At 56.8% G+C, this 50,958-nt stretch overlaps 1 protein-coding gene and 1 long non-coding RNA gene across 3 annotated transcripts; both read left to right on the top strand.

The window, feature by feature from the left end:
* Positions 1-5,905: 5,905 nt before the first annotated feature.
* On the top strand, positions 5,906-25,934 carry Pwwp2b (PWWP domain containing 2B). Of its 2 annotated transcripts, none has more exons than XM_020182965.2 (3): positions 5,906-6,064; positions 12,208-13,592; positions 24,629-25,934. In XM_020182965.2, the coding sequence occupies exons 1-3, from the start codon at positions 5,940-5,942 to the stop codon at positions 24,640-24,642; spliced, it is 1,524 nt and encodes a 507-aa protein (XP_020038554.2). In that variant the 5' UTR covers positions 5,906-5,939; the 3' UTR covers positions 24,643-25,934. The 2 variants fall into 2 exon arrangements, with proteins under 2 accessions (XP_020038554.2, XP_020038553.2); XM_020182964.2 differs by having other exon boundaries at positions 12,208-13,897; positions 24,629-25,932.
* Positions 25,935-31,417: 5,483 nt separating this feature from the next.
* On the top strand, positions 31,418-34,771 carry LOC141424596 (uncharacterized). The gene is made up of 3 exons (XR_012449469.1): positions 31,418-31,913; positions 32,142-32,201; positions 32,845-34,771. It is a non-coding gene; the product is annotated as an uncharacterized lncRNA (long non-coding RNA).
* The last annotated feature ends 16,187 nt before the right edge of the window (positions 34,772-50,958 follow it).

Here is a 50,958-nt window from a genome sequence, read left to right as displayed (position 1 = left end):
TGGAGATTTGGGGTTCTGAGTTAGGTACCCTTCCCACCAGGGTATTTAGGATGTCGGGGTGGGTGCCCATCCCCCTCTGCATTTGGGGTGTCTGGGTGAGACACCCTTGCCCTTGTGTATTTAGGGCATCTGAGAGGGTGTCCTTTCCCCTGGAGGATTCAGGGTATCTGAGTGGGCGCCCCTCCTACTGGGTGTCTGGACTTGCAGTGTCTGGGTGGGTACTCCCTTCTGGCTCCTGCTCTGTGGCCCTGTCCTCTCCTCCTGCTGTATCTGTGTGTAAGCACGTCCTCCATATTCTCTGGGACTTCTCTCTTCTGCTCAGACACCCTGGGAAAGGGATGGCCTAGGGCAAAGGCTGGGGCCCCAGGGCCTCAGGCTGTGTGACAGAGGGTGCCTCTGCCTGAGGTGGCAGGGTGCCTTGGTGGGTCAGCCTAGTAACATGCAGCAGTGACCAATCCTTGGAAATGTTAGAGTGGCTGGCAGAAACAGCCAAAGGTGGACTTGCTGGCTGCAGCTGCCAGGCCCTGCAGGGGGGGCCTCAAGGCAGCATGTGCCATGGGCACAGAGGCAAGGGTGGAGGGACCAAGGGACTCAGAGAAGCAGCTGCCCCTCTGCTGCCCCTGGGGACCATCATGCTAGGCCATGGCAAGGGGCAGCCTGAGGACGCTGTCTCCAGATAACATCAGTGAGTGTCCACACTCCTGCCTTGACTAGGGAAGTTGGCTTACACGCAGGACCTTGGTTCCTCAGAGTCCTGTACCCAAAATGAGTGCCGAATGGGAGGCCAAGCCCAAAGCTTCATGGGCAGCTATAGCTTGGCTCCAAACGGGCACTAGGACAAGAGTCCTGGGGGGCCCTGGGCATGTGGTTGGAGATGAAGTCCAGGTGATCCCAGGGTGGCTTTCAGGTAGGGTGCAGACCCCAAGTAGAACTGTGCTCTTGCCAAGGATACTGTGCTCTCAGGAGGAGCATGGCCACACAGGACCAGGCTCTCGGCTGTGTCAGCAGGGGCCAGGTCTACGTGGTGGCCTACAGTCTGCGGGAGGTGTCTCCTCTGATGGCTAGGCAGAGGCCAGGTGCTTAGTTGTTCCCCTGTTGCACAGACCTAATGCTGCCAGTGCAGAATTGAGCAGGGTTTTTCTGGGGTCAAGACTGGATGGTGCAAACCTGCTTCTTCCCGGGGGCTAAGAAGAGCTGTTGTGGGCCTCTGGTGAGCCTGCGGCCCGTGAAGAGCAGAGCCAAGTAGGAGGGCCTGCCCCCAGCACAAGACCATCAGCCTCTTTCTTCCAGGTGGGATCAAGCAGGTGGCCCTGGGCTACAGCCCTGAAGACCTTCCCTCACCCCGCCGACCTGCAGCCCTTGTGGTCATGAGCTCTCTGAGGCCCAACTCCCTGCAAATGGTGACTCCCCCTCAGCTAGCAGCCTGTTGTGGAAGAATGAGGGTGGGAGTGGGGCTTATTAATGACAATGATGACGGAGACCCAGCAGTCACCTCCATGTCCAGTCAGCACCTGGCAAGGTCCAACAAGGCCTCCCTGCAGCCCTTGGGATCACAGGTGGGGCAAGCGAGGTGCTGAGTCACACCCCTCCAGGAGGATTAGGAAGTCCCCACTGGGTTGTTAAGAAGTGTACCTTATCCCCATTTTTAGATGAGGACGCAGGCACAGAGAGGGTAGGCATCCCTCAAGGTCACTAGAGGACTCTGCAGTCTGGCCCAGAGTCCAAGGCTTTAGCCAGCTCTCTGCACCATAACCAGGGTAGTTCTGGCAGGTTCCATTCCAGCCAGGCCTATGTGATGTTTCCTTCGGGGAAAGCCCTATCATGAAGCAGGGAGAGCTGCAGAACAAACCCTGCCAGTTGGTCAGACAGAACAAAACCAGTCATGCAGACCCAGACTTCCCTTCCAAGGTTCTGTGACCTGGGGGAGGTCCAAGTTCTCAAGCTGCAAAGACTCCCCTGAGCCCAGCCTCACAGGATGCACAGGACTGTTTGCCAGGCTGGCCTCACAAAAGTTGGAACTCCAGTGCTCTTGCACCTCAATCCACTCTGACCCATGTGGCTGCTTTAATGAACCAGGGCCTCACTCTCAATGGCCTCGCCCTGTGCCCTCCCAAACAACTGCCACAGCATTGAGACCAGCCACAGGGCAGCTGGGCCCCAGTGCCACGGCCTTGCCCCTCTTTGGCCTCTAAGAAATCTGTGGTTTCTGACCCTTGGCTGTGGCTGGCAAGGCCTCCATCTTGACCAGGCTTCTTCCATCCCATCGCAGAAGTTCCTGCTTTGACTGGCCCAGGCAGCCAGGCTGGGTGAACTCAGAAAGAGGAGGCAGAGGCAGGCCCAAGTCACTGTGTCACTAGCTGCCTGGTCGGCAACCCTGGGACAGGCCTGTGGCCCTGGCAGCATCTTCACAGTCACGGGGCGCCCTCTGTGGAAGGCCATCTCCTGGGAGAGACCAAAGCTAACTCCACAGGGTGGTCAGCAAAACTCAAGAAGGGCAGTGCCGGGCCAGTCCGGGGCAAGGGGTCTCAGGAAGGGCCATTTGAGCTGGACCTGCAGGAGAGTGAGCCACCCTGCAAGACGTCAAGGGGTAAGGGGGATGGGGGAATAGGATGGGGCTGGTGGCCAGCTGTGGAGCTCAGATGAAATCAGAGTTTTAGACCCTAGGTCCAAACTCTAGGGGTTCTACCTGTCAGATCTGGCCTCTCATCCCAACAGTGGTGAAGGGCAGAGAACAAAGGTTATTACACAGCACCAGCATACTGTGGGAAGAAAGCACTTCAGTCCATCTTTGGGGTACAGACATGAGCTTTTGGGTTAAATAGGAAAAGAATTAGGGCAGAGGGCAAGAGGTATGCACAGGTGTGGCCTGGTTGATCATTATCTCAGTTCTGGTTTCGGGAGGGGTTCCAGAGAAGTTACCACTGTCACCACTGAAAGGAACCAATCCAGTCAGGATAAGCAGGTCGGGTGGTCGGTGCTGTGGAGGCTCTGCTGTTCCCTTCCTTGGGCAGTTTCCTCCATCCTTCCTTGTGAACATGTTATCAGTCAGTCTTTCCTGGATTCTAAGGTGGCTGCAAGGTGAATGGCTCAGAGCAAAGATAAACAGAAAAATGGAGGCAGGGATGCCAAGCTTGTCTCCTGTTTTTAGTTAACTGTGGCCCAAGTAAGGAGTCAGCGTTTTTCAGGAAAGATAGTTTCAAAGTACCTGTTACACAGAGACCAGGACCCGGGAAGAGGCAGCCTGTGGCTGGCCTTCCTCTCCTGCTGTCCAGAGAGAACAGGGAAGTCAGTCCCTCCCCCACCTACACAGCTTAAACCTAAAGCTGCCACTCTCCCCCAAACTGCCGACCCTGGTCACCTAAACTCAACCCCAGTGAGGACTCTGGACACTCTTCTGTGCCCTCACTTGGCCCTGCCTCTGACCTGTGGGGCCAGCCCTGCTGCACAAAGAGCAGGCACTTCCTAGGCCTCTGAGAGGGGGGCCCCTGCGGCTGGTTTTAGGGACTCGAGTCTCTTGAGGGCAAAGCCTAGAGACTTAGGGAGGGACCTGTCTAGCCTAGGACAACAGCCCAGGGCAGCTCCCAGCAGGAGCTGTGCACAGGGCCTTCCCAGGACCATGGCAGGAGGAAGGGGGCTTTAGGGCTGCTCCCAGCAGGGAGCACACGGGGCTGGCTTGCCCAGCACGGTGTCAGAAATGAAGGGTGGACAGTGAGGTACCCAGAACTCCCCAGCCCTGGAGGCAGCTTGAGGCCATGTGCATTTTAATCAGGGACTCTGGAAACTCCCACACCCAGCTAGAAACTAGGTGGGGGGAGGGTGGGGATAGGGAGCAGGTGGGCGGGGCTGGGATGCAGTGACAGGCTCTGAAAGGCCACTATATATTTAAATTGCAAATTGATCTCCCTGTCCACTGCCTGTCTTTCTAAATATTCTACGTGGTGGAGAGCAGGTTTTTAAAAATGGCTTCCAAGCCCAGTGAAAAATACACAGCACCAATCAGACCCACACAGCAGAAACAAGCTCAGGCAGCCCCAGATCTGTCAGCTGTCAGACCCGCCCGCCCCCAGGTCCTGGGTGTCCTATCTGACTTCCACACCTGCACCTACCCAGAACCCAACAAGTCCCCAGGAAAAGTCAGTGGCTACACTCAAACTGCCCTCCCTGTTTACACCTGGGAGTGAAAGCCCCTTCCTCACCACAAAAGGGCAATCAGCCCTTGTCCTGTAATAGAGTTCTTCTGGCTGGGGCCCCTCTGGGAGGACCCCTGCTCACTCCACTCACAGCCCGCTGTGCGCTGACATCCCCCACCCAGTGCTGTCCCGACAAGCCTTGGAGCTAATCAGCCCCGCGGGCGCTGTGGTCTGTCCCCAGCAGGCACTAGGCAGGGGCGGGAGGGGATGTGTTCAGCTGGCACCTGTTCTAAGCGAGTGGGCCGCCTCCAGCTAGTCCCTTACCCCACTTGCGACCGGGCCTGGAGGGGTTCCCGTTATTGGCATTTCCTCTCCAAGGTCGGCCCCATCCAGCTCTGGAGAGCGGGTGGGCGGTGGTCAGGCCTCTCTCGGAACCCCAGGCCATGCAGAAGACAGGCGCTGGGAAGCTCCCCAGGCCCTCGGGCTCTCTAACCAGCTCCCTGCGCCACGGCCGCCGGAGGGCGAGGTCGAGAGGCGCCACGACGGCCAGGACTGTCCCCTGAGGCGCCAGGGGCGGTGGCCCCAAAGCAGGCCTCACTCCGGGCTCAGAGGAGCGAGGGCCCAGCAGGCATGTGGTCAGGAAAACCCCGCTGCCCCCTTCCTGGCGCCTCTGGTGCGGGATCAAGGCTCTGGCAAGCAGGATTTTGGGGCCTAGACCCCTGGGGCTATGGTTAGGGGTAAGGGTCCCTAGCGGGGGAGAAGGGTGGGATTCCAAGCCAGGTGTCGAAGCGCGAGTGCCTGCAGAAGCCGGAGGAGGTCCGGGTGGCGGTCATAGTGTGCTGGGCACCACCACCTCCCACCCATCCCCAGCCTGCCGGGGAGCCCTGCGCTCGCTCGCGGAAGGCGGCTCTCTCCTCTGCACACTGGCGGAGGCGCCGTCCAGCCTCTGAGCTCCGGTGACCCGAGGGGCTGTCCGAGACCTCTGGATGGAGTTATCCTCCCAACCCTATAGCGGGCCGCCCCCCGCTCAGCTCTCTATAGTCGCCTAAGCTGGCGGCGAACACACCGGGGGTGGGGGCGGGGGGAGCTTCCTCCCCAACCCCCTCTAGGGCGACACTAGGCCGCTGCCTGGCGCCTGCCAGTGCCCCTCGCGCCCCGGCGTCTCCTCCGCCTGGCTTCCTGCGCAAGCCGCCGGGAACTTCCTCCCCGCAGTGCCCGGTGGCCACCGGAGCGGTGCGCGGGGGCGCTGCGCCTGTGCTCGGGCGCAGACCCCAAAGCAGAGGGACCCGGGGTGCAGGGGAAGCGAGGGGCCCCAAGCCTCGCCGAGGGGAGGGAGTGGCCCCGGGACAGAATCGGGAAGGAGGAGGAGCCCCGGGGAGGACCTGGAACAGCGACTGGGGGAGGGGCCCCGGGCAAGGGCCAGGGAGTGTCCCCGCCACCCCCTCGGCTCCTGGCGCTCGGGCCTCCTGGGCCCGGGGCCGCCCCTGGCCAGCGTGGCGGCGAGATTAATGACACCCCCGTCCCCGTCCGGTGGGGGGTTCCACAAAGCGCGCTCGGAACAGTTCTTCGAGCAGGCCCGGGAGGCGGGGACACGCGGCGGGCCGACGGCCCCACGGCCTCCTGCGCCCGGGAGCGGAGCCCGCGGCCGCGCGCCCCGGCCCGGCCCGGCTCGGCGGTGGCGTCTGGCCGAGCGAGCTTTGTGACGTCAGGCGGCGTCACGCGGGGCTGACCCGGCGGCGGCGGCGGCGGCGGCGGCGGGCGGCGGGCGGCGGGCGGCGGGCGGGGGCGGCCTCGGGACGCGGCGGGAGCATGGAGCCGCGGGCCGGCTGCCGGCTGCCCGTGCGGGTGGAGCAGGTCGTCAACGGCGCGCTGGTGGTCACCGTGAGCTGCGGCGAGCGCAGCTTCGCCGGGATCCTGCTGGACTGCACGAAAAAGTGAGCGTGGCGGGGGTGCGGGCCCGGGACACCACGGAGTCCTCCCTCGGGGACACTCCCCCGCTGGCCTGGGGATCGGGCACCGACTCGGGGCGGAGCGGCGGGGCCCGGCGCCCGCTTTCAGTTTCCGCCAGGCTGGGGTTTCGGGGCGCAGGGGCCGTCCGCCGCTTGCGGGGGGTGAAAGTGGCTCTCTCCCAAAGTCGCCGCGACTTTCGGGGCGGGAGAACGCGCGGCCGGGCGCAGGGGGCTGCGGGCGCCGCGCCGGAGCGCGCGGGAAGCCGAGCCCCGAACTCCGCACATCGGCCGTAATTTGCGCACTTTTTCTTTGTTCAGACGCACTGTTGGATCGGGCTGTTTGCAGAACTGCGGTCCGTTCATGGGGCGGTCGGTTGCGCAGTGGCCTTGCCCTGTCACTTACAAGTAGGGGAGCCGTGTGTCTGTCGTCCCCGAGGCTTGTAGGAGTGGCTGGCGGAGAGCAGCTGCACACCCACCCGCTACGGGGCGTAGAAACGCGGCTGCGGGTTCAGGAGCCGAGCGGAGGAGTGGAAGATACAAGTTACGGCCCGGTGCCCCTGATGGAGGGGCGTGTCTGGCTGGGCAAACCCGCCCTGAGACCACCTGTGCACCCCCTGCAGGGACTCCTGCCGCACCGAGCAGCCTCCTGGATACGATGTCACGTGGTAGTGAGCTGTCACTGCCAGATAAATGATTAGGCATTAATCAGCTGAGGCGTTCCTCCGTCTGCTGGGCTTTATTTTGGAACTGGAAGCATCGAATGTTCTGCTTTCAAAAAAGGCCCAACTTTTTCTCTTCCTGAAGCCTAGATTCCCGCCCCCCCCCACCGCCCCCCGCCCCGGCAGTGTGAAGAGTGCAGGGCCCGTCCTCCTTTGACAGTTATCCTGCTTACATTATGTCTTCATTAGGTATGCCAGGAGCCATTTATGCACAAGTCATGTGACTTAACATATGGCCTCCGGTGTGGCTGTTGCCCTGATCTGCTCCATGTTGGCCACCACGGGGAGTGCCTATTGCATGGAGTGACACTCAGGGGCTGCAGAACAGCCACATGGGAGCTGCCAGCCAGCCAGAGACAGGGATGGCTGTGATCCCCACTCCACTGATGGCCACTGAGTCCTCCCTAGGCCGGCCAGGTTTGGCGCTGGTTCTTCAGGGCTGCACCTTGCTCTACCTGAGCAGCCTGCTCCCTCCCGTCTTTCCTCCCTGGAGAGTGCTGTTTGTAGCAGAGTCCCCTCCCTCCCCCACACACAGTCCCATTTCCTTGGCTTCCTGACAGGGTGAGAGAGGCTGAGGAAGCCCCGGCTTGTGGCTGGAGATGTCTGCAAGGGAAGTGGGCTCTCCTCCCTGAGGCCCGTGGCTGGCCTGGTTTGCACCACCTCACCCCCTTTGTGGAAAGAAGCAGATTGCTAGGATCCCGGGCATGGGAACTGGCAGCTGTAGGGTGTGTGGGCGTCAGTACTGCCGAGGTCACATTCAGCTGTATGTAACCAGAGCCAGGAGCTGGGCGGTGGGCACAGCTCTACGCTACTGCAGGTCTTTCTGACTTTGAATGCCGGGTGCCCTTGTAGGGAACCTGAAAACGAACCTGGCCTCTCCTGCCCCTCCCACCCTCCAACGCTTGGCCTGAAACTGCCCCTGCTTCTGCCTACCCTGGTCTTCCTGGACTGTCACCCTGGTTTCTGTTTCTAGTTCTTTACCCGAAATATTGTGAGTCTGGGAGCTAATGTTTACAGCCTGCTTGTCAGGCAAGATCCCAGTGCAGCTCGTGGCCTGGCCTGGGTGTTACAGGCTGCAGGTCCACATGCCAGCTTGCCCTCCCTGGTTGCCCGTTTCTCCTTAGGGCTCAGTGCCTTCCCTTGTTCCAAAATGAGGCCCAGTCCCCAGACATGGGTACTGACTGACAGGGAAGAGCTGCTGGGAGCTCCCATGACCTGTGGCCTCTGACCTCAGGGGAGCACTTGGATGCTGGTGTCTAGCAGGCTGTGTTCAAGGCAGGTCAGCATTGCTGGGGTGCCATCAGTGTTTGTAGGGTCAGGCAGTTCCCTGAGTCAAATGCAGTCCTGATGACCTGGATGTACATGTGGTGCTTGATCACCGTGGGTCCTCCTTGCTGGATTGGAACTGGCACTCGGGTAGGCCCCACACACACAGGCTCCTGGACAAGAGAGCTGAGGCAGGATCCAGCCACTGGTATTTACTGTGGGGCACTTTGACGGATGGCGTTCTTTTGCTTGGTTCTCTTCCCTGTTTGCAGAGGAGAGGGGAGCTCCAGGAGGGCTGGGCCCAGGTCTCACAGCGCAGCTGCCTGGTGCAGTCCTGTGCACCTCCTCCCTGCTGCTGTGTGGTCTGAAGCAAGCCCTGTTGCTCTGGGTGCCTATCTGTCCATGCATTCGGGTACGTGACTGAGCAATTACTTCCTGCCAGGGAGGAGGCTGAGCCTCCAACAATCCCCACTTAAGGGCAAATTCAGATTCCTTCCAAAGCTTTGCTGACCCAAGCCATGCACGAAGGAGTGGGCAGGGTAGACATTGTTTTGTCTGCTTGAGCAAATCAGATAAGGTGGTCCTGGCTAAAGGGTGACCTGAGAACTGCAGAGACTCAGGGTGGTGAAGGGCCGGCCTCACCGGCAGGCCTCCCAACCCCAGCTTTGACCTCTAAGCTCATGTTTCTCAAATTTGCCCAGTTGTGAGTTGTCCACAGCACATCAGCACAGCAACCTGGGACCATCTGCTGGGAAGATCAGGGTGCCAGCCTCTGACCAGGACCCCAGCCACTGCCTGTCCCCTGGCAGAAGAGCACTGGGTGCTCCATGCATCTTAGGCTGGTATATAGGGGCCCTGGCTGATGTGCTGGTTTTGGGAGCTTCTTTGGGGAAATGTCAGATGAGTGAGTGGACAGGGGTGTTGGGTGGGTAGAATGGACCTGGCCTGTGCTGCTAGAGGAGCCCAAAGGCTTAGGATGGACGATGGATGCTAATGTTAGTAAACCGTTGAGCCCAGCATGCTGGGGGCCCCCAACTGTTCTCTGGAGATCCTGGGGTATTGCCCATAAGTGTGCAGCAGGTCCCATTGTGTACCCCTGGTAAAAGGGGCTGTTCTGGTGTTGAGGCAGTGGCTTATGCTGCCAACCTGCCTGAGCAGAGGTGGACCCAGGAGGCCTTTTAGCCCAGCAGGTTTGGGCAGCCACCCTGTTTCCTGCAGGTACTTTCTAAACCAACCCCGGGGGAGGGGTGGGGGATGAACAGCCCAAGGTGGGGCCTTAGGTGTTTGGATTGAAGCAGTCCTGGGGCTTCTCATTCCTGGCAACTCGGCTGCATGGAGAAGTTTCCACGGGCGCCTGCCCAGCTTTGCACATCCCCGTGTTTGTGATCCAGGATCATGTTGACTCAACCCCTCAGGCAGCAGCAGTATGGCCGCCTCCATCAGAGGCTGGGGAAGGAAGGTCCAGGGCAGCCATGGGACGGGGAAGCTGCCTTTGGGGCTCCTGAAGCCCTGCAGGTCCTGGGTCTGCCTGCTGATGGAGAAGCCAGATAGTGGCGGCTACAGGCAGGGGCAGGACAGAGCTCTGGCTAGTGACCAGGGCTGTGTTCTTCCTGCCCGTGGGCCAGCCCTGGCCCTAGCTGCCCTGGGTGGTTGGCTGAGAGAGACCCCTAGGGATGTGGCATGGCCACTGGTGTCCTGCTGAGTACCTTGAGCCAGGCCATTTGTCCTCAGGCCTCAGTGTCCTTGAGCCTTGGTGTCCCTGGGAGCGCTCTCTGTCCCCTTAGGAGAGGTGTTACTTTTGCTTTTGGAACTGGCACCACATTAGAGCTTCCCAGACTTCTCATTCCTGCCTCAACTTCAAAGTTGAGGTTCTTTGCCCCACCCCAAAGCTCTGTTGAGTTTTGCTTCTGGGTCCCTTCAGTTTTCTGCATAGGTGTTGTCCAGCCTAGCCTGACCTTTCACCTTGGTGAGTCACCCCCAGCGTCCAGGAGGACCCCTCCTCACATGCCTGGCCTCCACCCAAGGTTAGCCTCCAAATGTTGCACCCACACCACTCCATAGGCCCTCTCAGTTCTGTATGGGCGCTGGCAGGTTTGTTCTGGCTCCAGGACCATCTAGTCTTCTCAGTGTCACCTGTGGGCCTACCAGGCCATGGGGCCTCTGTCCATGGGGCTGGCTGATGCTAAGGGTGCCAGGCCTGAGGGTACTGATGCAGGCTTCAGTACTCTGGAAGGTTCACACACCTTGTGCCCCACACCCAGCACAAGGTTCAGAAGGTCGTCCTGGGGAGAGCAGCCCATACTAAGACTGTCCCCTATATCTGGAGGCAGTAGATCCCAGCGTCTGGACTGCTCAACTGGGACAGGTTCCCTGGTCCCACTCAGCCTCACTATCCCTCTGTAAAATAGGACTCTCAGTGCTGGGCATCCCATGGGGCTACTGAAGGGTTGAGAGAATTGATCTCCCATAGTGGCCACCTGCTTCAAGCTTTGCCAAGGCCCCAGGGCTGCCCCAGCCAGGAGTGAGCCTGTCTGCTGTTTACCCACCAGGCGGGTCTTAGGTGTGGCCCAGGCAGCTCCAGGAAGGAAGAATGGCTGCCTACTGCCAGGGTCAACAGTTGTTTCTGCAGGTTGTTTTCTCTGGTCCCTGGGCTCTAGTGGTGTGACTCAGGGCCATAAGGTGCATGGACAGTGGGCAGCCTAGGCTGCTTCACAGTTTGGTGTGCCTGGGAAGGGACCAGCCTATGCCTGGTGAGAGAGGGCTCTAGCCCAGGTTAGGGCTTGGGTCTCCAGCCAAGCGAGGGCTATGGATCCATCCTAAATTTGCAAAGTCCACCTGAGGCACTTGTGCCATGAATGGGCAGACCCCTGGAGCACTGCAGAGTCAGGGCCCATTCCCCTTGCCCAGCTTGCTGTGTGGAGAGAGTGTGGAGAGGGTGTGAAGAAGCTGCAGAATCCTGGGGATGGGCATGTCCAGGGTCTACGGAGAGGGAAGACAGAGCCCCAGTCCCAAGAGATGGGTTGGGACTTGGGAAGATGACCAGCAGAGGGCTTTCCAGGGTCTAGTTGACAGGAAGGGTTCTGTGCCAGCACAAATGGGTCAGCTCAGGGTCCAGGCTGAGGTACTGGGGCAGATGGGAGGTGGTGCCCAAGGTGCTGGAGGGATGACAGAAGAGGATGCAGATGGGGAGGAAGGGCTGTTGGAAGCCTCTACTTTAAGGCTTGAGTAGCTGTGAACGCTGGCAAAAGGTGGGCTGTGGGACTGACTCTTGGCCCCAGGCCCCCAGGTCCTGCCTCCCAGGCCAGCCACCTGCTATTTCCTCTGCTGTCCAGATAGCTTCACCCCAGCCCTCAGCCCTGTCCTTACCCTGAGCAAGGCCTCTGCCCAGTGGCAGCACAGACAGGCAGCCAGTCTTTGGGGTGACTATCTGGCCCCACAGCCCCATGATGGGTACTGAGAGAAAGGGTCAGGGTTAGAAGACTGGCAGTGAAGTTCTTCTAGGCCATGGGGAGCAGGGAGGCTGGCTGACCTTCCAGAGAACCACTGAAGTAGATGGAGTCAACTGGAGAACTCTGGGCTTTGGGAGATCTCTGAGCCATGGGGCCTCTGATTTGGCACCTCTGTCCTTTCTGGGCTGCAGCTCTCCCAGATGACCCCCACCCTGCATGCACAGACACATGACAGGCACCAGGGACCCAGATGCTCCAAGGGACATGCTTGGAGGTCCAGAGGCTTGCCTGGGAGTCTTCCCTGAGTCTCCGACTTTCCCTGGACAGGGGGGAGGGAAGAATTGAGGTCCATGAGCAGAGGCGTGGGTTGTGTGGCCACTGGCCACACAGCAGCTAGACCCTCTCCCCCCTAGACCAGGTTGTTCTTGGGCCTCCTGGCAGCATTCTAGCCTTGAGCCCTACTTCCCCTGTGGCCAGGGTGTGAGATCCAGATAGTCTGTAGCTAAGATGCAGCCTCCAGGCCATAGGTCATCGATCTGATTGTGTGAATCCACCCATGCTCTTAACATAGAACGTGCGCCCTGGACTTGGGGTGTGTGCAGCCTCCTAAGCCTGCTGGAGATGGGCTGGGCAGCCAGGGCTGGGTACAGCTGTGTTCCTCACCGTCCTCATTGTTTCTGTTTCCCCTTGCCAGGTCCGGCCTCTTTGGGTTGTCTCCATCAACTCCACTGCCCCTGGCTGATGACTCCCCTGCCATCAGCTGCCATGAGGACGGGGATGGAAAAGCAAGGCTGCCACAGTCTGGCTTCCTGAATCCTCCCTGCAGGGACCAGCCCCTCAAAGAGGACCAGCTCCTCAAGGCGGCTGCCCCCGAGCCCCCCCAACCCCTTGTACCCCTGCTCCCTGCTGGGACCCTGCCCCCCTACCCACCATACTTTGAAGGTGCCCCATTTCCCCACCCGCTCTGGCTGAGGAATACCTACCAGCAGTGGGTACCACAACCACCGCCCAGGACCATCAAGCGGACCCGGAGGCGTCTGTCCCGCAACCGCGACCCTGGCCGGCTCATTCTGAGCACCATCCGCCTACGGCCACGCCAAGTACTGTGTGAGAAATGCAAGAGCACCGTGAGTCCCCAGGAGGTCAGCCCTGGCCCCCCAGCCGCCCCCCGGGCCCGCAGGAGACTGGGCAGTGGCCCGGACAGGGAGCATCGAAAACCCGAGGAGTCAGAGGACATTGACCCCACAGCTGTGGCCACCTCCAGAAGAAGCAAGAGGGAGAGGCGAGAGGAGGACAGGGCTCCTGGTGAGCAGGTCCCTCGGAGCCCGGTCATCAAGATCTCCTACAGCACACCCCAGGGCAAAGGCGAGGTGGTCAAAATTCCATCTCGTGTGCATGGCTCCCTGGAGCCCTTCTGCCCCCAGCAGGCTCTGCACAATGGCAGCCAGGACCCTGAAGCACCACGGGACACTGAGCCCAGGGGCAGTGGGGACTGGCCTCCCAGCGGGCCCTTGAGCTCCATTCCCAAGCTAAAGCTGACCCGTCCCATGCCTCCCAGTTCGGACCTGCCGCCTCCCAAGATCCGCCTGAAGCCCCATCGCCTGGGGGACGGCGAGCATGAGCCCTTGTACCGAGCCGAGCTGGTGGATGAGCTGAACGGCTGCCGGCGGGGTCCCCGAGCCAGCTCGCCTGCCCTCTCTGTAGATGGCTCTGCCCACAGGCTGGAGGATTTATCTTCTGGAAGTTCTGGTGAGGACGATGACTTCAAGAGGTGTCCCCAAGGTAAACAAGGGCGCGATGGCTTGGCTTTTCTTGTCAACTGCCCTGAGAGGAGAGCTGTTTGCACCAGTGAGCCCATTTGCAGTAGTGACAGCCTGGACGAATCGAAGTCGTCTAGCTCGGAAGTGACATCTCCAGACACAGGTGACCTCTCGTCCGGCGAAGGTGCCTCTGCGCCTTCCTCTTCCCGGGATGCTCGCAAGACTGTCCCGCCCTTAACGGTCAGGCTGCACACGCAGAGTGTCTCTAAGTGCGTCACCGAAGACGGAAAGACCGTGGCCGTAGGGGACGTCGTATGGGGTAAGATTCATGGTTTTCCTTGGTGGCCAGCACGTGTCCTTGACATCAGTCTTGGCCAGAAGGAGGACGGAGAGCCCTCTTGGCAAGAAGCGAAGGTCTCGTGGTTTGGGTCTCCAACTACATCATTCTTGTCTATTTCAAAACTCTCCCCTTTCTCTGAATTTTTCAAACTGAGATTTAACCGTAAGAAGAAGGGGATGTATCGGAAAGCTATAACCGAGGCTGCAAATGCCACACGACACGTGGCCCCAGAAATAAGAGAGCTCTTGACCCAGTTTGAAACGTAACTTTGGTTCTGTGACCAGGTGAGTATGTGTCCTCTGGGTGGCTTCCTTCCCTGAGACAAGCCACCCTCAGCTTGCGTCCATGCTCTAGCTCCAGGGTCCGAGCGAGGGCAGCTGAGAACTGGGTGTGCCCCTGCCTCCTGCATGCTGGGCTCCGGCTGCTAGAAAGGGACCATCCTGAAAACGGTTGTCTTCTCTGGTCTTGTCTCCGGAGTGCCTCAGTTTAAAAGAGTGCTTTAAAAGAGACCAGTTGTCAACCGCTGGTTCAAGGCTAGCTTGAGCACTGCAGCCATTTCCCAAAGGCAGCCCAATCGAAGAGTTCCTTGTATGCCCTTTGATCCCAGGTTGGGGAGAGTCCAGGCTGGTGGGCTTTGTTTTCTGTTGCTTGCTCTGAAAGACCCTCCTTCACTCTTCCCAAACACTGGAGTTGGAACTACTGGTCCCTGCTCATGGGTGTGCAGTCCCAGATGTGACTGGCAGAAAGGAGGGAGGACCAGATGAGCTTCCTGCCTCCATGGGGACCCCACACCTTGGCTCCCCAGACCGGCTGAAGACCTGGTCCTCCTCAGCCCCACCCCTGTTCCTCCTGTGCTCTGGAGCCTATTTCTGAGGACTGTGTCTCACATTCCCCCAGGAGAGCTCTTGTCAACAGCCAGTCTTCACTATGTGGGGTGAGGGGTTCACCTCACATAGTTGTAGGTGTCACCCGCCCTGGGGTTGGCGGCGTCAGTTTGTGGAGTCGGGGGAATAACCCCACATGGGTTAGAGGCATCACCCTGTGGGGTTTGGACACTTCACCCCACAGGGATGGGGGCATCTCCACTGCAAGTCTGCGTCACCAAGTGGGGCATGAGAAAACATGATAAGGACTGGGGCCTGCCCTGTGCTTTCCTCTGGGCACACTCACATCAGCTCTTGCGTGGTGGTGATTGTCAGGGAGGCCTGGCCTCATAATGCTGGGCTCCCCTCCTCCTCTGGCTGGTCCCAGGCAGCGTGGGGGTCCCCTGGAGAGGCATCCTGGGGCCCTCTGTGCTTCTCTTCCTGGATTTTCAGCCTCATGTGCATCCCCATGGGCACCAAGCCAAGGCTCAGGGGACAAGAGCAACACATCTGCTCCCAGCTGGGCCACTGCCTTGGTCTTGGTAACCTTCAGGGACTTGACTGCCAGGACACCTGCTCACCCCACCTGCCTGACGTCACACTGTCCTGGGTGACAGCCTCTCGGGCCTCAGCAGAGCTGGTTGATGTTTGGTTGGGGAAGGGGTTTGGGCCCTCTCTGGGGCACAGACTACTGTAGCATGAGAGTCTCAGGAGAGAAAGTGGTGATGAGGGACTGGCATCTGGGCACTCCCAAGGCTGCCCTGTCACCCAGCAGCCTTCTTCCCTCCCTGCTGGTCACTAGATGCCTCTGCCTTGCTCCCAGGGGTTCAGGCACAAACCTCTTCTGCTCTCCAGAACTGGGCCCATTTCCCCTCAGTTCAAGGGCTTTTATGCACCAAATGAGCAAGTTGGGTGTGGGTGTGGGGGCAGTGGACTGCCTTTGATGGTCTTAAGTCAGGGCACCCTGTGGGGAGGGCAGCAGGCTCTGGAGGAGAGAGGCTAAGAGGAAAATCAGATTACTCATTTGTCTGGGTATTCCTGCTGTGACCTGACTTGGGGGAACCCAGCTGCAGCCAGGTCCTCCTGGCCTAGAGGACTTTCCACTTGCTCTGCCTCCACAGACCCCTGGCCCTCTTTCCTGCCCAGTCCTGCTTGAATCTTGTCAGTGTTCTGGTCTTGCTAGAAGTTGGTGCAGATATGGGCTCCTCTCCATTCCTGGACATAAAGTGACCTCTGACAAGGTGTGGAGACCAGCTCAGACCTCAAAGCACTACCTTCAGTTCTGGTCATGGTGGCTGTGGACACTCAGTTTATAGGTACAGGCACTACCTCCTGCATGGTGGGACTGGTGGCTCTGGGAGGCCCAGAGTGGTGCCTGCACCTTTGAGAAGGCAGGCTTGTAGGTTCCAGGCTGGCCCTGTTTATCCGGAAGCAGAGGAAAAATCTCACCCAACTGGTTTGTCTGGCCGTACAAACAGGCCCTTATCCTGGGGCTGTGCCTAGACCAGCCTGCACCCAGCAGTCCTGGTTTTCTGGGGCTTGTGGAGTGTTGGACCCTTTCAGCACTGAGGTACACAGTGGTACTTGCCTGACTGGTGTTTTGGGTTTCTTCTCTAAAGCCTAAGGACCAAGAGCAAGGCCCCAGCAAGCCAGGCAGTTCCCAGGCTCTGAGCAGGCACCTGGGGCCTCCACTCAGGCTGGGCTGTGCAGGTTTGCTTGAGGGTGTTGACAGTGCTGCTTGGGATAGCCCTCCAGCCTGCTCTTTGGAAGGGAATCTGGGGACCTCATTCACCCCACTGGAAGCTGCATTTCTCTAAGCAGAGGCTGGTTAAGATTCTGGTTAGCACTTATGGACACCTCGTGGAAGGAGGCTACCTGGAGCCTGGGCTCAAGTGGAGAGGCCTGCTCAAGAAAGTTGTCTTCCCGGACTGGCTCACTGGCCCATGCTGGGCCTGCAAATGCCTGAGAACAGCCATGGTGGGGATAGCAATCCTCAAGGTTGGAGGAGCCACTGCTGTACTTGTCTGAAGCAATCACAGCAGGCACACGGAGATCTGCTTGCTTTCAGGGACACAGTCCCATTGTCGGGGTGGAGGGGAGGGGGGAGACCCTTTGCCCACCTTGACTGGTGACTGGAGGTTCAGCTGAGGGGGAACCCAGGGGGGACCCCCCTACAGTCCCAGCCCCTGGCTGAGCAGCAGGGACTGCCCCCAGAATGCAGGGTCACAACTGACTGCAGTGTCCCTCTGAGTCCTGACCCACACGCACAGGGCTGCCCCTCCCCACCAGGTGCTTACAGAGTCCCCAGTTCCCTCACTTGTCACGGGACGACAGTAGCACCTGCCTTGCAAGTGAGTGAACTGTACCTGCGTTTAGTGCTCAACTGCATCACGGGCCTGGGAATGACCCACTGGGCAGCTGCCTTTGCAGATGACCTCCTTGCCCTTTCCAACTCATCATGAAGGGCCGTTCACCCAGCAACTTTGGTGTGGCTCAGAAACTCTGCGTGATGGGTGATGGGGCTGATGCTGGGGACGGGAGGCTTTGGTGTTGGCTCCTGAATTGTGGGTGTGGTCATCCGTGGCCAACAGGACAATCCAACATCAGGGCAGCTTCAGCTGGCTGTTGAGGGAGGAGCTGAGGCCTGTTTGGAGGCGTCTCCAGGGGATTTCTGTGTCTGGGAGCAGGGCGCACACCCCTGGTTAGACAGGGCAAGCACCTTGTTCCTGCCCACAGTGCTGTATGGGAGCTGCAGGGCTGACTAGACAGCTTTGTCCTACAGACAGGAACGAGGGGAAGTCCTCCAGAGTGCAGGGCCTGCTCACCAACCCCCATCAGCTGTGCTCAGATGAGTTGGTTTGAGCTCCTGTAGCTTGAGGCCGAGGTGCTTCCTATCTAGCCCGTGGCCCCCTACCCATCCAAGAGGCCCAGTGCTCTGCTGGATGTGGACTAGAAGTTGGTCACAAGGATGGAGTTCCTCGCCCAGGTGGGCTGGGGAGAAGTCTATGAATCACAGTCTCCAAATGAATGCATAACCACACACAGGCATGCACCAAGAAGGAGGGGAAGGGGGACTTCAGGCAGAGTATTCGATGGGAACTCTGACCTGGACTGGAATCTGGGAAGGCTTTCTGGAATAGGTGACATGGTGAAAATCCCTAATGGTACAGCCAGTCAGGAGTAGTGGGGTGTGGGAGAGGGGAGGCAGAAGTGCTGGGGTCACCTTCAGGGTCGGCCCTGGCCCTGTTCCAGGTGGCACTTGGCCTTGCCCCAGGAGCCAGGGTGCTGGAGAATGACTCTCAGAACAGTGAGCAGGTTCCAGTTGGGCTGCAACCTCCAGCTGCAAGGACGGTGTGATAGAACTGAGGCTGGGGAGGCTGGGTGATATGCACTTGCAGTGTCAGCTTCTGGAATTGGGGGTGCCACCAGCTGTGCCCCACAAGAACGAACCTCTGGGCCGCTCCAGCTGGCTGTTGAGAGGGATGGGAGGCCTGGCTAGAGGCACCTGGGGCTGGGGATAAGGGACAGCAGATCCAGCCTTGGTAGGAATGACCTGGAAAAGGACAGTGCTATGGGGGAGGGAGGGGAACCCCAGGGATGGCTACTGAGGGAGGAGCCTCTGGAGCTGAGCTGTAGGGAAGTGTGGGGAAGGTGACAGGAAGAGGGTGACATAGTGGGGACAGGAGGAGGGCCTGGAGGTACAGAGCAGGCAGGTGGCCAGGGCACCACCTCTGCTGCCCAGCCTCCCGAGTCTCCAAGGGCCCCTTGCCGTGTGCTGGGCGCGGGGGCTGGGAGCTTTCCCGGGCGGGTGCCTGCCTCCCTGCAGCTGTGAGGCTGGAGGCTCCACTTCACTGCGCCGCCAGCGTCCTTGGAGCCAGCCTTATGCTTTGTGCATGTTTCCTGTGGCCACGACAACAAACCGCCACAAACTGGGTGCTCCAAATATTCAGCCCCACATCTCTGGAGTCAAAAGTCTGGAATCAAGGTGTGGACCTGGCCGGGCTCCTGAAGGCTGGGGGACCTTCAGGCATTCCTGGCTAGTGGCCATGTCCCTCCAGTCTCTGCCTCCACGGCCTTGATCTCGTGGCCTTGTCGTCCTCTTCAGGGTGGAATCTTCCTCTGTCTTTCTAAAGGTCCCCACGAGGGCTTTTAAGGTCCACCTGCATTATTAGTACACTGCGTTCATCTAAAAAAATCCTTAATAACTGCAGAAAGCTCCCATGGGGTGACACTCCTGAGTTCTGGAAAGTAGGACCTGGATCTGTGGGGCATAGCTCACCTCTCATTCATTATTCATCGTCCCCCACGTACAGCTTGAACACAGAGGTCTGTGCCCAGCCCCTTGTGTGACAGTGGCACACAGGCAAGATGAACCTGTGCGTCAACACTAGCCTGATGCTGCAGCAGCACCTGCCTTTGCTAGAGACCGGGGTGAGGGTGGAGGTGATGTGTGTGAATGTGCAGCGGTGGGAGGAGCTGTTGTTCCAGAAGGCAGTGGGGTAACAAGTCCTGGGAGCACCACAGCCCCTCCCGGCTCCCCGGTGACAATGTGGAGTTCTCCTGGGAAAGTCGATATCGATCAGAACTCGGTCAATATTGCCAGTGCTGGCGTGCTGCCCCTGCAGGGTCTGGAGGAGAGTGTGACTGGTCCTAAATTCACTGCACACTCACTGCCCCCCACCCCCGTGGACGCCTCCCCGTCCCGCCCCCAGCCTTGGAACTGTTTGCCTTAGAACAGCATCCCTGACCTGAATGCTCCAAACCAGCTCTACATAAAAAGCGCTTCTGCTCCTGGGGCAGGTTGCCAGCTGACACCACGCTGCTTCAGGGACTCAGGTTCCCAGGAAGGCTGTAATTATTTTGTTCCAGAAGAAAACCAAGGCCTGTAATTCCAGGCCTGGCTGTGGAGGCACGGATCGCTGCCCCCACATCTCCCCGCCACCCAGGCCTGGCTCTGCCTGGGGTGGAGTCTGCAGGCAGGACAGTGCTGGGAGGTGCCTGGTGTTTCCAGTTGCTCTTCAGGGGATTGGGCTCTGGGGTGCTGTGGGAGGGCACCCAGTGCTGCCCTCCCTCTGGTGAGATGACCAGTGTCTCAGAAGAGCCCTTTGCCAGGTATCTTAGTTGCCACCACCAGCTCTAAATACTCCTGCCTGACCTCGCCCGCCTTGGGCTCCATCTTGCAGGCCCCCTCCTCAGGCTGCTCATCCCGTCGGGAGGGGTCATGGTTTGAGGACGTCATGTCGTCCTAGTTGCTCTCTTTGCTATCAGGTTTTCCTGCATTTCTACCCTATGACTGTTCGCCACTGACTGCTCCTTGCTCACTGGGTTGGAGTGCCGACAGTGTGGCCTTCAGCCTCTGCCTTCTGTGCAGAACCTTGCCTCACCAACTCCTGGTGACTTTTCATCAAGGCCTGGCTGCCTCTCACTTGTGGGTGAGTTTCTGATGAAACAGCTGGGCGAATGTCAGGATAACCAGAAGCCCTGTCCTGAGCGAGTGTCCGTATCACCTCAGCAGGTGTCCCTGTGTTGCTCAGACTGCCTACCTGCACTCACACAGCCCCTTGGGCCCGATCGAGGCCTGTGGTAACTGCACCATCTGGTTGAGGCCCTGCTTCCTGCCACCAGGCCTCGGATCAGCCAAAAGTCTGACTCAGCGATGTTAACACGGTTATTTTACATATGCAAAATATGTATTGTTTTAGTAATGCGTATTTTACACACAATATTGCTTTACTGTAATAAAGTATGATGGTTTCAGGATAACAGTAACCATTAATGCCACACACGGCAGTGACCACCAAGGCTGCCAGAATAGGATTTCCCTGCACATCCTTTTGTCCCAGGGCTGGCCCTTTGAGGGGTATATATATGTCTACATTCCTGTGTTTCAAAGTCATTGAGGCAAATTCCTCTGTGGCCATGCCTGACCTCACAACACAGGTTTGGTTGTTTCATTTTGCTTTCCAGTTTCAGAGATTCCTAGGGCTTAACATTTAGTTGTGTTTTGTAATTGCGTGAGCATTTCCGTGGCCTCCCTGTCTGGCTTCCCTCGAGGTCCTTATGACCCTCGCACCTCCCAGGGTCTGCGTCTGTCTGTCTTCAGCATACACAGGTTTGTGGCCCTGGCCCCAGAGGCCTGAGCAGCACCTCACGCCGCCACTGAACCTCACTGACCCCTACACAGTGACCACCTCCTTCCTCCTCCCTATGTACGGAGCCCTTGTGGGACGCTGGGTTGGGCTGGTCTCTTCTTAGTGAGCCACCACTGGAGGATGTGCGTTGCCAGCCTTCTGGGCTGTGAAGAAGACGTGATCTGAATAGCGAAGTGCCAGGATGGCAGGGTAGAGAGGGAGGTGGGTCTGAGGCTCTGCTGAGTCCAGGTTTCTGGGAAGACCTGGTGTCCTGGGATCTCAGCGACCTAGAGCAGCCCAGCTAAGCTCTGCAGCACTGGCCATAGTCAGTGAGGGGCTGGCTTGTGGGCACGTTCCCTGCTCAGTCATTGAGCCCGTGTTTCTTTTGCTGGAAGAGGGAAAGCTTCTTTGAAGGCCACTGTTGGTGACAGAGAGGGTGGTGGGGGCTAGGAGCTGTTTCCTCTCAAGGCCTTTTGTGAGGATCCCTGCTGTGGATGGAGAGATACCTGGAAGTTTTAATTGTCCCCAGATCTGTGTTCTTTGCAGTAAAACATTGCCTTGATTTGAGCCCCTTTCAAACCCTAATGTGCTCAGAAGGGGCAGGAAGTTTCCAGTCCTGCCATTCCCTCTGTAAGCACACCTGTCCCCGCCATCTCTGCAGAACCTGGCCAGACCTTGCAAGCAGCCCATTCCCATTCACAGAGCTTTGGAAGGACACCTCCTGTAGGCAGGCTGGATTCTAGGGCTGGGCCCCCTGCTCAGGGTGAAATCTCAGATGTGCTGCAGCCAGGATGTTTGTTAACCTGTAGCACAAGAGTGGACCAGAATGGTGTCCATAGGGGCACCACCTGGACTCCAAGAGGGTCAGGAAGTACTTTCACCAACCAACTACACATTGGAACGCAAGTGGCTTCAGGGGACAGAACACGGGTGAGTTTAGTACTTCTTGATTCTCACCTTTGAGGGCTGGGAGAACCAAGATCCTCTGGTTCTTTCTCCCATTGTTTGGTTGTGCAATCACAACCGTCATGACAAGACTTATCTGTATGGAGCCTGAGCTGGGCTGTGGCAGTAGGTGGGGACAGAGGCTAAGTAGAGGGAGCGTCCTGGCTGGGGGGGCCTCTGTGTCCTGGACCCTCCTGCCCCCATTGTTGTGAAGCCCGTGGGTGGGTTTGGTGCAGGACCCTGCTGGTGAAAACACAGATCCTGTATGCAGAATGCTGTGACCTCTGGACCGGGGTCACAGATGCTGGACTGTGTTCCAGCATGGGGACATTTTCTCAGGAATCCTGAGTTGGGAACTTAGCCCAACTGTCCGAGTCATCTTTGGGTTGGTAGGGATAGTATGTATACTCAGCCTTTGCCCTCCCTTTGCCAGGGTCTGTCGCCCCAGCCTGGAAGCAGCCTGTCCTCCCTGTAAGGAGTGGATCAGGGTTGGGAGTGGGCAGTGCCATTCGATCATCTGACCCCTCCAGTGGAGGCCTGGGCGTCAATGCTCAGTCTGCTGTCCAATTTGGTGCTATGTTTCAAGCCCCCAACCAGCCACGCCTTGGTCCTCATGGGTCCCTCCTCAGGCCCAGACCACAGCTCAAGAGAAGGGACTTCTGTAGTAGAGTGGTTCATCTGTCCTCAGAGTGTAGGGATCCCCAGACCCAGTGACCACAGCTTGCCCTTGGTGCCCCAGGCCTCCCTCTGCCCTCATTGCTTCTGCATCCTTGCTATCTCTGAGGACCAGGATGCCAAGCTGGTTCCTTGTCCTTCATGTACTGGGTATGCCCACAGCAGGCTGCTTCCGTTGCTAGGTGGACCTCTGTGTCCTCCTCCTTGCCTCTCCTTGGCACAGAGGGGTGTGGCAGGGCCTTGGCAGCCATCACAGGCAGCACTAATGGGGCCCATGGCCACACCTGTTGGGGTTATCTGTAGAGGAGAGAGAGTCTGCAGTGTCTAGAATAGCCCATCTCCAGGGCCAGCATTTGGGTAGTACTTGGTGGGCTCAGACAAACAGCCTGGGCAGCAGTGGGTGAAGTTTCAAGACAAAGTCCAGGGCGTTTATGGTTTTGCCTCTTTTTGCAAACAGCAAAAGGTGTCCTGGGAAACTGTCCCACCAGTATTGGCCCAGCGTTTCCTGGAGCAGTGTTTGCCCAGCAGAGCCCCTGTGGGGTGGACACAGGCACACCCCTCCGGCCTGTGACTCACACATGGGTGACTCACTTTTCCCAAAGGTTGCTGGCAGGTGACTCTGACCTGTCTCACCTCTGGTAGCACAGATTTTGGAGGGTATACTGTCCAAGACAGGGTGGCCCATCTGCTGTCCAGGTAGGTGCTGTGGTTGAGCCTCAACCAACCCCTGTGGAAGGGTCTTAGTGAGGTCTTACCTGTGCTGTGTCTGGAGTGTGGGTACCTCTGTAGACACAAGAAGATATGTTGTGAACCCCACCTGCTGGGCCTTTTCTGGTTTGGGTCTTGACCTGTGTAGACCTGGGGTAGCCTGGGTGCCTCCTGCTCACCTCCTGGTGCTTTGGACATGGATACTGATTTGCTGACCTCGAACTGTCCCTGTGGCCAGGGCCCTGGCCCAGAGCCTTCTCTAGCCCCTGGGAGCCTGACAGGCATCGTCCACTCCTCCTTGGTGTCTGATACCCCATGCAGCCTCAAGTTGGGAGATCTGAGGAGACCAGATGTCCACACCTGGACCAGGCTTTTCCACAACATAAGTCCTTTGGGTATGGCTCCCCACTAGAGGGAGGGCACCAGGGTCCCAGCAGCTGTGTGTGGAAAGGCCAGGTTGGGGTCCGATCACCACTGAATCAGCATGGGGAGCCTGGCTACAGCTCTTCCTGAAAGACAAAGGCTGTCTGTGAAGACCTCCCAGGTTGGAAAAGGATCTCGATTCTTACTTTACTTTACAGGAGGATGTCCCCAGCCACACATCCCTTTCATTTAATTTTTATTGGCATCAATGTTATAATATCCCACCTTGAAGTCCACTAGTAACATGAAATATGCCATGTGGTGAGAGACTGTCGTGGTTCCAGATATGCTGCAGAGCCTTGATTTATTTTGGTTTAGACATTACTCATGGACTTTTTCCTATGGATGCTGAGAATTTTGTGTTCTTGGAACTCCCTGCTCCCACCAACACGTAGAACCTAACTTGGCTGATGAGGATTTGGTGTTCATGTTAACTGCAGCCTGTCCCTGTGGCCGGCAGTGAACTTGGTTTTTGTTGTTGTTCAACTCTCTGTTCTCTGCAGTTGATCTTCACCTCACTTTCTGTCTGATTAGCTTTATAGCACGGTCACTTGTCCATCTCAGCTCTGAAAAGTCTCTGAATGCCTTCAGACCACCCATTGGGTGTTTGTTTTAGTTTAATACTACTGTGTTGATAAATTTCTCCAGAACAGCAGCTTAACACAGTGCCAGTTTTTCCCATGATTCTCTGTGCTCGCTGGACTGGGGTGGAGCATCCACTGTGCACGGTACCTGGGGCTGGCTGCCCCCTTGTTCGTGGATTCATGTATGCACATATGTTCATTCTCATAGCCTCTCTCTCCCCCCTCTCTCCCTCTCTCTCTCCTCCCACCCCCAGAGTCTATGGGACCCCCTGTGCTGGGGGGATGCATCCTGGAGGATGGGGGCTCTGGGCTCCTCCCATGCTCAGGGGCAAGTCCCTACAGGGGGCATCAGTGCATGTGAGGGCCCCAGTCACACACAGTGAGTGCATAGCTGAAGGGTCTAGAATAGCAGGCCTCTCCCCAGCATCCTGCAGCTAGACTGTGCTCCAGGCTCTCTAGCCACCCAAGATGCTCCTCTTTTCCCAGGCCATGGCACCAAGGCAGGTGGGACTCATGGATATGGAGAGGATTGGTGGAAGCTAGGAGCCTTTGGGATCCCCAGTGAGCCATAGAGCCCAATGGAGAAGGCTCAGATGACCTGTGGAACATACGCTGGCTTGGTGCTTGGACCCCTAAGGGGCCTGTCTTGACCCTGAGGTAACTTCTGCCTTTCTGCTTTCCCCAAGGTCACCGACGATGAGGGTGCAGCTGTTGTCCTGGAACTTCTGACTTCTGTCCAAGGGGCCCATGTGCCTTCTGGCTGGCTGCGTGCGGAAACAGGCTAGGCCCAGTGGCCAGCCTGGCTCTAGGTCCTAGAGGAGCAGGTGTGTGCAGGGAGGGGCCAGCCCAGACTCGGCTCCTCTTGGCTGAATGTATCTATCCGGGCTGCAGTGTCCCTGGCTGTGAAGTGGCCTGGAACTCGGTGGCATGCTTGCTGCTTCGTATGCTGAGTGCCAGCAGCCTTCAGGCTTGGGCCATCCCTGTGCAGAAAGAGGCAGGGCCCATCATCACTCTGGCTTCTGGTTGGGGTGCCGTGCCCAACCACAGAGTGTCGTCCTGGTCATGGCCTCAGCTGCTCCACTCAAGCCAACCCACAGGCTTGAGAAAACCAAATTGCACGTGTGGGCTCCCTCCCAAGCCCTTGGGTGCGGGCTGTCTGTGTTCTTGAGAGCAGGGACTGTCCGCATCTCCCCCATGTATCTCCCAGAGCACGGGTCCCCTGGGTGTCCAGCCCCGGCCTGCAGGGCCACTTGTCCAGAGATGCTGCTACAAGTCGCCAGTACTGTGAGGAGGGCAGACATGGAAAACAGGCGTCAAGTTGAGGAGAGACCGCTCTGCCCCTGTGAGAGTCACTCCTTTTCCCTCTGTCACTTTAAAGACCAAAAAGAAAAAAAGAAAGAAAAGGAAAGTTTGTCTTCTGGTCTTTCTTTGTTTAAATGTGAGGAATGAAAAGAAGTCTGTGTTGAGGTTTCTCCCTGAGGTTGCACCTGGGGGAGTCTGCAGTCACCTGACCGCTTGGGTCCAGGTGGCCCCACACCAGTTGCATTGCCTGCTCTCACTTGGGGGGACACTGACCACCTGTTGTGAGTGCAGTTCCCATCGCTTAAGTTTTCTGGTCAGAGTTTGAGTTCCCTGGGCAGAGGCAATGCCCCTGCAAATGGGCTTGTTCTGCTCTACGCTCCTCCGGTGAAGCCTCTTGTCCCCTGGTTCCCAGAGATGTCCCTTCAGACAGGGTGGTGGCTCTGCCTATTCCTGGTTCTACTGGAACATTCAGAGTTCTAATGGCACAGCCACCCTCAGGAAGGACTGTCAGCATGCAGGGTGCGGGGGTGGGGGAAACAGACGCCTCCAAGTGTCCTCTCTGGGGACAGACAAGAGGACTGGGCTCGTGGCCATCACTACCTGGCAGGGTGACTGCCCTCAAGGTGTCCTGTGGTTCTGGGGCTGCTCTTGTAGGGTGGGGTTTAACAGAGCTCTTTTGGGCTGGTGCAGGGGCTCAAGTGGCAGAGTGCCAGCATAGCAAGCATGAGGCCCTGAGCCCTAAGTTCAAACCCCAGTAACACCAAAAAAAAAAAAAAAAAAAATTCCTACATAATAGCAGATCTCTCTTCCCCAACAGCATCTCACAGAACCAAGCCCTCAGGGGAGCTGGCCTCAACCATTTGATCCTGAGACCCTGTAAAGCCTGAGGGTCCTAAGAACCCCAGAAAATCCACAGGTGGGAGGAGGCCTTGCATGAGTCTAGAGAGGGGACTCTGGCCCCCGTGGGTCCCAGTTGTGAGGACAGAGGAGTCAGAGGTGACTGCTGAGCTTGGCCTCTAGCTTTGCCCTCCAGACTTAGAGCCTGTGAGGAAGGGTCAGTTTCCATATCAGAAGAAGCCTGGGCCCAGAGAACTGGAGTCACACAGTGACCGCAGTCACACAGTGGCCACGCTGGGCCAGGTCCTGAATCTCTGTACTTCCTCCCAGGGGATCCCCAGGAAGACCCGAGCTGGGAAAGAATTCCTGCTCCTGGTCAGCTCTGAGCTGAGGGGACCCTGCTGTCTGCAGCCCAGGACAGAGGTCAGCATCTTCCGGGAGGCTGCTCTGCTGGGCCCAGGCCAAGAGCTGAGTCTGCCTCAGAAGCAAACATAGACGAGCATACTGCATATCCAAGTGCTTGTTTCTGGGATGAATTGTGCATCCTTACCAAGTCAGGCTGGGGCGGGCACCTGGCACCTGTCCCAGGCCCTGGAGTGGGGGATGGGGAGTTCTTCCTCCCACTGAGGATGACAGGAATAGGCACTGTGTGTGAATACTGCACCCTGGGGTCCCCAGCAACACCCCCAAAAGGGCTGCCTCTGCCCTTTGCCAATTGATGCAGCACCCAAATTCTTAACCTAAGTCCTGACCGTGACCAGCAGAGCCTGAGCTGAGTGGAGGGTGGGCTCCCCGTGAACTCCTAGCTGCGGGCGTCCCCTTTCCAGCCAGCAGAGAAGGTGCTGCTCTGGGAGTCCACTGCTGGCCCTCTGCTGGGGGTGTAAGAGGCCCAGGACCACCTGCCTAAGTCCCCAGGTCAACAGAGCTCTGAGCAATCCTGCCATCAGAGCAAGACAGTGAACTGCTTGCCCATCACCTCCGGGCCTTTGGTCTGTGAAACACTGTCTTCATTCCCCCTGTGGCACTTCCCGGTGGAGTCAGGTCTCTCACAGGATGCCTCTGGGAGCCAGGTCTGTTCCTTCTGCTGTCCAGTCCCTTGTGACCTCGATGCCACCTGATCTTGCTCGAGAATGCGCTCCTACACTGGCTCGGGTCCCCTGGCCTGCCTGTAACTGGTCAGCAGCTTCTTCAGCTGCCCATTGGCTGAGGTCCAGGGCAGGGCCTCCCAGGCTGTCCTCTGCTCAGCCCTCAGGAGGGATGTCAGGACAGAGTCCTAGATGGGAGCTTGGAGCCCTGGGCTGGCTGGGGGTGCTCTCCAAGCACCTCACACCCCCAAGCTAGGACAGCGTTAGCCCAGGCACAGAGAGGTATATACTGCTTCAGCAGATTAGAGCTAGCAAAGAGTGAAGCAGGGATTTTTGTTTGTTTTTGTAGTACTGGGATTTGTACTCAGTGCCTTGTACTCGCTAGACAGGCGTGAGTCATACTGCCAGCAAAAGTGAAGCAGCTTTTTAAAAAGTGTCTCTTTTTGGCTCTGGACATGGTGGCTCACACCTATAATCCCAGTTATTCCAGAGGCAGAGATAGGAGGATTGTGGTCTGAGGCTGAACCTGGACAAAAGAGAGATTCTATCTGAAAAACAAAGCAAAAAAGTCTGGGGGAGAGGCTCAAGTGTTAGAGCGCCTGCCTAGCAAGCACAAGGCCCTGAGTTCAAAGCCCAGTACAACAACAACAACCAAATGCCTGTATCTTTTAAAACAACAGATTAGTCATGTTTTCTTGTCTGTTTGATTTCATGGTAGCTCACACCATGCACAGGAATGGGGAAGCAGGAACTCACATCTGGGCTGACTCCAGCCTGGGGACTGAGGCTGGGGGTCAGTACCCTGGGGGCGCCTGGCTCTGCTCTGCCCCTCTCTGGGTGATGTCTCTCCTTGCTCTGGTGACCTTCTCTCTGGAGAGGCCCTAGCACCTCAGCGAGCTACAGAAATGGGTGTCTCATGCCCCATATGTGGGCCTAGGTGCTCAGGGCCCTGCAGCCCTGTGTGCCAGGCCCTGCTCTGGCTTCTTGTGGGCAGATACATTGTGGCCTCTGCCCCCACCGGGCAGGCCCTGTGCTACAGCTCCCATCTGAGACAAAGGGTCCAGCCACGGTGACCTGCTCTTCTCATTGCTCCCTGTTCACGGGGGAGGCATCTGGAGAGGGGTGACTGAGGGTCCCGGACTGGGGTCTCAGGCACTCTTCAGGCCTGGAGTACGAAATGAGGTGTGGGCGGTGTGAGTTAGGACACACCAGGCTAGAGGGTGCTCGTTCTGGGGCCCTCCCCCAGGACTGGTCCTCCTGGTCCCAGCAAGAACTCATCTGCTCAGAACACAGTTGCTCAGGCCTCCCCTAACTGTCCACCCAAGGGTCTCTCTGAAGAGGGTTCTGACCCCTTTGCCTTCAAAGCTGGCTGGGTACGTGGGGCAAGTACAAATGGGGTGGGGGAGTAGGGGCTGCCCAGAAGGCCCCCAGGTAAGTAGTGAGACCTAACTGCTTAGCAAGCAGCTCTTGCTGTGGTCACCAGTGTCACCAGTATCCCCTCTCTCCACCAGGGATGGTTATCAGTCATGTGTCCAAGGACAGCTGTCACTGCTCTGATGTGGAGCATGCTGGATGAGGGAGGATGAGGAGACAGCCATGCTTATGCAGGGACTCGGTTTCTGTCTGTCACTCTTCCCCAACTTGAGCCCCTTCCCTTCCTCCAAGGGCCCCATCCCCCAGTCCTCACTCTCCCTGCACCTTCCCACCTCCAGGCCACGCCTACGCCCGTCTTCACCCAGCTGCTGGGATCAGGCCCTTGAGGGCCTGGAAGTGTAGGGTAGTATGAGGCTGGCAGGGGCCAGCCCCTACACTGGGAGTGGGGTTCTCTGCCTCCATCGGGGTCTTGCACAGGAGGGCTATGAGGAAGGGTGGCTGTGGAGGAGGGGTAGGAACAGAGTCCTCCCTGTGGGCTGGGCACCGAGCTGCAAATGGACGCACTCAGGCGCAGCGCCTTCATCTTACCGGTGGAGACTAAGGTGGGTGTAGGGCCCCCAGCTCGTTCCTGGTCTCTGTGCTGGATTTAAGGCCCCACCAAAGCCCTGAAAATTTCCAGTTGCTGTCCCACTGAGGCCTCCCCTTTTCCTTCCTTCATAAAGTATATCCCTGTTGGTGGCAGAAAATTAGTGACATAGAAGGAAGAAAGGAGTGGACAGCCTATAGACTCCCATTGTTGTGGGCCTTTCACTAGCTCTTCTGGTGAGTTTTGGGGGCATTAACAGATGCTTGCTCTGCAGACCTGGCCTCATGCCACCCAGGAAGCTCTGTGCCCACGCCCCACCCCCATGGCTCCAGTGGCTTCCCCTGTCCTGGGGGCTCCCTTCCCCCTTCCCACCCTGGCCGTGAGTGCTAGCAGCTGGCTGGTGTGGAGCACCTCGCCCCTCTGGACGAGCAGCTGGGCCTGGCTAGCACTGGGGCTGGGGCAGCCCCTAGAGGAGCAATTCCCCCATATTCCCTGTGGTAAGAACTGAACAGGGAAAGCGACAAGATGCAGGTGGGGCTGGGCAACTCTGATGGCCAGATTGGGGCCTGTCTCTGGCTGAGAGTGGCCATTATCTGCTTAGGAGGGTTAAGCTGTTGTGTGTCCCAGAAGCCCTAGGAAGCTTCTAGAGCCAACCAATGTCTAGCTGAAAGGAGGGGCCATGACTGCTCACTGGAACTGACTTCATTCTCCTCCTCACCTACCTTCTCTGGGTTGGTGGCACGGTCAGCTTACACCTCCTGCTTTCCTTTGGGGCCTGGGATTACAGCTGGCGGCTGTCACCAGGGCCTATCTCCCTTCCTGACCCCCCCCCCCCCCGCCCATGTGGAGGCACCAGCCAGCTCTGCCCCAGATGATTTATTTTTAGCTCCCGCCAAGACTGGCACTACCACGGCTTGTCACCAGGATCTGCAGAGGCAGTGAGGCCCTCAGGCCCCTCCCAGTCCCTAGCCACAGGAGACAGGGAGTACTTCCCAGTGATTTCCTGAGGCAGCAGGGTAGTGGGGGCTCCCTTCCTTCCTGGGTGTGGCTGAGGGAGCCCAGGGGTGGAGCCTGGGGGTGGGGCAGGACAAGGTCGGTGTCCACAGCAGGAGGAACCCACAGGGCTAGGGAGCTGGGGTGGTAGTCTGAGGGAACAGGAGGACCAGAAGAAGGCTGGGGTCCAACCTGCTTGGCACAGGGACAAAGCTAGGGTGGAGGCTAGAGGTGGAGGCCATAGATGTCTGAGTGTGGGTGTCCGCACAGTGAGGCGGAGGCCCATGGAGGGGCCAGGATCATGGGTGATGACTGAAGGAAGACACAGTGAATTGGGCCAACCCGTAGGGGAATAGGCTGGGTTCTGGGAGCACTGTGGGGAGGATTTCCTGTGTCACAGAGCACTCAGTGAGGGGTGGGGGCTGGGGCCAGGACTGGGTTGCCCAGAGCTGCCACAGTCCTGGAAAGGCCTGAGCAGGTTCCCTACACCTCTCAGTAGCCTGGCAGAGGGCTCCACCCTACAAAAGGGGCTTCAGGAGGCACACAGTGAGGCCTGCTTTCTGACAGACCTGGGAAAGTCACTGAGGCTCTGCCCAAACCTTATTTTACTAGCAAGGCCGCAGAAAGATCTCCTGGAATGTCACCAGAGGGATGTCCTCCCAGAGGCTTGGGTAAGGGCAGTGAAGATCACCTAGCCTTGGGTCCCCACTCTGGGCACTGCTTAAAGCATGAATGTTTTTCCTAGTGGCCGTCTGCCGCAGAGAACCATCTTGATTTATTTGAGGCATTTGCTGTGTAGCTTTAGGGTGAGGATTCATGGCAGAGACAAGTAACAGGAGGCAGAGGCTCTCAGAGCCTCTGCTCCCCTCTTCCTGGAGAAAGGAAACAAGCCTTAAAAGATTTTGTTGAGATACAGCTCACCTTACAATTCACCCACCCGAAGTGCATCTGCAGGGCTTTTGGTAAAGTCACAGGTCTGTGCCACATCACCGCAGTCCATTCGGGGACCTTTTCATGCCCTCGGAAAGAAGCCTCGAATCTTTTAACTGCCGCCCCCGCCCAGTCTCTGGTGGCTACTACTCTGCTTTCCGTCCTCAGGGACTGGTCTGTCCCAGACTCATGCCCACGTGCTCACGCTGGGCGAGGTTTTCAAGGTTCACCGTGTTTCAGCATGTCAGTGCCTCATGTTTTTCAACCTTTTTATGCTTGAATAACGTTCCATTGTATGAACATGCCACATTTACGATTTTTTAATGTTTGATTTTATTCATTCATTCATTTATTGTTGCAGAGCTGGGGAGGGAACCCAGGGCCTTACACACACCCGGCCTACCCCAGCCTCCACAGCTCGTTAACCCATTCATCGGTTGAGTGGTGTTTGGGATCTCTCTCCTTTGGGCATTGTGAATAAAGTCTCTGTGAACATCCATGTGGCCATCCATGTGGGCACGTGTTTGCTTCTTCCCTGGGGTGTACCTGGGCTGGTGCGGGGTCCTGCGGTTGGTGGTGAGTTGGGTCATTTTTTCAGGCAGGTGACTTGCAGTCTCAGGCCAGCTGCCAGCTCTAGCCTGATGGTAAGTGTTGAGAAACGGGCAGAGCTCCAGCCTCACCTGGGCCTCCTCCCTCCTGGCCAGGATCAGAGGCTCCCAGCCCACCCTCCACCCCCAGAGCATTTATAGAGGGCGGTCCGTAGGGGTAGGGACTCCAGATGCCCCTGCTGTGGGCATGCTGCTGAGAACTGCCTTTGAACCATCAGTCTCCCTGTGGCTCCACTGCTTCTGCGGCTGTCATGTGGTGAGTAGGCCTCCCTGGAGCTGGCATGAGACCCATTCCTGCAGCCTGGCCCTGGCCCAGTGTGGCCTGCATTCGGGGTAGGGCACAGGCAGGGTGGTCCTGCAGGCCAGAGCTGGTTCACCAAGAGGCATTGCCTTCCTTACCCCCAGTTCTCCCGGTGAGCACGAGGTAGCCAGGGTTGGAGCCAGATGAGCACAGTGTGCCCTCCCTTGCCTCTAATTTTCTTAGGTGTGACTTGGTTCCTACAGAAAGGGGAGCACAGAGCTGCTGTCTGCCTGGACACTGACTGTAAGTGTTCTGTCCTGTCGCGATGTGTGGGGCAGAGCCCTTACTAGCAAGCAATGTTCCCTACAAACACCACGGTTCTCTTGGAATCCTGGCTCACCCATTGTGCAGTGAGATGTTTAATGCGTTCACGTCTAACCTCAAACACATCAGCACTAACTAAGCTGGTCATCTAGCCTGACTAACCGAAGTTGGCTCTGAGATTTTAAAATGGAAAAGAAAATAATCAGGCTATATTTCAAGAAACAATGTCTCTCCCTCTCTTGGGCTTTGTGGTCCAGTTACTGTTTACCAGGAGTGGGAGTCGTGCCCATCAGGGCAGTGTCTAGAATGGTAGGCAGATGTTGAATATTGATACAGGATCTCAAAATCCAGTGCTGAGGTTTTTGGTTTAATTGCTGTGAGTGTCGTGACTGTTCGTCCAGAATGGAAAACACTTAAGTTAGAAAAGAATTTCAGATCCTCAAAGCTGGGAATGGAATATGCCATTCATTGTCAAAGAGTGGGGCTGCTCGCAGATGCTGGTCACGTGTGCGTGTCTGCGTGTGGGTAACTGTGTGCGTGCCTGTGTATGTGCGCATGTGCCCGTGTGTGAGCCAAGTGTGTCAAAGCTGGACTCATTTAGCATGATAGCTCCTCCTCACAGGTCTCTCGCTCAGGTATTCGCCAGCCCATGGCCGTAACCCGCCATGGATTTTCCATCTGCAGTGTCCTCGGGACGTCCAGCTCCGTTCTCCAAAGCAGAGGCAAACAGCACTCCTGCTCAGGTGGGCACAGCTGCAGGCCAGCTGGTAAGGGCTTGCTGGCCTAAGCCAGGGCCTCTGTCCTCAGGCTCCTGTAGTGCTGCAAGGGGGACTTTGGCAGCCTAGGGATTTTTTTCATAATTAATAGATATAAAAAATAATAGATTTGTTTTTCATAGCAGTCTTTGATTTGTAGAAAATTGAGCAGATAGTACGAGAGTTCTCGCGCGTCTCTCACCCACACCGTTTCCCTGCCGTTCACCTCTTGCAGTAGGTGACCTGATTGGTATGATTGGTGAGCCGGCATTGACATGCTGTTACCAAGTAACAGCTGAGCTTCATATGAGGGTATGTGCTTGCTGCTGTGCCTCCTGTGGGTTTTGCCAAATGCCTGACACCACGACCCCTCCCCACCACATCGTACAGAAGACTTCTCTGTCCCATGTCCTCCCTATTCATTATTGTTTTAAATGAGTAAAAACACCAGTTAGAGTGAAAACAATTAGTCAAAATACTGAGAACACAGACGTATGGGTGGCAATGTGTGTCCTCCCCAGAGCGCTGGGTACAGAAGCCCAGCACCCAGCAGCCTCTGTGGTCTTGAGGCTGTGGAAGGAGCCGATGGCTTTGGAATACAGGTGACAACTTTAAAGAGATGTGAACACATCTGTTTTCTTTTGGAGACAGAATCGCAGAAACTGCTAACATTCCTTATGGAAGAAATACTCATTCTGGCCAGAGTTTACTAAAAATAAAGATTAATTTTTTCTTGTCCAAGTTCACAGTCCCCAGAATTAAGGATTGGCTGTATTAATGTTGCAAATCAGAGGAACACATGCCATCAGAGACTGAAAAAGTGTTTTCAAAACCAGGCACACTGGCTTTGAAGTCTCCACCATCATAAGCAGCCAGGTGGGCTTTGACACGTGGTCAGTTATCTGCACTGACAGAAACCAAGGTTAACTAGGAGAAGGTATTAGCCTCTAGTGTCCATCCACACGGCAGCTATGATGGCTGTTCTTCAATGTCCTCCCATGACTGGGAGCTGGGAGAGGACAGGGGAAGAGACAGCTGGCAGGTTCCCCGGGTGTCCAGCAAGAGACACTGCTGGTTTCAGGCTGGAGGCCTAAAAAGTTAGGGGCACCAACACCAGCACCTTCATCATCACTGTCACGACCTCTGTCACGTTATCACCAACACCACCAGCAGCACCATTTTCATCACCAGTACCATCATCGCCATGACGATCACCTTTATCCCATCATCACCATCATCGTGACAGTCATTGCCCTGCACCAGCGTCATCACACCCTTCCAGGTCCCTGGTGCACCCCTGTGTGTGAGACTCCCTGGCTGGTGCAGTGAGCGCCTGAAACAAGAGCTGCAGACAAGCCAGGCAGAAAGGTGAGGGCTGGGCCTGGGCCTGGTCCTTTGAGCAAGCCTATGTGCTGTATGAGTGGACATAGGTCCTAGGAGGGAGAATGCTGCCTTTGAAGGGAGTGGGCCTCCACAGACAGGAGCCTGGTGGTGTAGCCCTGAGAGTCCTGGCAATGCAGCAGCATTGGCCTGGGGTCAGCTTCAGTCTGGGCAGCTGCCTAGGCTCTCCACTCACTGCCCTCCCCGGACAGGGTCCCTCCAGCTCTCTCTTTTCCACCCTTTCCCGTTCATCCCATCTTTGTCCTAGCTGTTTGAGCACCTTCTCTGAGGACCACAGGCTCCCTCTTGCCCTCCCTGCTGATCCCAGCTCACAAGAATTAGGCAGCTCTGGCCAGAGTGGGTGGCACCTTCCCCATAGTCTCCCTGCTCACCTGGGCCCTTTAACTGGGCATTTTTTCTTCAGCCCACATTCCCCAGCTGCCTGAGCCCCAGGATGGACTCTGGGGCTCCTCCTGCATGTGCTTGAGGCCTCCCCAGGCTCCGCAATGCCACAGTAGTGATGGAGTTTCCTAGGAACCCTACAGCTGCCAAACCTGTGCCCTTCAGGGCCATGGTGGGCATCTGTGTGTATCTGAGAGCAGAAGCTGTGTGGGGCCTGTGTGTAGGTATTTATCTGTGACAGTACCCTGTGGGTACGTGCATACACGAACCTCTGTTTGGGTCTCTGGGGAGCTATGTCTGTGTGTCCTGGGTTTGTGTTTCTGCAGGGATCTGCTTGATGCCTGTGTATATGTTGGTGCTTTGTTTGTGTGTCTGTGGATCTTATTGTATGTGTTAGTATGTCTGTGTGTGTTTGCAGGTATATGTATATTTGTGCACCTGTGTGTGTGCACACATGTGTGTGTGCCCTCTGTATGGCATGTGTGTTCTGAGTGTCTCTGCAGGCCGGAGGTGACAGGCAGCCTCACCTCCTCAGCACCAAGCTTGCTGTGTCAGTCACAATGACCCCACCCTTCTCCCTGCTCAGCCTACTCTGTGAGCCACTGATATTCCCTCTTCAGTTGGGGACAGGACATGTCTACTGTTCATATCCCTCTGGGGCCCTTGGCCTCTGGCCCCTGGAACTAGAGAAGGGGTCCTCTAGGGTTTGAAGTGCTCCTGACTCTTGACTCCTGCAGACCCTGGACAGGGGGAAGCTTAGAGTCATGGTGGACTTCTGGTTGGTCTGTAAGCCTCCTGGCTCAGGGGAGATGTGCATGTCCCTCCTGCTGCTCCTTGGGCCACTTATAAATTACAGGGGTGAACAGCATGACAGGAAGCCTGGACCCCGCAAGGAGGACACACAAGAGGACTGGAGCTGAGTTCTATTTCTGGGGGACCATGAGTCTGCTCAGACCAGGGTGTTCCTTATGGCCTTGCAGGGGGCTGGCTGGGTGACCCCTCTAGTGGTCTTCAGTTGTCTTTTACCTAGGAAGGCCATAGGCTAAGGCCAGCCACCTGGGAGGGGGACAATCCCCGGGACTGTACTGGCAAGGTCAGGACCTGGGTTCACTCTGAGGCCTGGGGCAGTGGCCTTGTGAGGCTCCAAGGACAGAGAAAGCCTCAGGGAAAGCCTACTTGGGCACAACTCTCCCCGAGGCCTTTCCAACCAGGGGGCTAGTATAGAGGCTCAGAGACCCCAGCCTGCTCACCCCTGGGTCTCGATGGAGCAGCAGGTGCCTCTGGGATAACCATGCCACTCTAAAGGCAGGGCAGTCTCTCAGGGACTGGACACCTGGGAAGCCTGAGGCCGGGAGCTGCACCCATCCATCATTCAGCCATTGGTCCCACAAGCCATGTGTGCCAGCCTAGGTTCAAGAACCAACATGGTCCAGGACAATGGCCATCTCCTTGGTCCCCTCAGTTTTGTGTCTTATCACTGACACCTGATGCTGCCAGGGTAAGAGGCTGTGGTGGGCACAGGGAGGACTTCCTGGGGAGGTGGTGCTGGAGGAAGAGGGATTTTCCAGGAGAGAAGAGGCTTCCTGGGCAGAGAGGGCAGGCTGCACAGATCCCCCAGGGAGGGAATGGGCTCTTCCTGCTCCTCAGACAGTGTGAGGATTGGGGGAGAGCTTGCTGGCCTCGGAGGTGAGCACACAGGCCTCCAGGTAGGAAAGGACCAGGGCTCCAGGGGAAGGCCCCAGGCAGATCTGCTATTGGCATAGCCTGAAAGGTTCTTCTCCTCTGAAGAGCAGGCTGGGCCAGGCTTTGAAAGCCAGTGTACAGAGCCACTCAACAGGAGCTGAACCGAGCAGATATGTCACACACACCAGCTATCCAGAGACCAGGAGCCCGCGTCCCTGTTGGTGCCCCTGCCTCTGGCTGGCCTGGTGAAGACAGGTACTCAGTCTCCAGGTACACAGATGGGGCAGGGGAGACACTAAGGGAGTGGGAGGGGCCCAGTCTTTGCCATGTCTAGGAACCAGCCTTTAGAAACACTGAAGTCCCCAGCACAAGGCTTGTGCTGCTCCCAGGACCCACAGTGCTGAAATTGCAGAGATAGCATCTCCAGGGAAGTTCATAGCCCTTTGTCCAGCCGCAGATGTAGCCCTGTGCCCAGGAAAGGTGGCCAAACCCACCCTGTCCCCAGCAAGCAGGCGGCTGGGCCCTGGCTAGGCAGTAGTAAGCAGCAGGGAGGACAGCAGGCAGTGACAGAGTCAGTCAGATGGTCCCTTGTCCCTCTCATGGCCCTGCCACTCTCCCATCCCCCATCTGCTCCATGTCCTTGGGGACAGACTTGATATGGAGTCTCTGAGACAGAGGCAAATTTGCAAGCCTGATTCAATATATAGATTTTTCTCTTTGCTGATTGGAATCTGTCTGCCTTGGAGGCAAATGGAAGAAGAATTAAAAACTGCAGAATTTACATAGTTAACATTTAAACAGGAACATTTTCCCCCTTTAAGTGAGAATTAAACTAAAAAAGAGATCAAAGTGAAGCTGAGCAAGTAAATGGTCCTCAGCCATGTCACTTTGTAGTGCCTCCATTCTGGCTGGGGCCTGGGGCTTTGTGTGGCCATGTGGCAGCCAGCCGCCACCCCACTTAAGCCCACTGCATTCGTCTGAGTGCCTCAGAGCAGAACTGAAAGGACCCCTGTCCTTTGGCTGAGGGATGAGTCCTCTGCCAAAAAGGGACTGGCAGCTTCCTTCCAGGGAGGGACAGTTTTTTGTTTTTTTTTAATGTAGCTGTGTGGCGTCTACTTGAGCACCACTTGTCACAGCTCCTGAGTCTCTCTGTGGTTCTGTAAGCCTGGTCTTCTCCCAGGGTGGGTGCCTGAGATGCCCTTGTGGGATGGAGTGGGGGACTACGGCAGTGTTTGGTCTGTGTCCCAGCATGGGTGCTGTGGGTGAACTGGAGGCAGGGCCCCTGACCATCCACAATGCCCAGGAACTACTGGAGCCTGAGAAGGGCTTGATAGTTGCTCTCAGCATTTCCTCCTGCTACGATAAAAACCTTAGGCTGGATAGCCTAGGAACAGTAGAAGCCTATTGTTCCCCTTTGGGAGCCTATGAAGTCACAGAAGGAGAGTCCAGATGGGACAGTCTCGCTGTGTCCTCATTTGGGAAGTGTGGTGAGGGCAATCAGCACCTCTCAAGATCTTCTGTAAGGGCACAGCCCTTGTGTCCTAGTCGCTACCAGAGGCCCTCCTCTGAATGCCATCATCTCGGGGGTTAAGTTCCCACCCAAATTTGGGGTTACCTGCAGTCAGCCCACAGCAGTAGCTGTGAAGTTGACCATATGGGTCCACGCACTCAGTATGCAGGCAGACACCTGTCAAGAAGTCGCTGTGAGACATTTTAAAAGGGCAGACCTGGTGTCACAAAGCTAAGAGACCCTGGTGATCCCAGCCCTGAGAGGAGGCAGGGGCTGCTCCAGCAGGTCTGTGATGCTGGGTCAATGCATATCTTGAGACTAAATTAGAGAAAGTTCGGGACTCAGAAAAATATTGCATCTTCCCTAACTTTTAATAAACTCCCTTTACACCCACGTGTCCTGCCATGGATTCTTCCTGGTAGGATACAAAGAATTTGGAAGTCTTCTGATCACAGACGCAGCAGTGCTGTTAACAGTCTGACTTCCAGCCAGGCTCCCTCAGAGCACTGGGCTGTGTGCTCAGTCAGCAGACAGCCTGCAGCAACTGGGCATGGCCAGGCCAAGAGGCGTCATGACAGTTGCAGCAAAAGGCAGGTCTTGGAAAACCCTCACGGGTAGCCAGTGTGATGAGGCCTCGAGGGGCTCTGTGGAGCTCACCCCGAGAAGTACAGAGGTCACCATGGGCGCTGGTGCCCCCACTCACCTCAAACTCAGACCACTGTCCAGGCCCCCCCCAACCCAGTGCTGAGAAGATAGGCAGGATTGCCACTCTAATCCACCCTCAAAGGACTGTCCAGGGCCAGGGCAGCCTTCTGGGGGGACAGGAAACCAAGACCAGGGAACGTCCAGCTTGTCCCTGGGATCCTTGCCTCTCTGTTTCCCCAGTGTGTCTGCCACCTCTCAGTCACAGCTACAGCAGGTGAGCGGCAGCCAGACAGGCCCAAGTCCAGGGGCTGATTAGGCACACACACCCAAGTGGCTCTCCCTGATCTCCACTGATAACCAGAGTCACCCTGACTGCTCCGCCCTGCTCTTCATTCCCCAGCAGGACCTTTCAGCGCACCTGCAAGCAGGTAAGGAGTAAGCATGGACCTGTCAGGACCCGGCATGTACCACCTTGACCTCACATCAGCCTACGTACTCCTCAAATTCCCTTTGGGGACGATCGTGTCCTTGTGAGTGACAAGCCTCCTTGTTCAGGGCTGCGGCTCCGTCTGCATCTGCTCAGCTCTCCTGGTCCAGCATTGGCCTCACCCGGGTTACACTGAGGTGCCCACAGCCCTGTGGGGACTGGCCTCCTCCTGGAAGCCGGGGGCATCTGTCTGTGTTCACTGCCGTGGAGCACGGCCTTCCCTTGCCAGCACCACAGGTCCCAAGTTCATCCTTAAGGCTGCTGGAGGGCAGCCGTTCTTCATGCTCATTGTTCTGCTCTGTTCTCATTACAGAAAGAGCAGCTGCTTATTGGGCATTATCGCAGAAACATAAAGAAAAATATTGTAAAAAAGAAATAAAATCACCCACAATCACACCCACTAGAGAAAAAAAGCACAGCTAGCACTTGGGTATGTTTCTTTTCTTGACACACATACACAGAGATATATACATTTAAATGTGTACAAATGCATACAGAGAGAGAGAGAGAGAGAGAGAGAGAGAGAGAAAGCAGCTGAAATAAATCTGGATGCAACATCCTTTTGTACACATTTTTTTTCAAGCATAGAAATTTGTTTAAAATGAGTAAGAAGTTGAACAGCTGCTTGACAGCCCGTGGTGTGGGACTGGCGCGCTGGGTTCACCGGTTCCTGTGATTTTGCATTAGGACCTGCAATGGGCACGCACACCTGGAAGACTCGGGGAAAGGACACGTGGAAAGACCTCTGGTGAAAAGGACCAAGCGGCCAGTTAGGAGACAGGTGCTGTGGAAAGAAATGTCTGCAGGGAAAATTTTATCTAAACTTTTAAGTAAATGACAGACGTGGTATTGGGATAAAAACCATGACATTTTCCTCTCTTTTTCATAACATTAAGAATGACATATGTTCAGTGCAGAAATCACAGAAAAATGTCAGTTAAATAAAGAGAAGACTGTTGTTGTCTTGATCCTCCTACCCAGAGAGTGGCTGTCCTCACAAGCCCTGGTTGATCCCCCTCCTTCTCACCGTCCCTGGAGCAGGGGTGCAGTGGGGGGGTACTGCAGGCTTCAGGCTTCCTTCCCTCCTGGCCACAGGACCTTGGCAGATGACTTGGCATGTAACTGAAGAGGCGTGAGGAGAGCCCCGGGGCTGGCACGCAGTGGGTGTCCACTCACAGCCCGCTCCTTCAGGTCCTTTTGGAGGGCCACTGTGTGGGCGAAGCGGGATTTATGTAACTGATCTCCGTGGCTGGACTTCAGGTGGCTTTCAAGTTTGGGTTGTTGTAAACAGTGCTGTGAAAAGCCCCCTGGTGGGTCGTCCACCACGTCTGTGGCTGTTACTTCAGGACAGGGTCCTGGAAGTGGGGTTGCCGTGTTCTGGGGACGCACATGCTAAGGCCTCCATGCAAGTCGCCACAGCCCCTCTGGGTCACTCTTAGCACTTTTCCTTCTACCAGCCTCTCTGTCCCAGGCAGCAGGGCTGGCAAGAGGAGCCTCTGACCGCCACGCGGGCCTGACGGGACGCCCCAACCTGAGGGCACGCGCTGAGCCAGGGGGCACATGTCCGGCAGCAAGGCCACACCAGGCAGCCCACAGTGCTCAGTGCTCGAGCGTGGCCTCAGCTCAGAGCAGCCCCGGATTCTGGAAGCTTCGCGGGTGGCCGTGGACAGGGGCACTCGCGCTGGAGGACGAGTTCCGTTGAAGGGCGGCTGCACGATGTGTTTGAGACTTGGTTAGTTTGATGGTGGGAAAACACCTGCATCTGGGTTTAGTGTGCATGTCCCTGGTTACCAGTGGGACTGGCAGGGCTCGTGTCTACTGAGCCATCTGATCTCCTTCCGTGCGCTCAGCCTTTGCCCACTGCAAAACTGTTTGCATTTTATTTACTTACAAGGTGTCTTTGTGTATTTTCCTGCTCTTTGGTAAAACGATTTTTCTAGGAAGTTTAGAAAGGTGGTGCGGGGTAGTTAGAAGAGCTCTGGCCTTGGACTCGCTGTTAAGACAGTTTAAAGTGGCTGAGCCACTTGGACCCCGAGTGCCTCCATCCTCACCTGCACGTCTGGACCCTGTCCATGCTGCAGCTCGGCCGGGCTCAGGCGAGGTGCTGAAGACTCTGGCTGATGGCGAGATCCCTGCACCGAGACACAGCGGTCAGCGGGAGCAATTCAGGCAAATAATCCAGACCGAACTCAACAAGACAAAATGGGCAAAGGACTCAAGTAGGTCTTTCTTTAAAGCAGATACACAAACAAGGGACAAACACGTGAAAACAGGTTCAGTGTCACTCATCACCAGGGAACTAGGTTGAGAGACCAGCTCACACCCAGAAGGATGGCCACTAAACAACAGGAAAGTAACAAGTGAGACACTGCAACCTTGTCGCACTGCTGGGGGGAATGTGAAGTTTCCCCATGGATCCTGCAATTCAAAATCAGGGTCTCAAAGTGACATTTGCACCCCATGTTCATAGCAGCAGTCTGCACAATAGCTAAGAGGTTTGGAAGCAGCTCACACATTCATCAACGGGTGGCTGAATAGAAGGGAGTCCATCTACACAACAGATTATTCAGTTTTAGAAAGGAAGGAGAGGGCGGGCATGGTGGCACATAACTGTAAGCCCAGCTATGTGGGAGGCATAGGTAGGAGGACTGAAGCACGAGGCTGGCCTAGGCAAAAACACAAGACCCTATCTGAAAAATAACTAAAGCAAAACAGGCTGAGGGAGTGGTAGAGCACCTGCATAGCAAGCCCAAGGCCCTGAGTTCAAACTCCAGTACTGCCAAAAAAAAAAAAAAAAAGGAAGGAAATTCTGTTACATGCTGCAACATGGATGAGGTTTGGTAAGTTTTATTTATTTTTTTGGTGGTACTGGGGTTTGAACTCAGGACCTCATGCTTGCTAGGCAGGCGCTCTACCACTTGAGCCACTCTCCCAGCCCTCACATGGGTGAATTTTGAAGATATTATTCTAAGTGAAACAAGACAGCCACAAAAAAGCAAATGGCTTCCTTTTAGGGTTCTGGAGCAAGCAGGGCTGGGGGCTGGGGAAGGGAGCTGGGGAGCTGGTGTTTGATCAGGGCAGATTTCAGATGAGATGGAAGGGGCACTGGAGATGGGTGGGAGGATGGTTCTAGAACATCATGAATGTACTTCACCCCCATAAACCATGCACTTAGAAATGGCTTCAAATAGTAAAATGTATATTAAAATGCTAAAATTATTTTACTTCATCACAATAATGTGTTTTGAAAAATTCATGCAAGTAGCATGGACATTGCAGATCTGTCATTCGAACAGGCTTTATGTGTTTACCCATTCATTTATTTTCCTTGGGAACCGTGTGGGGTTTTGATGCAGAAGTCTCTCTGTTGCAGGCTGCTCTCACGGGACTGCAGGCCGGCCTTGTCAACCCAGGTACGGCACTGCAGAGTGGACGAAGGCATAGACGGTTCTATGTCAGTGCATCCTGTGGGTACAGTCGGTGGCCAGTTGAGGTGCGGGCTCCGGGCATGGACTGGCCTGGGCTGACCACTCTCTGGCTGATTGACTTGGTCTGAGGCTGGAGAACTGAAGGAGCAGAAAGGCCGGGCGGGGACTTTCAGAAGTAATTAATTATTCAGCAGCAGTCAGGGGAAGGTGGCCTCTTCCCGTGGATGTCTGGAAGCCACACCCAAAGATGCCTCACTCCAGCCCTGATCTGTGCTTGCCAGTGCTCTAGTGGGGGCGGGGGAATAGGCTGTGCAGAGTTGGAGTTGTGTCCAAAGTCACACAGCAGGACAGTCCCAGGACACCAGGCGAGAGCTGCCATTGCTGGAAGCTGCAGAAGGGCCTCGAGATGAGGGGACAGGCTCTCATGGTCTCTGGGAGGAGCAGAGGCTCTGACCCCAGAGTGGTGCCGGCTCCAGTATGGTCTGCCAGCCCATTCAGGTGGCTGGGGAGAGGCCACCACTTCCTGGGGACCTGGATCAGCTCAGATGTGTCATGGCCCTGTGGCCAGCACAGAACCATGTTACATGCTTGACAAGGCCCCTCTGATCTTTTCTCTGGGACACTGGGTTCCTCTTTTCCACCCATGGCCAGGGTTGGGCACTTAGGCCACATGATTCCAAGGTCAGCTCCAGTCCCTGGCTCTACTGAGGTCCCTCAACCAAGGGCTCTCCAGGGGACCTTAGCATCAGGCCCTACAGCAGGACATCTCTGGGACCCTTGGACACTTCAGGAGGGAGTACCAGCTACAAGGAAAGGTCAGAGTATTGACAAGACGCAGAAAATGCTGCATGGACCTCTGGGTAGAGGCCCCGAGTCCCCCAACCTCCTCTGAAATGGGCCCCATGACCCAGGAGGGGAAGGAGACTCTCAGTGCCCTATGAACTGCTCCTCCTTGGTGCTCTTGGCTCAGGAATCAAGGCAGAGCCACCTGGGGAATGGCAAGGTAGACAGTGTCCTGTCTGACCAGGGCTGTTCTGGGCAGGAGCCTACTGTCCCCAGAGCACCAGGCTTTGCAAGTCCATATTGCCAGTTTAGAGGGCAAAGGTGCCCAGGGACCTCTCTGACACACTCCCATGAGTCCCCCAATCCCTTCCCCCAGGTTACCCAGGGCTCTCTCCAACACCTACATCAACTGGCATTCATTTCTTCATTCTTCCATTCTTCCATTCACTTACTATGTATGTCACATACCCGTCTGTGCCAGGCTTGGAGTTACTTTGGGGGCTGCAGTGAGCAAGGAGGACCCTGTGTGCTCCACGGAGCCATGTGGGATGGCTTCAGCCATATGCAGGAGCCTGTGTTAAGCTGAACTCCTGGAAAGGTGTCCTTGGCCTGGGTACATCGAGGGGATACAGAACCTGAAGGAGGAATAAGGAGTCTCCTCCCCAGGCCCTAGGCTGAGGGAGCAGGAAATGCTCCAGGCAGAGGCCGGAGTGGGGGCGGGGAGAAGGGAGAGGGAGGACTGGTTAAATAGTCCCAGACCGAGGCCTGGGTAAGCCCCCATCTCAGGACATGCGGCGGTCCTTGAACTGTGCTGAACACAGGGGCTCGAGCTCCACACTTGCCCCCTTTCCTTGCCAGCCAGAAATGGCGTCCAGCTGGGAGTCACAACGAGGTCCTCAGCTGTACTGAGGGAAGGGGAAGGGTCCAGATGGCACCATGTGCTTCCATGGTGAGGCGGGTCCAGGACACTCTCTAGAACCCAGGGTCCTTCTGCCTTCCTGGAAGACCGCCCATAATAAGTTGTTGCCTTATGGTCACAGATGGCTCCCCACTCCAGCATTCCACCTGCTTTGCAGGTGCAAAGAAGAGCTGACCCAGGGCAAAGTCCCTGCCTCCTGCTGTTTGCCCCTCTGTCAGGCTGCTTTCCTGGAATTCCACGCTGCAGTTCTGCCAACATAATCATCTCCTGAAGTTACTCCAGCTGGGGACCCTTCACCCACCACCCTGCAGTGTCAGGACCCTGAAGTGAGGATGAAGGAGGTGGGGCATCACTGGCTCCAGCAGCCCCGACCCCTTGCCCTGCTCTGTGCAGATCTGATGGGGTCCCTCTCTGTCAACAGGACCCGACCAGAGCTGCACAGCAAGCCCCTCCCTCAGCCCTGCAGCATGGCTTTTGCCCTGGGGATCTGTCCCCACAGCCCACACTGCCGTGAGCCCTCTCCCCATGGCCACGGCCTGCACTGTCCTGGAAGTCAGAGCCACATATCCCAAAGGTGGTGGTGTCCTCCGGGGTGCACTGAGGCCGCCTGCCCCGTGGGCAGTCTGTGTGGAAGGAAACCCCATGTAGGTGACAGGGACACCCCTTTCCTTTCTCCTCTCTGTCCCCCACTCGGAGAACCAGTGAGCCCCTCTGCACCCCACCCAAGGGCTTAACTCAGAGCTGAGGCCAGATGCAAGTTAAGCCTGGTGGAGGAGGCTGGAGGCTGAGCTCAACCCCGCCCTCTCCTCAGAGTCACTGTGGCCCCCCTCCTCTGCTCATCTCCTGCGCCCTCCCCAGGTCCATGATTGTCCCCAGGATGTCACCAAAGTTGTCCTCCTTCTGGAGCCTTGGTGGCCCTGACACTGATTGGGAGGGCAGGGGTGTCATCGCAGTCCCTTGTACCTGGGCTGGTGCAACACTGGCCCAGTGAGGGCGTCTGAGAGGCTAGCAGAGCTTAGCAGATGGCCCTGGTCACATCCTGGAGGCCAGGTTCCTCCCACTGACAATGAGGGAGGACCCAGCAGTCTCTGGCCACTCCCAGATGTGCCGGCCTCACCAGCTGAGGAAGTGTCCCGTCCTCTGTTGCTCTGCCTCATTTGGAAACTCCCAGTGCTCTGCCTCAGCAGCAAATGAGACTGAGCGCCAGGGCTGCGGGCCTAGCTTGGGCCATTGGAGGACCCATCCCTGCCCTCTGCCCTTGAAGCCCGGGGTACCCTTCCCTGGGCGCAGTCCTCCCCATACCTCGGTTGAGGGCATTCCCTAGCATGCATCAAAGGCTTGACATTCTTCCCCTCTAAGGGGTCACCCCAAAGCTAGGGCTCACAGCAGCCCTACCTGCTGCTTCCTGCCTCAGGTCCCCAAATTTGTGCAGAGGAAGGGGCAGGGCAACCCCAGGAGGGGACGCTCCCCATGGGGTGCAGCTGCCTTCCCTGGTCCCCATGTGCCACATTCCCTCTGCCTCCTTCATCCACAGCAGCTTCTTGGTAGAGCCCAGGAAACAGGAAAGACCAGGCAGGGACAGCCTGGGGGAGGGAGCGAGCTCCAGCCTGGACAAGTCCCTTTGTGGCTGTGGCTCTGGGATTGGGTGAGGTCAGAGCCCTGTCCCACGAGGCCCTTGGGCCAGCACAGATCCTAAGGCTGCAGCCCTTCTATCAGAGGGCTCTCCTGGAGCTCATTCATTCATCCATTCTCATCAGGTGTCAGGGGAACGGGAGGAGGAGACAAGATGGATGAACGGATGGCACAATGATGATACAAGGAGGCTGTGTGGGCTTCCTGCTCCTTTTGGCACTGTGGGACACAGGATCTGATCAAGCACACCTCCATGTGCCACAGGAAGGTAGAAGCCATCTGCTCAAAAGCACTGACCCCTCACTTGGGCTTGCACATGTCCAAGGGAGACTGAAAGCAGGAGACAGCTTGGTATCCCTGCCTTCATTTTATGTCTCTTTGCTCTCAGCCTGTCTCCTCTGCAGTCACCTTGAGTTACAGGAAGGATAGAACTGATGGACAAATGTGACAAGAGTTGAAACTGTCCCCAAGACAACGGTGCCTTTCTTATCATGAACAAATTGCTCCCCTCAAGTGACAGCAATAACACTTTTCTGCAACCCTCGACAATGATCGCTAGGCCACACTTGGCCTGGGACTGTTCAATAGTTATATCCAGTTCTCGCCCTGCCCAGCTCTACCTCTGTTTGAACCTAAGACTGACGTCTCTACCCTGAAGACGGGCTGGAGCGTTTGCTTTGCCTCGTCCCGCTGCTGCCCTGTGGTGTTAACGGGCTGAGGGAGCCCAGTGTACATGGACAGGGAGCCACTCTGGTGACCCGTGCCATGCTGCTGGTTCTCTGTGCAGCCCCCTCCTACTCAGTCAGAGACCAGAGGCCAGAGGTACAAGGTCAGGCTGCACAGAGCTAAGGAGGAAGAGAGGTGGGAGGACAGGATGGAGAGCAGAACGCTCTGGTGGAATTTGAGGGAAGGACCTGGAAGGTAGGGGAAGACACAGACCTCTGAGTGCTGTGGATCAGCAGTCACCCACTGCATACCAGGACCCCTATTTCCCATCCTAAGAGGATTTTTTTTTCCTGCAGTTCCTTCCAGAATTGTCTCACTGTTCTCTAAGTCAGGGAGGGAAGGCTGAAAACTGGCCTGCTCCATCCCTTCCCCTTGGTCTGTACAGTACCCCATTTGGAGAAGGGAGTTCTGTAGGTTCCTCTGCCTCACTACTGTTTTTCAAACCTCCACTTAAGGAGCAACCATCAGATCCAGCCAGAGAAAATTCAGGGCTGCAGGTCCTTCCCCACCTGCAAACAGAAGTGCTCCTGCCTAAGACATTGAAGCAAATGTGCCCCAAGTTTCTAAAGCAGATCCCCTTCCCTAGCCCTCCATCCTTAGAGGTGCCAGCATTCGTCATGGAGCCAGCCCAGGGGTGCTCTGCTCCGCCCCACCCCGCCACCTCCCGCTGCAGGCTGAGAACACAGCATGTGTGGGTGCTGCCTCGCCCCTCTGCACGATTCTGTAGGCTGCAGCTTTGGGGAACCCAGGCTGGCAGCAGCCGGAGGAAGGGCTCTGCTGAATCCTGGAAGGCTGCGCCTGGCCTGCGGCATGGCCGGCACTGCCGCTGTCTGTGGCTGCTGAGGGCCCAGCTGAGTCAGATGGTTGGGGGGCGTTCCCAGGAATAGGGAGCTGTTTGCCTCACCTCACCCACACCAGGCCTGTAGCTCCCAGAGGTCCTTATGGCTTGAATATTTAACGTCCCCCACAGGCTCATATCCTGTTGAAGGCCTGGTCCCCAGCTGGAGGAGCTATTTTGAGAGGTTCTGAAAACTTCAGTAGGTAGGGCCTAGCTGGAGGAAGTGGGTCATCGGAGCTGCCTCTGAAGGTTGCACCTGTTCCCAGACCCTTCCTCCGTCTCTGCTTCATGTCTGTCCTGATGTGAAAGATCTCCTCCACCACGCACTCGCACCCCCAAGGATGTTCTGCCCAAGAGTACAGGGCCAAGTGACCCTAGACTAAGCCCTCTGAAACCTTGGGCCGAAACAAATCTTCCCTCCCTTAAGTTGTTTCTGCCGGGTATCTGGTCACAGCTATGCAAAAGTGACACAGGTCTGGATGCTTCACCTCCTGCCATCTGATCTGGGGACATCGCCCTCTGGTAGCATCCCTGAGCGGGCCTCTCCTTGTCCCCTGAATCCTGCCAAGGTGCAGACCCTCACTCTCAAGACCCCCTGTACCCTCTGCCATCTCAGGTTTATGGATCCCCCGCGCTGGCTGTCAATAGATACCCAACTCCAGCCGCATCCCCAAGTAAGCATTGGTGGCACGCCCCTTTATAAGCCCTGGGATCCCATTCCTGGAAGATGGCTCAGGTTAGGGGACAGTTACATAGCAGGTGCCAGGCCCTGGAGGTGCTCTCTGCAAGGGGGGCCTGGGGCTGGCCCTTGGTGTGAGTGCTCATGGGGCAGAATACAGGTGAAAGGGAGGTTTTGCATTCCAATTTAAATTTTTGTCAAAAAACACTTGTGTTTGTTTTTCTGATACTGTGACAAGATATCTGAGATACTCAGAAGAAGGAAAGGTTTATTTTTGGCTCATGGTTTCAGAGGTTTCAGTTCAAGGTCAGTTGGCTCCGTGGTGACACAGGACGTCATGACTGAGGCATGTGGCAGAAAAGGCTGCTCACTTCATAGTGGCTGGAAAGTAAAGAGCAAGAGGAAGGGGCTGGGGGTCCCAATGTCCCCTCAAGGGCACACCCTCAATGCCATGACTGATGCAAACACCCTTGCCTCACCCCCTTTCTGGCTGTATAACCAGGCTGTGTGGCAGTCCACTGGGTGACTGCAACACTGGGGCCAGTAAAAGACTTCTCTGAAGTGCTCTCTTTTTTTGCCTACTTTTTATCATTCTTGGAGTGGGCTGAGCTGCAAGGCCTTACAAAAAGAGGAGCTGCACCAGAGCAGGGGCAGTGGTGAAGATGGCAGTCCCTGCTCCAACAGTGGCTGTGGCAGAGGCGGCAAGAGGGTGGCTGAAGAATTCCAGAGTGATCAGGGATGTCAAGCAAGAGGGGGCAGCGATGACAAAGCTACAGAGAGCTGAGCACTGGACTCTCTGGGCCCCAGTTGCTGTGAGAGTTCCAGGGAGCTGCCATCCCTTAAGGGCCAAGGCTCTTGACATTGTGGGTAGTGCTGGCTGCTGCAGGAGTGGAGGGTCTCAACACCTGAGGCCAACTCAGGAGCTGCCCGCTGCTGCTGCTCCCTGCTGCTGGGAGCTGAGGACAACAATAGCTGCCAAGTGCCAGAGCTGCTTTTGTTAAACCCAGAGCAACAGGCCTCGGACCGAGCACCTAGCCCTCAGCCTGGAGCTGTGAGCCTCTGGGTCTGCTAGTCCAGCCCTTACGCCTTTGTCCCTCAAGGGCCCAGGAGTGCCAGTACTGGAAGAATGTCTCCTCATATATTCATGATTTCTCTCTAGGGAGAGCAAAGGACCCTGGCTAGCTGATTGGTAACCCTAGACCCACATCTCTGGAGGTGGAATGGGGAGGGGGCCAATTGACCTCCATTGCTCTACTCTGCGTGTATATGGCTTCTCAGACTTCATCCTCTAGCAGCTAAATCTTTTTCATACAAAAATAATCTGCAGGTATCAGCAATGAGTTAGCTCTTTAATGGGGCTTTAATTTTTAAATGAATATTTATGAGCTGCTGGGAGCCCTGCTGAGCCAGTGTGGGAGAACTGGAGCCTGGAAGTCCCTGAGCTGAGCAAGTGGTGCTGCCTGCTGCCTGGTTATCCTCCCACCCCCAACCAGAGTTCCGGGAGGAGGCTGGCCTTGTCCACAGCTTCCAGTTCTCAGGGTCCACCCAGGTCTGGTATCTGCCTGGAACCCCAGCTCCCTTCTCCCCAGGAGCCCTACTTAACCTCAGCTCTCCTTCCTCTCCTGCTCAGCCCTCCCTTCCTTGCAGTTTTGCTCTGCCATCTTGGTGTGTCTAGGCCTGTCCTGCACCCCTACCTACTGTCAGCACCTCAGCACCAGCCAACAAGGGCCCTGGACCTCAGGTTGCTTAGACTTGGTCCCACCCACCCTGGGCCTCCTCTTAGCCTCAAGTACCCCAGAGCTGATAGGCGTGGGCAAATGGGAGAGGGGGTAAATAGGAACCTGGAACCTTAATACCCCCCATCACTGCTTTCTGGACATTGCCCTCTGGCTGGGTGTGCACACCCAGGCTCTGTCCACTTCCCAAAATCCTGGGTGGCCTCACAGAAGGCTGAGGGGAGGCGGTTAGGCTTGGTGGTCATAGTGGTCTGAGGGACTTTGTCAGGATAGCTTCACTTTTAAGGACCAGGTGGGCAGCATGGCACCTGGGCCAGAAGCTGACTCTGAGGCCTGAGGGTGTTATCTCCTTGGGACTGGTCTTTTGGGGTAGAGGAGCTGCCTGGTGGGGCCAGGCCCAGGGTGAGGGGGTGAGGGCCTTGAGGGTGGGCCCTGCAGAAGGGGGATAGAGAGTTTCCAGCACTTCCCTGGAGGTGCTTAAAGCAGAGGCCACTAGCTGCTGAGGTGCTGAGGTCCATGGCGAGGCTGGGCCTTCAGGGTGTTTGCCGGGCCCAGTCCAGCCCCTGCTTTGACATTCTCACAAGGAGAGGCGCACTGAAAGGTACTCTCAAGTGGGGAGGGAGTCAAGGCTTAGGCCTAGACCCTGGGCAGCCCAGGAGGGATAAGGTAGGCTTGGGGTGGGAAGGAACCTGGCCTTTTCCCGCAGGTACAACAGAGTCAAGATGGGGATAGGCAGGACCTCCATGCCTGGCCAAGTGCAAAGGAAGCCCAGGTGCAGATCATTCTGGAAGCGGGGCGGGGAGGGGGCTAGACTGAGGGACCGAGATGGGCTGTCAGCTTCCTGCTGACTCACTCAGGGACCAGCAGAGAGGAAGTACAGGCAGGGGGAGGAGAGGGCAGGGAGGAGGAAGAGGAGAAGCCCATGGAGTGGCAGGCAGGCCATTGTGCGTGGGAGAAGGAAGTTGGGTGCCAGCCTCCAGGCCGAAACTGGTCCAACAGATGGTGGGGTTACCTGGGGAGAGGCCCCCACTGCCTAGCTCTGCCTGGTGGTGGCTCAGAGCACAGCCTGGTAGTGGGACCTCACTTAGCGCCTCTGGCTGGACGTCCTGAAGGGTCCCCTGAGCTTTGAATGG

Source organism: Castor canadensis, chromosome 7, assembly GCF_047511655.1.
Source record: "Castor canadensis chromosome 7, mCasCan1.hap1v2, whole genome shotgun sequence".
NCBI lineage: Eukaryota > Metazoa > Chordata > Mammalia > Rodentia > Castoridae > Castor > Castor canadensis.
The sequence above is the reverse complement of the archived record's forward strand: the minus strand, read 5'-3'. Positions and strand labels throughout refer to the sequence as shown.

Coding starts and splice junctions, on each gene's coding strand:
- Pwwp2b (XM_020182964.2), top strand. CDS start 5,940: ATGGAGCCGCGGGCCGGCTGCCGGCTGCCCGTGCGGGTGGAGCAGGTC. Junction 6,065..12,207: donor CTGCTGGACTGCACGAAAAA/GTGAGCGTGGCG, acceptor TCCCCTTGCCAG/GTCCGGCCTCTTTGGGTTGT.